Consider the following 72089-nt stretch of genomic DNA (forward strand, 5'->3'; position numbering starts at 1 on the left):
TTGAATTTTTATAAAGTGGAGATTAAATATTTGATCTATTGCTGGATAAATCTATACTTTCCAGGCAGAGGTACTTATGTGAAGGCAAGTGATGTGTTCTCACAGAAAGAGGCTTTACACTTTTCAGTCTCTCATCCTCAGAATTAGTGTTTCCCTTCACACCCTGGAGGTGAGAGGCAACAGGAGAGACCAGGTGTCCCTTTGGTAGTATCTGCATTGCTTTCCCCGTATAATTTGGCTTAATGGGTGTGTGCCTTTATCGAAACTTAACACTACTCCTTGTAGATTTATAAGGCATCACAACAGATTTTAGAACAAGAAGATATTTTCCCTAACATTGTTTTATTTTATAGAATTACGGTTTTCCAGAAATATTCTCATAGCCTGTTATTTCTTCTCAATTTTAAAGTGCCAACCCCTTCAGTATGAAAAGTGATATGATTTAGCTGTGTCCCCACCCAAATCTCATCTTGAATGGTAGTTACCATAATCCTCATGTGTTGTGGGAGGGACCTGGTGGGAGGTAATTGAATCATGGAGGCTGTTCCCCCATGCTGTTCTCATGATAGTGAGTGAGTTCTCGTGAGATCTGATTGTTTTATAAGGGGCTTTTCCCCCTTTTGCTCAGCACTTCCTCTTGCTGCCTCCATGTGAAGAAGGACGTGTTTACTTCCCCTTCTGCCGTGATTGTAAGTTTCCTGAGCCTCCCCAGCCATGCTGAACTGTGCGTCAATTAAATCTCTTTCCTTTATAAATTACCCAGTCTAAGGTATGTCTTTATTAGCAGCATGAGAACGAAATAAAACAAAAATAGTCTACCTTAGCAGCAATTATCAATCTCATTAACCTATAGACACATTTTGCCATGGAAACAGAAACGCTGGATTGTACTTACTTGTTTATTGGATAGTTGTTGGCAGAGTTTGCTCAGAATAGAATTCTAAACGGTACAATGAGAGCATTTTATGCATAGACAATTCTTCTACATTCTTCAAATGTGTTCTTTTTAAAAAAAAAAAAGAACTCAACAACTTTCATTTCACTTGACCAGTGTCGCTGGTGTCTAAATCAGTCGAACACAGTGGTGTATAGTTTTAGGGCATTGGGAGCAATGTAGTCAAGAAAGAGGTATGGGAAATAAAGAGTTAGCAGCAGGGCCAGTGACAGTGAGGGGTAAACAACATTTTTACATGAATATCACGTTTCAAAGACTCAGAGTATCCTCTCTCCTTGAAGTCTGCCTTCTTGTTTCCTATTATTCTTTCTTGTCATTATTTCATGTTTGCTTTACAGAGTACAGCAAAGGGAAATTCTTGATATTCAAGGCAGCCAGTATACTTCCAGCACTCCTGCCTGTAAGTTAGAAAAGTGTATTGTTCTCATTGTCTGTGGGTGAGGCTGGAAGAGCAGTAGATGAAGAAAAATGGCCTTTTCACAGTATAAACCCCCACACACTTCCATTTGTTTTTCTGTGTCCTTTGGCAATTTACTGAAGATTTGTAACTTTCTTTTGGTGTTGCCGTTTTGTCTATTAGGAACTTCCAAGTTTTTCTCTGAAATGCCATTTATTTAACCACAAACCAAGTTTACCTGATGGCCCTGGTTTGATTTGATCCATGTGATGATGAACCCGTGATTCTAGTTATCTCTTCCACCCGCTGGGCTTCCCCCTATAACATGAAGTGTATGATTACGTAAAAGTGGGAATTGTCTTTCAACACATACGGATGTGGGCCTTGCTACTGGACCCGTGATTCTAGCAATGCCTCTTTGTCTTTATCTTTCTTTTCCTGCTTTCTTTTCTTTCTCTCTCTCTCTCTCTTTTTTTTAAATGCAGGGTCTCGCTCCTTCACCCAGGCTGGGGTGCAGTGGCGCTATTCAGTGCATTATGTGGGGAACGTAATCTTAGCAGCATCCCTGGCCACTACCCACCAGATGTCAGTAGCACAACCTTCCCAGTAGTGACAACCAAAAATGGACCCAGACATTGCCAAATGTCCTCTGGGGGGTGAAACTGTCCTTGGTTGAGAATCACTGCTCTTTAAGGAAAGGAAGCCTGGGCACAGATCACCTCTTATACATACAGTTTTTTGTAATGAAAGTGTCACCCTTTCAATGTGGATGTTAGTAGCCCTATATCTTCTAGGCCCCTTTTGTCCTCAGCCTGACTATCCTTGCAAAAAGACATTTAAAAATTTTTAAAAATATTTATCACTATTGTGTAATGTAATATATTTTAAATCATTTATTCTTTGAAAAATGGAATTGAGTTCCTCTGTTGAGCAGGCACTGTCCTATGCAATCAGCATTCAAAAACAAATCATATGAGGCAGTACTCACTGAACATTTAAGACCACGAATTGTAGAGTCAGACTGCCTGAGTTCAAAGCCTGGTTCTGGGCCTTCTGGCTGTGTGACCTTCCACAGTGAGTGCCTCAGTTTTAACCTATGTAAATGGTAGTAGTAAAACTACGTGCTTTCACACACTTGTTAGGATTGAACACAATCATAGATATAAAGTACTTAGCCCAGTGCTTGGTGCATAGTAAGTACTCAAAGAATGTTCACTGCGTTATAGTAGATGTCATCATTATCTTTATCAATAGTATTCTCATCAAGGATGTGCTCCTTCAGAAGAGTAGCTACTAATCCTGAATGGAGAGGTGGTAGCAACATCTGGAGACTTACTGGAAAATATAAGCTCTAAGCTGAGCCCTGGATGAGAAGGTCAGCCAAAAGATAGCTAAGTGATGAAGTAGAGCAAGGACATTACATGCAAATGTTGCTTTTTCTTTGTATGTATAATTTGAGATATAGAAACAAGTAAATATTTCTTGGGTTTTTTGAAATATTTTAAAATGCAGTCAATTTTCTTCAACTTGTATTTCTGAAACCACAACTCTATAATTTATAAATGTTTATTTTGTAATTAGAAAAATTTCATGAAGAATTATTTATACTACTTTAATGAAGTATTTTATTTATTTATTTTTTTCGGGTTTGGGAGTACATGTACAGGTTTCTTACATGGGTGAACTGTGTGTCACTAAAGTTTGGTGTAAAAATGACCTCATTACCAAGATAGTGATCATGATAGTACCTGATCTATGGATCAGTGTTTACACTGTCTGTTGTTCCCATCTTTGTGTCTCTGCGTATTCAGCGTTTAGCTCCCACTTTCAAGTGTGAGCATGCAGCATTTGTTTTTCTGTTTCTGTGTTAGTTTGCATAGGAAAATGATCTCCAGCTGCATCATTACTCCTGTAGAGGGCATGATTTCATTCTTTTTATGGTTGCATAGTATCCCATTGTGTATATGCACCACATTCTCCTGATAAAGTCTACCGCTGATGGGCATCTTTATTGATTCCATTATTTGCTATTGTGAATGTTGCTGCGATGAACATATGAATTCATGTGTCTTTTAGTAGAACAATTTCTTTTCCTTTGGGTATATACTAATTGAACCAACTGAGATGTTTATAGTGTGGAATCTTGTTTTTGCTGTTAATTGTCAGTCTTCTTCAATTAGGGCACAGACAAATTTAATTTTTTCTTCTCCAATTGGGATAGTTTCCTCTCTCCGCTGCTGTGGCATTTCATTTCAACATCATCTCTTCCCTTCTTTAAATGAGTTATCCATTTGTACACTAACTTATTTGCAGGGCAGAGGGGAACATTGTCCTCATAAACTTTGTATAAAGCATCAGTGATTTCACTAGTCTTCACCCAAGCTTCACCATAAATTTCATATTAGTTCTTCCATTTTAGCAGAATTCATGTTGGAGTGTTTTTTCTGACTGATGTTTTATCCTTCTTAGTGCCTCAAACTATATCGTATTCAGACATAAGAAGTTAGTATGAGGCTGGGCACTGTGGCTCACTCCTGTAATCCCAGCACTTTGGGAGGCCAAGGTGGGTGGATTACCTGAGGTCAGGAGTTTGAGACTAGACTGGCCAATGTGGTGAAACCCCGTCTCTACTAAAAATACAAAACTTAGCCAGGCATGGTGGCAGGCACCTTTGATGCCAGCTACTCAGGAGGCTGAGGCAGAAGAATCACTTGAATAGGGAGGCAGAGGTTGCAGTGAGCCGAGATCACACCACTGTTCTCTAGCCTGGGCAATAAAAGAAGTTGGTATGGGTATTTTGGTGCAAAAAATTTTAAATCCCTGCATAGTTTTTTCATAATATGCATTTTTCTTGAACTTTTTGAAGACCCTTTGTATATATGATGTGGTACAATCACCAACATATGCATAGGCTTCTGTGACTCACAGAATAACCAATGGGGTAGCGGGGACCAGTTTACAGGTGAGGAAATTGGGCTCAGAAATGCTAAGTTACTTGCCTAAGTTGACTCAGTAAATATCAGAACTGAGCTGGGAGACTACATCTTCCTACCTCCAAAGCCTGCTATTTGTACTACATGCACCTACAAAACCTGCTATTTGTACTACAGACAGACACACAGACACACACACACACGATTATGTATTAAAATATGCTCCATGCAGTTAGTCACCTCCTCTTTAAAAAACCTCTTGCTAACTGTGTAGGTGGAATGATATTCTGCAGAAAATCTCAACATCTTTTCTACATTTCTTTAATATTTTATAACCCTAAGAGACTGCTCATAGACTTGAATTACTGATTATTTTATCTTGTCACTGGTTTCATAATTGTTTGCAGTTCTAAAAGAACATAATAGAATTTGCTATAGCATTTACATGATACTAAATAGTCATTTATCTTTTCTATTCTTGTGAGCGTCCCAAGCACATCTTCTGTGACTTTAATACATTTCACAGTTTTTCTCATTGAGTTTCACATGTATTGGAAACTCTTTGGACAACTGAATATTGTTTTGCTAGGGTATACTGGACGATTCTTAAATTTTGAAATTTTGGTAAATTATTGAAATGTGAATTTTGATATTTTAAAAATTTTGATAACTGTAGTACCCAGTCCCCAGATGTTCCCCAGTGATCCCCACCATCTGGTGTTCATGCTTTTGACATGCCTTCCTAAACGGAGTACAGCTGACTTGTGTAATGAATAGGCAGTTGCCAGAAAGATGGAATGTGACCTCAGGGATAGATTGTAAAACTCATTGAGGCCCCTGTCTTGTTCCTCTGGATCGCTTGTCCTAGGGAGATTCCAGCTGCCATTTATGAGGTGACTTAAACAGTACTATGGAGAGATGCATATGATAAAAAACTGAGACTTCCTTGTATAGAACCACCAGGTTTGTATGCCTACTATGCAGTAACATACCAATACACTGAGACAACAGGGTTTGCAGCAGAGAAGCAGTCTAATGATTTCAAGGCAGCAAGCAAGGAGACAGGAGGGATCCTCAAATCTACCTCCCTGAGAAATTCTGGGCTGGGGCTTTTAAGGGTATCACGGAGAGTGAGGGGCTGGAAATTGGATCTATTGATTGGTTCAGTAAGATGGATGAAAATAACAGATGTGAAACTGCATTCTTTGTTCAGCTCCTAGTGGGTTCCTTCAGACCAGCTGGTGTCAGTGATCTTACCTCAGTAGTTTCACCAGTATGCAAGACCTGAAATAGTATCTCAAATGGAAAACTTAAATTTTACAATTTTCAAGTCATTATCTACAGAGCAGTTAAGGGAAACAATAATCTTGTGACAGTGTCTATGTGATTCTGAGGCAATAGTCAGCAAACAACTATGAGAAAGCAGGCCAGAGAGCAAGCTGACCTAATGATTAATGCTAAATGTGCTAAAAGTTTGGTTTGGTTTTGTCTCTCCTGTTCTTCCCTGATTAATTGTATAGAATTTTTAGAGATGGTTTCACTCCTATCTAGACCAGGTGAGTAAACCATCTAGGCAATGGATTCCCCAGCCCCAGTTGAGTCTTCAGATGACTGTAACCTCAGCTGACATCTCAACTTCAGCCTCATTAGAGATGCTAAGCCAGAATCATTTAGCGAAGCTACTAACAAATTCATAACCCATAGAAACTACAAAATAATAAATGTTTACTACTTTAAGCCATTAAATTTTGGAATAATTAGTTACCCTGAGCAATAGTCAACTATACAATATAATACTTCTTTGGAATGATTTTAAATTTCTAGATAGGCACTACTAAAATACAAGCAAAATATTAATCGCTCTTCATATGTTTTGTCTACTAGAAATGGCTTACATTTGTTGTTCACGGACACTCAATATTGGATTGAACGATAATTATATTAGTTGATACTACTGTTAGTATTTTAAATTTAAAGTAAATGAGATATGTGGAAAGTATCAAATTAAAGTGTTATACAACTAAATACTATCTAATTAAATTTATCTCTAAAATTTTGCAGTGTGTTTAACATGTATATGTATAATTTCTCATAATATCAACAAAATAGCTTGAATAGATTCTACTGTAATAAAAATGGTAGTAATCCTTGACTATTACTTTTATGTCAGTATTTTGTAGAAAATATTCATTGATTTTTGTAATACTCCAGAGAAATAGAGAAAGAAGGAAGAAGATAGGAAGGAAGACAAGGCTGTAAATATTACTAGCACTCACCATCTACAAATCAAGAATTAAAATCACACAAAATCTAAATAGATGGATTGTCAGTATCCTACTTGAGGTTTCTTCTAGTATCCAAGGGGCTTATGTTTCTTTCAGTTTCATTATCAGGATAAGCTTTGTGTTATGCAACCAGAAAATATAGCTTTGAAATCTAAAGGACATAAGAATTGCCTTAGGAGATTTGCTCCCAAAATAAGAATCTTCTTGTTGTAATCTTTGAAAACAACATACATTTGTAACCCGAGTTAGTATTATATCGGACACTTACCATAATATTCTGCCTTCATAAAAGCATTTATTATACTTTGTCATATTTTGAAAAGTGGTTTTTTAGATTGGCATATTATCACTGCCAACCATGATTCTTTGTGCTTCTTCAGAAAATAGAGCTGTCTCATCAACCCCCCCCCTTAGGTTTATTAATGCTGTCAGAAGCCATGAAACTTCCTGAAATATTTCAAAAAGAATTTATGTCCATCAATAGTATTTTTTAGATTCCTTTAGCTTCTGCTGATTAAGGCCATGAATGACGTCAGGCAGATCCAGAAATCAGACTAAATCTTTTCTACTGGCCCTTTGTTCTGACCAGAAAAATTGCATTTCATTTTTCCATTTACTCTGACAATATTCTCTATTGGTAAAGTAAATAAAACATATGTGTTAAAAATCTAGCTGTGACTCTCAGCACACTTCCTTGTCTTTGAGCTTTGATTGCAGGTGTGCTTGGCCTTCTAAGCAGGCATTGCATGGGTGCTGCAGATGGTGTGTCCTGTCAGTCTGATTCACACATGATGTATGGCATTAATTGTTTTTGGACTATTGAAGGGATAAATGCCTTTGCTATCACAGGGGACATGTGGGGAAGAAAAATGAATAAGTAGAGTTGTCATGGTGCGAATTACTTTCTGTAAATCACCATTGATCTTCATGTGTCTCTTTCTCTCCCTTTTTTTTTTTAAGCAACATGAGATATTCCACTCTCAAAATGACTTTGGAGTGAAAGTAATTATTTTAGGGAGAGGGATATTGCACGTTAATGTGACAAAAAGTCTCCGTCTCTCTCACACACACACTCTCTCTCTCTTTGGAAATTTTCAAATGTTTAAATGTTCTATCTTAGTAAAGAAGATATTAAAGGATGTGAAAGGTAGATAATTATGAATTTACTTCTAGTGCCCAAATTGCAAACAAACAGATTTTCTACATTGTAAAATTAAGGAGTCTTTTCATTTGGAGAGGACATTTAGAACAAGTAATAAAAATAAGTATAATTTTTGGAAAGACTACAAATGATGTAGTCATACTTCTGAGATTCAGCTTTCACTCCTCCTGTCCCTAACTTTGCCACTCATTAACTAGCTATGAAACCTTGGGCAACTTGTCTCCTTGAGTCTCGGTTTCCTGATCTTTATAATAGGGTTTTATGAACATTATAAAATGATGAAAACTGCTTATCACATGCTACTTCATATACAGTAGTTGCTCAATAAATGTAATAGTTTTTATTAATCATGATGATGCTGGACAGTGTTTCTGAGGAAAAACTGCAGATATCCCAGTGGAATTCATTCATGTAAAAACTCATTACTTACGCTTGTGTCAAGTCTTCAAATTAACACTTTTCATTTATGATTTGAACATTTTTTTTTTAGACTAAGTCTCACTCTGTTCCCTAGGCTGGAGTGCAGTGGCGCGATCTCGGCTCACTGCAAACTCCACCTCCTTAATCAAGTGATTCTCCTGCCTCAACTTCCTGAGTAGCTGGGATTACAGGAGCATGCCAACATGCCTGGTTAATTTTTGTATTTTTAGTAGAGATGGGGTTTCACCACATTGGCCAGGCTGGTCTTGAACACCTGACCTCAGGCGATCCACCCCGCTTAGCCTCCCAAAGTGCTAGGATTACAGGCATGAGCCATTGTGCCCGGCTATTCTTGAGTTGCTAGGAAAAAGGAACCAAGACAGCTGGCTGCTGAAAGACTACAAAAAGAAAATATTTTGGCATTTATACAAAAATGTTGAATGAGAAGTAGAAAATTTGCTAAGTTACAAAAACCAATAGACATAAAGTATTTGGAATTAATTAAAAGATCTCAGAAACATTGGTGACATAGTGGTAAAACTTTGAAACAATGAGCAGATGTGGTGGCACAAGTGTTAAAGAAGTTGGACAAACTGAGAAGGGGTAAAACTAGTAGCTCGAATGATTAATGCATCAGATAAGATATTCTTGAAGAAGGTTTGAGTTCGTGATTTGTTTGAGTTCATTATGAGACTCAGTATTTCTGTGATATAAATTAATATGATAAACAAACAACTCTGTTTATCTTGTACGGGTTTACCATTTATAAAATTATTTCTCCTATATTTTCTAGATCAAGCACTGTTAAATTCCATGGGACAGTTAACACTAGATGCTCTTCTCTAGCTGCTAAGCCCTATTTTGTTATTGTGGTTACAGACTCTAACATTTGTAGAAGTAATGCCCTCCTACCCATCAAAGTTCTCAACACCCATCAGCTCTGAGAAATGAACCACTGTGACCTCTGAGTAAAATCTGGCACTCACTTTGTTGAACTTCTGAAGAAGAATCAAGAAGCTAATACAATAATAGCCAGTGAACTCTACCACCTCTTTTTTTTCTCTTTTCTTTTTTTTTTTTTTATGAGACAGAGTCTTGCTCTGTTGCCCAGGCTGGAGTGCAGTGGCACCATCTCGGCTTACTGCAATCTCCACCTCCCATGTCAAGCGATTCTCCTGCCTCATCCTCCCAAGTAGCTGGGACAACAGGCACAAGCCACTATGCCCAGCTAATTTTTGTATTTTTATTAGAGACAGGGTTTCACCATGTTGGCCAGAATGGTCTTGCTGTCTTGACCTTGTGATCCACCCGCCTTGGCCTCCCAAAGTGCTGGGATTACAGGTGTGAGCCACCACACTCAGCCGGAACTCTACTCTTAACCACATAGATGGATTACATACCTTCCTTGATCTCAAGAAGTCCCAGCAAAGGAAAATGATACTACAATGACAATCATATAATTAATATTTCACTACCCAATATTTTATCATTTGATATCTTAGAACCAGAGGAATAATAGGTCTCGAGTTAATATAGTATATGGGCATCTATGATGAGGATTGGGGATGATAGAAATATTTAAATTTACGTTTTATGGTTTTCTGAGGAGAAATGTTCTGTCTTTCTTATCTTTCTAGCAAGGTACTTACTCCAGTTATTTGTATTATTTCATCACACTGACGAGGAAACTGAGTAGAAGAGGTAGGAAACTCGTAGCTTCTGATTCCAAGCTGTCTGTTTTTCTTTTTTCTTTCTTTCTTTCTCTTTTCTTTTCTTTTTGTCACTCTGTCTCCCAGGCTGGAGTGCAGTGGCACAATCTCGGCTCACTGCAAGCTCCGCCTCCTGGGTTCACGCCATTCTCTTGCCTTAGCCTCCACGTAGCTGGGACTACAGGCGCCTGCCACCACGCCTGGCTAAGTTTTTGTATTTTTAGTAGAGGCGGGGTTTCACCGTGTTAGCCAGGATGGTCTCGATCTCCTGACCTTGTGATCTGCCTGCCTCAGCCTCCCAAAGTGCTGGGATTACAGGCGTGAGCCACTGCACCCGGCCCCCAAGCTGTCTGTTTTTCTACAATACCACATTGATCAAGGTCCATAGTCCTCTGTAGCTATGTTCCCTGATGAACTATGTTCATCCATATGGATTGTTCTTTTTTTCTTTTTCTTTCCTGGAAGTTGGAGGATAATGATTATGTAATTATCCAGAAGACAGGAGACTTAAGTTAGTTGTACTTGTTCCAAAATATGTAGAAAAGCAATAAAATCCTCATATCTTAATTCCTGGTTTTGCCACATTGTATTAATCACTGTGAACCACTGTGACATCTGAGTAAAATTGTGTTACATTTATTAATTAATTTTGATATAGAGAATTTATGAAACATAAAGCTGGATGACATATATAAATGTATATCTGTAACTTATATAGTTAAAAACTTTCTAGTAAAGACATTATCTGGTGTCTAAAACACTATTGAGATTAGACGCAGAGGTAGCAATTCTGTTGTCATCTAGATAGGTGCATAAAATGCATATTTGTATGTGTTCAGAGAAGGTTGTTTCTACAGTGACTTCCAGTTAGTAATATCTGTAATACAATTTTTTGTTAGACAATGTCACATTAGAAAGTGATGGTTACCAAACCATGTTGACAGAAGTGTGACTTGCTAAACATCGAGTGATGGAAGTGATTCATCAGTGTCTGTTTTGGATGTCTTCGTATAGGATGGACTTTGAGACTTGAACACATTTGTAAGAGCACGAATATGTCCTTTGCAAATTAAAATACAGTACTTTTCTGTAACTGAAAAAAAGAATGATTTTTATATTAAAATTAGATAAGATCAAAATTAAAATAACAAAATTAGTTCAAAAATAAAAAAGGCCTGTGTTTACCCAGTGTTTCTTAAGGCACCAGAGAGCCATGGGAGCATCTTGATTAGAGATTTACCTCTGACTTTGAATTGGTACCTCTGGTTTTGAATTGTTTTTGAACTTGTAGAATACCTCTGGTTTTGAATTGGTAGAAGTCGGGAAAACGAAGCATTCTGCACTGTGACAGATCTCCTGTATGACAGAGAATTTCCTCTCCAAAGTGCCTGCACAGCTCTTGCACAAATTATGTAACAAAGTCAGTAATAGTTTAGATGAATATTATCTAAGAGGCAGCATAATTAGAGATAAAAAAAAATTCATGGAAATCTATTTTACCCCTGCTCACCATTATTTGGGTCTAGCCTGTTCTCTGAGAGAAAGATATCTTTATTCACTTGTTGTCTCGAAGAATACTAATATGCCAGGATTTTCCTTGAGTTTTCTCTTGAAAACAGTCAGGGACATAATCCTTATCAGTGTCATAAAGACAAACATTTCAACCTTCAAATAAAATTGACAGCATTTCCCCAGGGAGAATTATAGATGGAAGTGTCTGTAAAAAACTTCAGAGCATGAATTTAAGAATCAATCTCCTTAAAGAAAATAAGATTACAAGGAACTAGATTCATTTCTTACCACACTAGTAAAATGATTATAGGAAGTAATTCTGTATCTAAACTCATCCATTCTTTCAACAAATGCTTTTTAAGCATCCATTGTGTGTCATTCACTGCTCTAGGAATCAGGCATACAATAATGTCAAGGGAACCTACATAATAAAAGGAAGACAGAAAAAAAAAATGTCAGATAGCTCAGTAAGCACCAGAAAAGCAGGGTAAGTCGGTTGAAAATGACAGAGTATGTTATTTTAGACGGGCTAGCCAGGAAAGGATTGTCTGAAGAGGTGACAATTTGAAAAGTAGAAATGAAACAAAGGGCAGATACAAGCATGTGAATATCTGGGAGCAAATCAGTTCAGTAGAGCAATCACTCAGTGCATAAGCTGTAAGCATAGTCGTTCATGTGAGGAACAGTAGGGGATGAGAGAATTAGAGGAAAGTTGCAAGAAATAAAGGTGGAGAGGTAGCCCAAGTGCCAAACACATGGGAACTCTGTGGTAGCCCATAGAAGCAGCTTTTACTCAGAGTCACCTCAGAAGCCACTGGAAGATCCTAAGTATAAAAAGGATCCAGTCTGACAAATGTTTCAAAAGGAACACTCTGCACTCTATATTAAAAAGCCTGTGGTCTGGGAAGAGTGAAAGCAGGTAGGCTAGTACCATAGTCTATGAATGATGAGGTTGGACTTGGACCAAGTGGTGGACATGCAGAAGGTATGAAGTGGCTGCTGAAGGTGGAATTTATAGCATATGCTGCTGGATGAAATGGAGGCTGAGAGAGAAGAATGACTCCAAGGTATATACATTTTCTTCAATTTATGGGATGTGCATTTGAGAAGGTAACATTTATCCCAAAATTAAAATTGACATTAACCATTAGCTTTAACTTCTTCAAGCCCTTTCAAATACTGTAGTGTAATTCAAGGCAGCCATCCCTAAGTCTTAGTATTTCAGTGGCTTATTTTAGATTGCATATTTTTCCAACCTTTGATTTTGCCTTCCATGGGTTTATAGTAAAAAAGTCAACAGATACAGTGAGGTTTAAAAATATGTATTTAATTAATGGATACTGGGCTTAATACCTGGGTGATAAAATAATCTGTGCAGCAAACAACCATGGCAGACATTTACCTATGTAACAAAGCACACATCATGCACATGTACCCAGAACTTAAAAGTTGGAAAAAAAATTTTTTAAGAAATTTAAAACTTTTAAAATGGTAAAAATATTTGCATTAATATCTTCAATAAAAGTAAGTCCTTACAGTCTTCAACAAAACTAATATATATGTATGTATAAAATAAATGAGGTTCAGTATCTCTTCATATGGTCACTTTTATTTCCTCTTCAGAGAATAACATGTTATATGTTTATTATTCTACTGAGTTTCTAATTATTTTTACTCATTTCTAGGAGTACTTTATGAACCCTGAATATGAACCACATTTATTTAATAACTCATTGTTTTTAGTTTTAAAAATATGTATGAAAATACTTTGTGAAAGAAAGAATTATAGTTGGAAGTATCTGTGAAAAACCTCAGGGTGTGAATTTAAAGCTCAATCTCCTTAAAGAAAATAAGATTATAAAAAACTAGACTTGTTTCTTATTATACTTGTGAAATGATTATAGGAAGAAATTTTGCATCTTAACTCATCCACATCTGGCCCACTGCCATTACCACTAACGCCCAAGGAATGACCCACCTCGTTTGCCAGTACTCGGCAAAGCCTCATCACAGCCTTCACTAACTACTGCAGCTTAAGCTACTGAGAAACAGACACCACTGGTGCTGATTACAGCAGAAGAAATCATATGGAAAATACACTATTGCACCCATCCCTAATCAAAGCCAAAGTATCCTACTCAACTAACACTATAGATAAATCTGTAGGAAAAAGTTTTTCCCTGTGAAATCCAATCCTTAAAATTGAAAAATGCAACTGTTACAGCAAGTGCTTATATATCAACATAAGGACACAAGAAACATGAAAAAGCAATGAAACATGAGACCTCCAAAGGAACACAATTATTTTCCAATAATGGGTAAACACACACACAAAAATCTATAAAATGCCTGAAAAATAATTCAAAATAATGAAAATAAATTAACTCATGAGATACAGGAGAACACAGAAAAATAATGCAAAGAAATCAGAAAACAACTCATGATCTAAGTAAGAAATCAACAAAGAGAAAGATATCATAAAAAGAAGCAAACAGAAATCCTAGAACTGAAGAATTCAATAGTAAAAGTAACAGATACAATTGAGAGCTACAGGAAAGATGAGGTTAAGTAGAAGAGAAAAATTTCTGAACTTGAAGACAGGTGTTTTGAAATAATCAAGTCAGACCAGAAAAAATAAAAGATAAAAGAGTATGAAAAAACAGGACATGATATATGACATATAGGCCTATGGGACACCATAAAGTGACCAATCATATGAATTTTGGGAATTCCAGAGAGAAAAAAGAAGGGTGTAGAAAACCTATTCACAAAATAATAGCTGACAAATCTTTAAGTTTTGCAAGAGTTATAAACATCCAAATACAGGAAGTTCAAAGATTTCCAAATAGTCTCAATCCAAAAAAGTCTTCATAGCAAAATAGAGTCAAACTATCAAAAGTCATAGAGAATTCTAAAAACAACAAGAAAAAAAGCATTCAGTCACATATAAGGGCATCCCCATCAGACCAACAATGGATTTTTCAACAGAAACTATACAAGCCAGGAGTGAATAGTATGATGTATTCAAAGTGCTGCATAAAGAAGAAAAAAACCTGCTAGCCAATAATACTATTCCCAGCAATGCTATCCTTCCAAAATGAAAACTATATAAATAAATAAAGTCTTCCCCAGACAAGCAAAAACAGGGAACTCATCTCCACTAGACCAGTCCTAATATAAATGCTTAAGGGAGTCCTACTTCTGGACATAAAAACATGGTATCTAATGTAATGACAACACACAAAAGTATAAAACTCACTAGTAGAACTGATACACAAATGAAAAAGAGAAGGGAGTTACAAGATATCACTACATCCAAATTGTAAAGCCAAACAATAAAAGAAAAAGGGACAAAGGATATACAAAACAAAACAATTAGCAAAATGACAGAAGTAGTCCTCACCTATCAGTAACATCCTAGAATGTAAATGGTTGAAATTTCTCAACTGAAAGATACGGACTGGCTGAATAGATTTACAAAAACAAGACAAAACAATAAAAACTATATGCTGCCCATAAGAAATACACTTTCCCTGCAAAGATACACATAGACTGAAAGTAAGAAGATGAAATAAAAAGTTTCACACAAATGGAAAACAGAAGTGTGCAGGAACAACTATAGTTACATCAGACAAAATAGACTTTAAGTAAAAAATATATGAACACATATGTTCTACTATATGAAACAGTGACTAAAAATCAATACAATCATTAAACAAAATACTTTTTGTAAAGATGAAGTTGATAAACTACTAACTAGACTAACCATGAAAAAGAAGACTCAAAGTAGAAAATGTAAAAGGACATATTACAACTGATAGTACAGAAATATGAAGATCACTAGAGACTATCACAGGCAACTATACCCTAACAAGTTGGAAAAAGAGCAAATGGATACATTCCTGGACACATATAACCTTCCAAGACTGAACCAGGAAGAAACAGAAAAGTAAACAGACCAACTAAGTAATGAGGATAAGTTAGTAGTAAAAAGACTTCCAAAAAAGAAAAGCTCAGGACTGGATGGTTTTCTATTAAACGTATAAAGAAGAACTAACATCAATTCTTCCCAAAATATTCTTCCATAAGAAGAAGGCAATTCTTCCATAATCCCAGCATTTCCCTATTACCAAAACTAGGCAAATATACAACAACAGAAAAGAAAATTACAGGCCAGTATCACTCATGAGCATAGATGCAAAAATCCTCAACAAAATATCAGTAAATCAAATCCAACAAATCCATCAGAAAGATAACACATGATGATCAGGTGGGATTTATTTGAGGGATACAAGGATGGTTCAACATATGCAAATCAATAAATGTGATATATCACATCAACAAAATAAAAGACAAAAAACTAGATCATCTTCATAGATCCAGAAAAAGCATTTGATAATATTCAACATCTCTTAATGATAAAAACTCTCAACAATTCAGACATCAAAGAAAGATACCTTAACATTGCAAAGGTCATATATGGCAAATCACAGCTAACATGGCACTGAATAGGGAAAAGATGAAAGCCTTTTCTCTAAGAACTGGAACAAGATCAAGATGCCTCATATTACCACTCTTATTAAATATATTCCTGGAAGTCCTAACCAGAGCAATCAGGCAACAGAAAGAAATGAAAGACACCCAAATTAGGATAAAAGAAATAAAATTGTCCCTCATTGCAAACAACAGTTTTTTATACAGGAACAAAAAAACCCTAAAAACTTTACCAAAAAAACCCTCTTAGAACTGATAACCAAATTTATAAAAGTTACAGGATAAAAATCAACATATAAAAATCAGTAGTGTTTCTATAGATTAATAATGAATTAGCAGAAAAATCAAGAAATCAATTCCATTTCTAATAGCTACAAAAATACCTAGGAATAAATTTAAGAAGGTGAAAGACTTCTACAACAAAAATCTATAAAATGTTGATGAAAGAATTGAAAAAAATACAAACAAATGGAAAGACATAACCATTCTCATGGATTGAAATAGTTAATACTGTTAAAATGACCATAGTACCCAGAGAAATCTACAGATTCAATACAATGCCTATCAAAATGCCAATAACATTTTCCACAGAAAAACAAAAACAATTCTAAAATTTTTATGGAAACACAAAAGAGCCTGAATAGCCAAAGCAATTATGAGCACAAGTAACAAAGCTGTAGGCATCACACTGTCTGACTTCAAAATATACTAAAAAGCTATAGTGAACAAATAGCATGGTATTAATATAAAAATAGACACAGAGACGTATAGATCAGAATAGATAACCCAGAAATAAATCCACATATTTAGGGTGAACTGATTTGCAACAAAGGTGCCAAGAACAACCATTGGGGAAAAAATGCCCTCTCAATAAATAGGACTGGTAAAACTGGGTATCTATATTTAGTAGAATGAAACTAGACCACTATATCTCACCATATTAAAAAATCAATTTAAAGTAGATCAAAGACTAAAATGTAAGACCCAAAACGATAACACTACGAGAAGAAAATATCTGGAAAATGCTCAGGACATTGATGTGAGCAAAGATTTTATGTCTCAAACCTCAAAAGCAGAGGTAACAAAAACAAATACATACAAATGGGATTCCATCAAGCTAAAACACGTCTGAGTTTCTGCACAGCAAAGGCAACAGTCAACAGGGTGAAGAGACAACAAAGGAATTCAACAACTTAATAATAGTAGTAATAAAAATCCCATTAAAAAGTGGACAAAGGACATGAACAAACATTTCTCAAAAGAAGACACAAATGGCCAAAAGGTATATGAAAAAATGCACAACATTACTAATCATCAGGGAAATGTGAATCAAAACCATAATGAGGTACTATATCAGCCCAGTTAGAATGACTACGATCACAAAGTAACAATTGCTGGCAAGGATGTGGAGGAAAGCAAACTCTTATAAATTGTTAATGGGAATGTAAATTAGTAAACCTATTATAGAAAATAATGTGAAGGTTTCTCCGAACTCTAAAATCAAAGTAAAATATAATCCAGCAATTCCACTATGGGTATTTATCCAAAGGAAAGGAAATCAGCATATCGAAGAGATACCTGCACCCCCATATCTATTGCAGCACTATTAACAATAGCCAAAATATGGAATCAACTTACATATCCATTAATGGATGAAGGGATAAAGAAAATGTGGTACATGTATACAATGGTAAACTGTTAAGCCATTAAAAGTCCTTTGCAGCAACATGGTTGAAATTGAAGGTTATTAGGTTAAGTGAAATAAGCCAAGAACAGAAACGAAAATATCACATGTTCTTACTCATATGAAGGAGCTTAGGAAGTTGATGTCATGGAGGTAGAAAGTGGAATGATGGCTACCAGAGGCTGGGAAAGGTAGGCGGTGGTGAAGAGTGATTAGTTATTGGGTACAAACAAACAGGAGGAGTAAGTTCTAGTGTTTGATAACACAGTAGGGTGACTATAGTTAATAGTATTTTGTTATATATTTCAAAATAGCTAGAAGACTTACAATGTTCCCAACACAAATAAATGATAAATGTTTGAGGTGATGGATATCTTAAATCCTCCGATGTGATCATTACACATTGTATGCAGGTATTAAAATATCACAAGTACTCCATAAATATGTACAATTATTATGTATCGATAAAAATATTTTAACACCCCAAAATATGAGGAAAGAGATGGTTTCAGAAGCAAGAGGCTTCAATAACCCATGAACTAAAGAAGCCAAAATGAGTAACCGGAAATAAATTATACTTAAAATTAATGATTAAAAAGTTAAAAATAGATTATTCTTGCTTAACATGATTTAGATTTGTAACCTGAGAGAAGAAACACAATTATCAGTCAAATACATGAATTTTTCAATAGTAATTTGTATAATTAAACTATTCATTATGTTATCTATTTTCTTTTTTTTTTTTTTCCTATTTGCAAATTGCTTTTCAAGAATCCAAAATCTGTCCAGGTGTGGTGGTTCATGTCTGTAATCGCAGCACTTTGGGAGGTCAAGGCAGGCGAATTGTTTGAGCCCAGGAGTTGGAGATCAGCCTGGGCAACATGGTGAAACCCTAACTCTACTAAAAAAATACAAAAAATTATCCGGGCATAGTGGAGAATGCTTGTGGTCCCAGCTACTGGGGAGGCTGAGATGGGAGAATCACCTGTGCCCAGGAAGTCAAGGCAGCAGTAAGCCATGATCTCATCACCACTGCAGTCCAGCCTAGGAAATGGGAGTGAGACCTTGTCTCAAAAAAAAAAAAAAAAAAAAAAAAAAATCCAAAATCAAAATGTATCCTCTGCGTTTTACAGAATTACAAATTTCTTCATGCATTCTCAAATCCATTGGAGATACTAAATTTAATGTGCTTAGTAGATAAACCTTAATTGCTCATACAATTAAAATAATTTTATGTTGCAAAATGTTAAGAATGTCTAGAACAGTTTTTCAAATGTTGTCTAATATCTGTAACACTTCAGAACAATTTATCCTGGCATGAAAGCAATAAAGTTGTAAAAAATGAGATTGATTTATTTTTAAGCCCATAAATACTGTCTTTCTTTACAGTGTAGCAACAAGATCCCAACTGACTTGGACATAAGTATTCAATAAATATTTGCAGCATGATTTATCTCTAATTATAAATTTTATGTGCTAAATGAAGTGAAATAGAAATTTTGAGAATGCTGTATTAATTATACAAACAGAGCAGAAAATAATGTGGCTTTTAAAGTGTAATTGTGGTAAGTGGCCTTTCATTTGACATTTTTAAGCTGACCTGGCAACACTGAGATCATCCACAAATATTTATTCAGTGCCCATTATTTAATGTGCACTGTGATTGGAGCTTAAAAATTTCATTTGTAAAGTTTTGGGTAATATAGCTCTTTTCTATCTGGTTCTCTTTATCTCTTGCTTAGACTAGACTATTGTAATACCTTTTCACTCTAATTTTTTCCTAAAATAAAGTCCAAAACAATTAAATGTTCTCTGCAATGTGGCACCAACCTACCTGTCTAAGAATAATGTTTTATATAGTAATATCCTATATTACTCTCATGATGTACTATTTCTTAAATATATGCCATGTAAACTTTTGTACATTAGTTAAAAACTCTCCCCTCTGCTTAAAATGACATTCTATTCGCTGCTTCTGCCTTTTGGATAAGCTCAGCGTGCCTACCAGGTTGAAAATGGGAACAAAGGAGGCTTGGGAGAAGATAGGTCGGACGAATCCATAAAAAGATGAGTCCTTGATAGGCTACTGCAAACAAATATTACTACCAACACCAGCATCTTCAAAATTTCTATTATGGCATAATCAAGGTCTTTTCAAAGGAGTCTGTATCAGGGTCAATGAATGGCAACAATGGTTACAGAAGTAGTTTTTGAAAGCAGTCCCATGGATTTAACTTAAGAGGCTAATGAAAGCAACATGACAGAAAAATGGTCAGGATCTGGACAATGGACTCCAGGAGTCAATTGACTAGGGTTAATGTAAGATAGGGAAGCTAGAGCAAGATTGTCTTCCAGAAATTCTGAGGAGTAGGCGTGTGAACAGCAGGCCACATCATTTTCATATTCCTCTCACTGGTGGTGAGGAACCTCCTAATTCAGCGTCTATACCATCTTGCTGGTTGAGTTCAGGGAGAGATTGCCTCTAGATTAGCAACTTTTTACTGACTATTCCTATAGATGAACAAATTATTACTTCTAACCATTATGAGCACATGTCTGTCTGGAGTTGCACCATCCTTCAAGGATTTCAACTGCAAACTATTTCCTTTAGTTTCCTGGGTTTAATCTGCTTATCTTCTGTACTCTCTGTAGAATGTATTGCTGTAACTCTTTTATGTCACCTGATACGGTTAGCTTTGTAACAGAATAAATGATGTGCCTTCAGACTAGCTTCTCCTCCTCCCCAGTACCTTGCCCTTAGTATGCCATACATGTCTTTTAAGTATAACTGGCTGTGTGAAATATATTAAAGACGTGAAGGAAGAAAAGGGTAGTTTTCTTTTTTTCTTGGCGGTATTTTCCTGTTACCTTAATGGTTTATATTTAAGGCTTCAGGCTCCAGTAAGTCTTCCATCCTTGCTAAGATAGATGGGAGAAAGACAAGTCTTTTATTGGTTTATTTCAATAAAATTTGCAGATTCACACCTGAGGATTTACTCTTCTATTTTTAGGTTTCTTTCACTCTCTGCATGCTGGGTGAACAACTTGCTGCTCATTAAACAGACTGTGCATTAAAAACTATAGAGTACAAAAGCAGAAATATCATACGTTTGGTGATAATTAGTAGTGTTCATTTCCTCACTAAGTACTAGGGCATACCACACTGTTTCCATAGCAACTTCTATTCTGTTCAATTAACTGCCTAATGTGAATATATGAATAAGTTTCTGTGTTTAAGGAGAAACCCCCAAACAACAGGGTGATTTAAGAGTTTGCAGTTACAGATATAAGCATGTTAAGTTTACCTTATTTTCTACTTTACTTTTGGAAATACATTTTTGATGTTTTTAGGTTCTGGACATAACTATTAGTGAAGCTGAATAAATTTTAATGAATTTCTAAATGGCCTACTGAACCAGATTCTCCCAGTCCCTCAGCTACTCCCTGGTTGTAAATTATGCAAATATACAAGCTGCCTTAACTCTTTCAGGACACCAGGGTACCATTTGGCAAGCAGCTACTCCAGGGAACAAATCCATCATGGAAAAAGAAAAAAAGAAAGAAAAGAAACAAAGGCCATTTTATAGCGATTAAATCAGTGTTGCTTTAATTTGTAAAATGTCCCTGGAAAGCAAAATTGGCTTTATGTTAATCTTTTGGAAAAAAAAAAGAAAAAAAGCTTAGGTCTCATTAGCAGAGTCTCAGAAACTGTGGCTGACAACATGCTATAGAGGAGACAGCAATGTCTTTGGAGTCAGAGATCCAAGTTCAAATGGAAACCACTCCACAAAGAAGCTGAGACTGAAAACACCAGTTTCCCCTTCTGTGGGGCCGATAATAATATTGACATTGACATTCTTACTCTGTGCCACCTCTTCACATGGATTATGTCAGAGGCAAAAACCTTGTTTAATTATCAGCATTCAACCATTTTTAACCTTAAAAATACTAATTTCATATAATTCAGCTTCATAGAAGGGAGAGACACTGAGGCACAGAGAGGTCAAGCAAGAGATCTAATGTTACAGGATCCAGCAGTGGTATACCAGGGCCTATTCCATTTTCCTAAACCACCAAAATGTACTGTTTGTCTAAATAACCCATGTTGCCTGGCACATTGCAGGCACCCGGAAATCATTAGTACCTTTTCCTTTTCCAGTCATCGACTGGGTAGTGGTAGAATATACTGGGGAACAGAATTATGGGCAGCTGGCCTGGTATTGCTTTCTCAATTCAGAGCTTCATGGAAGGATTGAGTTAAGGTGGGAAATAAAGAAAATTGTTTTATATCCTACTCATTCCATTGAGAGACATAACCTGGATGCTTAATCATGCTATTCTTCTGCTTACCTAGCTTCAATTAGAATGGTGACATTTGCGTGTTTTTCCCAAGGGGTTGTGAGAAAAAATGGAGTATGCTTTTGATGTTCATTGTAAAAAAGGTTAATATTAATATCTATGTTATATATAATATATAATTATATAATATATACAATTAATATATATAATAATATTAATATATATGTCTATAGTAGTCTGTTTTCACGCTGGTGGTAAACACATACCCAAGACTGGGAAGTAAAAGAGGTTTAATGGACTCACAGTTCCACATGGCTGGGCAGGCCTCACAATCATGGCGGATGCCAAGGAGGAACAAGTGATGTCATACGTGGATGGCGGCAGGCAAAGATACATAGCTTGCGCAGGGGAACTCCCCTTTATAAAACCAGCCTTATCACTATCACAAGAACATCAGGGCAAAGACCCACCCCCATGATTCATTTACCTCCCACTGTGTCCCTCCCACGAAACGTGGGAATTGTGGGAGCTACAATTCAAGATGAGATTTGAGAAGGGACACAGCCAAACCATATCACTGTCAAATGTTTATTATTGCTACTATCTTTACTGGCTAAGTCAAGGAAACAGTTCTGAAATCTGTCTCTTACACTACTGTAATAGTAATGAGCCTTTAAAAAGCAATATACTAATTTTTGTCTTTTTTCTTATTCTATAAATTTATATGTATATTGATTTTTAAATAAGGCAGGTATAGGTGTTTTCTGATAACTAGTGGATTTAGGAAATACAGAGATATCTCATAATTTAAAATCTTTACTAATGTTTAGCCTTGTGCCTGATAGGTACCTAGAAATGTTAACTATTAATACAACTGGTCTTCTCTTTCATATAACACTAATTTGAACAAAATTATTTTTCAAGATATTTTCAATTTTGATTTAGGGGTTCATATTCAGACATAAATGAAAAACTGTTTCTATTAGAATAAACTCAGTTATTAGGTGAATTTTAATGATTTTTAGATAATATGCTAGGAAGCACATTGAATACTTTACAAGTATTATCTAATTGTATTCTCACAATATTCCTAACAGTTGTGTGTTTTATTATCTCATTTAGTAACCTAAGTTAGATTGCAACTATAATACTCCTATAAATCTGTAAATATTTGACTATATTTTTCACTTAAGCAGAATAGAGTTCCAAAGATTAATCATCATTACCATAGTTAGACTCTTAAACACTTAGTGTTTTCATAATACTCATTGTTAAAGCAAATATATACCTAATGTAAAATAACATTATTTTTCTGAAGCTAATCTACAATTGCATATCAAGTGTTATTCTTGATGGAGACATTAAATGAATAACTAAACCGGGCATTTTTCCCTTAAAATGAACATTCCGAGGAGATTCATAAAGTTATTCATCAAAGAACTGTATATTGTATTGACACTTATGCCAGAAGTACAATCTAAAAGATCTCAGGCAGTTTCAAAATATTAAATAGCTCACTTAAAATATTTAAAGAAGAAACAAAACCCATTTAAATCCAAAAACATAATATTTTATGTTAGCATTGAAGTTGGTAACAGTAAATAATTGTTAGCAATGAAGTTATTTTTAAAGTATTAGATAATTCTTCTTGTAAATATGAAGTTCAAACTTGAGACATTTAAACCATACACTATAATATTACTGACCGAGTAGTTTGCGAGATCATTTTTTTATTTACCACTTCTTTTGGAAAGAGTGTTAAAATATACTCACTTTATTTGGAAAATGTATTATTGGAATGCTAATTAAAACTGCATCAAATTCTTGTATTTATTTTGGACAATGTAACGTTTTCATGTTAAATTTTCCCATATTAGAATATAAAATGTGTTTCTAATTGTTCAGATCTTATTTTATATTCTTCAAAAATAGTTTAGTGTTTTATTTCTTGAATCCTACCTTCTCTCGTTAAATTGATTTGTAGATGTCTAATAAATTTATTGCTAACGTAAATGGAATATTTCTATTTCCATTTTTTATATTTTTGTATGTATTTTAATCTTGTTTCCAACCACCTTGGCAAATCTCCCCTTTTTTTTTTTTTTTACCAGAGTTATTTGGGATTTTGAGAACATTAAAATGCAGACACTGTTAAATAGCTTAACTGGTCCCTGACACAAAGCAAGTACTCAGTAAACAGTGGCTCTTTTCATAACTTCTGATTGTACTTTCAAACTGCATTGTCCTTATCTATGGATCATCCTCACCAGCATTCATTGCAGGCTTTACTATTATATGATTTGAGCAGTTCGTCTTAATTTTTCTGCAATTATGTTCGTTGATTTTTACACAGAAGGTAATTTTTGATAATATTTGGAGTAGCCTATGCAATAATTTCTTTGTTTTAAATGGTGTCATATCATAAACATTACTACAAGGGATCAACTGAAGGTTAATCTTGGTTTGGGACTGCAGTCAGTTGTAAGCAAGATGGTTATAAAAAATGTTGAAAAAGAGGCATTCTTCCTTTTGTAGCATCTTGCAAGAACATTTGTATTTTAATATGTAAAACATGAAACTTCATAGTGTAAAATTTTAGAACAGGTGTCACCTATTTCCATTTTGAAATTTCCTTAAAAATATTATCTGTGCATATTAATCATGGAAATTCTATGTTCTAATCTTATGTATTAAAAATTTTAGTGGTAATTTTTTAAATTCTCATTTTTAACAGTAATTTTAAAATATATATTATCTATATGACTGATAAATTATTAAGATGAAAGTCTAAAAGGAAAACAATGAGAAAATGTGTCATTTATATTTAAGGATTTATGAATAGGGAGCTTCACATGGTAACTCTAGCAAGCATTATTTATTTATTTTTTAAGAAATGAGGTCTTGCGGCCAGGCACAGTGTCTCACGTCTGTAATCCTGCACTTTGGGAGGCCGAGGCGGGCAGATCACCTGAGGTCAGGAGTTCGAGACCAGCCTGGCCAACATGGTGATACCCTGTCTCTACTGAGAACACAAAAACTAGCCAGGCAGAGTGGTGTGTGCCTGTAGAACCAGCTCCCTGGAAGGCTGAGGCAGGAGAATCGCTGGAACCTGGGAGGCAGAGGCTACAGTGAGCCAAGATTGTACCATTGCACTCCAACCTGGGTGAGAGAGCAAGATTCTGTCTCAAAAAAAAAAAAAAAAGAAAGAGAAATGGGGTCTTGCTATGTTGCCCAGGCTGGCCTCATACTCCTGAGCTCAAGCAATCTCCCTATCTCAGTCTCTTGAGTAGCTGGGACTACAAACATGTGCCACAGTACCCAGCTTCTAGCAAATACTGTTTTAAGGTCAAATTTGTCTTCTAAAAGAAGGGAATGTTTTATGTAGGATGAGAAGTGTAATTTAAGTTGGGTAAATATATGTAGACAAAATTTTCTCCTGAAATCTTTATGTGTTTTTAAAGGTATATTCCGTTTTGTGTCAATAGCAATATTTGATTAAAATATAAAATACAGTGGATGTTTTCAGATGTCCTAAGTCTTCATAACAATAAGCTTTACTTGGAATTTCCTGATAAATTGGGACTGATTAATTTATCTGGCTTACTGAAAAGGCACCTTAAAAATTAATTAAAGAGCATTTTACTGTAAAAACTAAAAACAGCTAACATTTATCGAGCACTTACTATGGTCTAGACTCTGCTATAAATATTATCCTTAAATTGCTTCATTTATTCTTCTATAAAAAAGCCACTGTGAGGTAGGAACAATTAGAATTTCTATTTTGAAGATGAGAAAATTAAAGCTCTGTAAAACAAAACAAACTTCCCAAAGTAACAGTTAATATAAAGCCAGTACAATACTTGAATCTTAGTTGAATTCCAAAGTCAGCCTCTTACTCTCCATAGTCTAAACAATAGTAACATAATTAATTTTTCTTTAAAAATATTCAACCAGTTTATAAGCATACAGGGATGACTTAATTGCTTTAATATGTGAAATAAATCCAAAAGAAGACATTTATGCAGCCAACAAACATATTAAAAAAAACAACTAATCATCACTGGTCATTAGAGAAATGCAAATCAAAACTGCAATGAGATACCATCTCACGCCAGTTAGAATGGCGTGCATTTACTTCCAGGTTTTCATTTATATGTCTATGTGTACAATTATATTACCTACAACCTAAGATAATATTAGCTCCTTCCTTGAAATTTTTTTGATCTCATCACTTACTCCTCTCCAATTATTAATACTATGTCTAATACACCCAGAATTAAATTAGCATGGTATTTGGCAACTTTTTTACTAATTAGAGTGAAGATGTTTCTACTGTTTTGCCATGAAGCATTATGCTATATTGAGATTGGATTTTATTATATTAATACCAAGTTTTCTTCCTTTTTAAATGTTCTTTAATGCATTTTAAATGGAGAGAATAATAGTATAACTGACCACTTATTATTGTTTAGATGAGAGGGTACACAGCAAACATTTGACAAAGTTCTTTAGAGACAGCACTTAGCAACATATGTAAGAAAATAACATAATCTATTAAGTACCATTATTTGAAATTCAAGTAATGCATTGTCTTAGAAAAAATATGAGTATGTCAATCCTCACATTAATTCTATCTTATGCTGGTTATGACTTAATAATACTTTATTCATTTCTCCTCACCTGTATTTGAGAAATAAATATTTTCTTTCCATGAAAAAAAAAAAAAAAAAAGTGAGGAAACAACAGATACTGAAGAGGATGTGGAGAAATAGGAATGCTTTTATACTGTTGGTGGGAGTGTAAATTAGTTCAACCATTGTGGAAGACAGTGTGGCGATTCCTCAAGTATCTAGAACTAAAATACCATTTGACCCAGTCATCCCTTTACTGGGTATATACCCAAAGGATTATAAACCATTCTACTATAAAGACACATGCACATGTATGTTTATTGCGGCACTATTCACAATAGCAAAGACTTGGAACCAACCCAAATGTCCATCAATGATAGACTGGATAAAGAAAATGTGGCACATATATATACCATGGAATACTATACAGCCATAAAAAAGAATGAGTTAATGTCCTTTGCAGGGACATGGATGAGGCTAAAAACCATCATTCTCAGCAAATTAACACAGGAACAGAAAACCAAACACCACATGTGCTCACTTATAAGTGGGAGTCCAACCATGAGAACATATGGGCACAGGGAGGGGAACATCACACACTGGGGCCTGTTGGGGGATGGGGACTTACGAGAGGGATAGCATTGGGAGAAATACCTCATAGAGATGATGGGTTGATGGTGGCAGCAAACCACCATGGCACATGTATACCTATGTTACAAACCTGTATGTTCTATGCATGTATCCCAGAACTTAAAGTATGAAAAAAAAAAAAAAGGAAAAATAAATAAACAAATTTAATAAATGTTTGACTTTGGGAGATTTTTAATGCTTGTGACAAAAAAAAAAAAAATGACCATAGCAATTTGCTATGGTCCATAGCAAAAAATTAACCATAACATTTCCAAACCATCACTGAGGTGTAAAAATTATTTATGAAACTTTACTTGCAATTTTAAAGATTAAATGTTTATTATAGTATTAGGGGAAAAATATCACCATGATCAGGAAAATTGCAGAAATTTTACACTTTTTTGTCTTCAGGGCCAAGCTGAACATAATTTCTAATATTGAAACAAAATATAAATGTTTCAAAGATACGTATTTTTAAAGTTATTTTTATCATATAGGTGTATAAGCAGCTGCTATGTACAAGTAATTGTCCTAAACACTTTATAAATATTAACTTATTTAATCCTCATATTCAGCCCATGGAGTAGGCATTATTATCCCCATTTTACGGAAGTGGAAATGAGGTATAAAAATAGGCTCCTCTTTAAATAGCTAGCAAGTACAGCTTTTGAATTTACATCTAAGCTAATTCCAGAGTCTATGCTAAATGCTGCCTCTCACAAGTATCTTCTAAATGCCTAATTTAATAGTTCAGTCAGTATTCTTATTTTAAATGTATTACATTATGTTTCACAATGTTATGTGTTCTATTAAGAAACTGATGTATGCTAGCCATAGTTCCAAAGAAGGTAATTACTTTTTAAATGGTACTGTGATACGGCAGTCATACTTTTAAGTAGTGTTTGCTTATTTGACTAGTGTCATAGAAAATTTCTGAATTAATTGACATTTTAATTAACAAGTCAAAGGTTCTCAACAGACAGTATTTGATGCATCATAAAGCAACCTTTGTGGTGTGCTTTGATGGCATTTGCCATCTTATTTGTGCACTAGAGCATAAAACATAATGTTTCTTGTCTATAGGGATTTCTTTAGCAATTGATCATTAATTGAGAAACATAGTGTAGCTAAGTCTTATGAGGAAAATTAATGTCATGCTCTAATTAGATGCATTAATTAAAAACTAGAATCTTTGAATAATTTTTTGAGTTGTCAAACTTCACTTCATAATGCAGTCTCATTCTGGGAATTATGAGGGAATGGTTCCCCCCTGCTTTGTTTGAAAACAAAGGACAAAATATTGGGATTTCTCTTCGTAGATCTTACCACCCTCAAGAAAGATAGGCTTTACTTTACTTTATCATTGTTTTTGTTGAAGACCAGAAATTCATGCAGTGTGCTTATTGTCAGTTTACTACTTTCTCATACCTCTTCTATTCTTTGCATCTCATCTCCTTTACTGCCCCATCCAGCGAAGCAGTGCTGCATCTGATTTCTATGAGAAGTCATAGTCTCATGTATGTAGTAAGTATACAAGTCTTTCAGAAAAACCTACAGATTTACTGCACAAAGTGCAATTCTCTCATCTACTAAGCACCTAATCTGAATATTGGGGTGATTGGAGAATGGAGCAACTTGAGAGGATTCATATACTATTTTTGAATTTGTGACAGTTTATATAATAATAATTATTTTATTATTTTTTGTTTTGTCATTGTACTTGAATAGATTACAATTCTTTAAACAATAAAATCAGTAATATTTATAGTGTCACCATCATAGTGATATTGCATTGTCTGCAATGGCCAGGTCATCGATATCATATGAATTTGTTAATTCTTTACATCAAGTCACTATTAGAGTATAACTATTTGCCTTAAATGTGCTTTCTAATGCACTTAAGAGACAATGTTTAAACATTTTCTAGGAAGAATGCAGTATTTATTTGGAACCATGGTATTTTTTTTTTTTTTTACCTCCACTCTATTCCACAGAGCATGGTCAAGGTTCTATTTAAAGAAATAGGGGTAACAGTATGTATATATGGCCAAAATATTTTACACATTGACAATTAGAGATGGGCACAGAACATACTCATTTTGAACTACAGAGTTAGATGCAGGCAAAATGCCTGTTGAGATTATGTTTGAGGTAGCCGGACTATCTCCATTTGGATTTGGATTCCCAATAAATCTAGAATCTGTAAACAGATTTTTAAAATTTTTGTATCCTCATCTTATATGTTTAAAGGACTACATGAATATCCTTCATTCATTAGCTTAGCCAACAATTTAGTCAGGTGTACTTGTCTGGGTGCTGCTGATTCAGAAATGACCAAAATAGACCCACTCTTTGCTCTTATGTAATTCATAATCTGTGATGGAACAATGAAGCAGAAACTTCATTAATTTATTTAGCACATTTTATTTTTCTCTATAGCACTCATTATGATCTGAGACATTATATATTCACTGGTTTATTTATCAGCCATCTCCTCTAACCAGAATGTAAATTGTATGAGAGCAGAGACTTTTCTACTTTGTTCATTAAAATTGCTGTCACTCACATGTTAGAACAGTGGTTGGCTCATGCTGCAAAGTTGATGTGAAGGAGAATAATTAAGGCACACACATTTATTTGTCTTTTAAGTATGAGGGTGCTCAGTGTTAGCTGTAGAAAGACAAAGGACCCACAGGTAAAAGGGAAGCTGGTATATGAACATACAGTCTACTGAGAGGTGGTTACAAGCAATGGAAGAGACAGACATTAGATACCTGGAGAAGCACAAAGGAAAAATAATAACCTTGTGCTTCAAATGTGAGGAATAAATTTGCTTACACAGAAATGTGTCACATGCACAGTTGCTCTAATGGCACAGAAGAAGCAGAGACTCAAATCTGACTGGAGGCCTAAAAAGATTTTGACAAGGAGAAACATTCAGCCTGAGCTGTCAAAAGAGGAGCACTAGCTTTGGAGAAGAGTTTAGGGCAATCTCCATGGCGTAGGGAATGACTCCAGACAAAGAGACTTGTATGTCTTTCAGATCATCAGGCACATTCTAAGATCCAGATCTTAGAGATTAAGACTTGTTGATGATTCTTACATCAGACATCTCCTCTGTTATACAGATGTAGTTTCTTTGTTCCCTTTAACAAAATTATGGTGTTAAACTTCTAGAAAAGTAGAAGATTGTAATTGCCAAGTGTACTGTAAAAAAGAAATGATGCATTTAGAAGTCTAATCACAGAGACACACAGCAGAGAGAGGGAGAGAGAGTGTGTGTGTCAGTTGTGGTGCAACACACAGGAGGAAGCAATTTCTTGGTAAATTGAGGAAGAGTAATCATTTTGCAGAGAAGAATTGAATAAAGCAAAACTTGATTTAAATATTCATCTAGATAAAATATAAATTGATATCTTTTCACCTACTTCTCTCCATTTCCATGCCTTCCCCACCCCTGGTAACCATCATGCTACTCTCTCTTCCTATTTATTTGACATTTTTAAAGGATTATGCATATAAGTGATATCGTACAGTATTTTTCTCTCTGTGTTTTTGCTTATTTAGCATAATATCTGCCAGTTTAATCCATATTGTCCCAAATGGCAGTTCAATAAAACGAATAAGTCTAGAATCTCAAGTACAGCATGAATACTAAAGTTAATAATATGATATACTGAAAATTTGCTGAGAAAGTAGATTTTATGTGCTGTTATCACACACACAAAATGTAGCTATGAAAGCTGATAGGTATGTTAATTTATTTAAATGCCTCAACCTAAAGGAAGAAGCTGAGACACAAAATATAGTTTAAAAGAGTTTACTGGAGCCGAAATGAGGGCAGTTACTCTTAGGACTCGCACCCAAATAACCTTGGATATGAGCTCCATTCAACTTTTGTTATAAGCGGGTTTTTAAAGGCAAAGAGAAGTATGAGGAGTGGGCTGATACAAAGTTATTTGTCAGAAACTCTCATTGGTTTGCGGAAATGACATCGACTAGTGATTGGCTATATAGGAGTTTACATACCAAGCAGCTTCTAGAGAGGATTACTTATTTCAAGGGGGGAAGTAGGAAGGATGTGATTGCTGTCTCATTCCTATGCCTGTCTAAGCCTGATAACTTAGAGGAAGTTTACATTCCTCAGATCAAAAGTTTTCTTCTTTCTCATTTCCCCTTTTTGATCAAAATCTTTTTTCTCAAAAGCGTTGATGAGCAAAATCTGAATGTCAAGTTGCCTTCATCTCTGGGAAGGCTCATTCTTGGATGGTCTTGTCCTACGTTGGTGGGGAGGAGGAGACATCTCAGTGAGAAATTTTAACAGTGCCCCAAAGCAGAGTTGGGATGACATCACAGAGTGGCAGAAAAGACCTCAGCCAAGACTTTAATTTACAAGGCTGCTGTTACTTGTTGAATCATCTCTAGTCTTCAGAATGCTTTGATTTTAGTTTTCGCAGAAGAAGTAAACAATGAGAGATACACAGTTTTAATAATTGAAATAGTAGAAATAAAATGCATAAAAACTATTTAAAAAAGGAATTTGTATGCCAGAACAAAAAATAACCTATTCCATTAGGGAGCCAACTAAAAACATCATGAAAAAAGTTATATCCCAGTTCTTCTTTAGAGGCTTGTAACAAAGTGGCTTCTCTTCTAATTTTTCCTAGATGAGTTGCTACTTCATGGGAAGTATTTATGTATACGTAACAAGAGGTATTTGCCATTATACATATACCTCCTTCTTCAACTCATGTATAATCTATAGCAATGCAATTGTCTAGTACAACCTTAACCAGGGAATCCATAGCTATTTGTTGAGCTGCAGTTGAGGCAAGCTGTTTCATTAGCAATATATCCTACATTTATAGGAATATTTCCACGTATATGCTCGGGGAAAGCAACACCTCACCAAGGCAAAAGCATTCTCCCAATGAAATGTATGGAGCTATCTTGTTAGGCAGAATTAAGGGCGGGCAGATACTTAGCAGGTTTCCCCCAAATAGAATCTCAGTCTTAAATAGATGGGCAACCAGGCCTCAAGAAAAGTTTGAGGGAAATAGTTTAGTGTTGGACTTCTTCAGAGCTATGTATAAATAGAGGAATGACCAAATATTCTAAGAGATGCTGCCGTTCAGTTTAGTGTCACAAAGATTGGTCAACAGTACCTAATATGGCCCCCTTCCAGTGGGGTTGGAAGGAATCTTTTATTTGATGGTGTTTCCAATAAATAAAATATCCAGGTTGGAGGCCATGATCTTTGAAGTCTTTGTCTCCCAAGAGCTCAGTGTTTTAAAAATCTTTAATTATTATTGTTTTTTTAACAGCTTGATATGGCCTTGGCAATAATGAAGAACATTACCTTTTAGGAGAGTTGGTTTGTAGGCTCCTTCAATCAGCCACATGGGCTTTCCTATTATTATTTTAAAGGGAGAATGTGGATGTTTCCCAAATGGGATAGAAGGTAAATTACACAATTCTAATGGAAGAAACAGCCAGGGAAGGTTACAACTTTCAGTAAGCTTTGTTAATTGATTTTTCATTACACCTTTTGTGTGTTCCCACAATCTGGAAGATTGAGGGTAGTATGCGCAATGGGAATGCTTAAAAATCAGTCATATATTACAAATAGATTGAATTACATGACCTGGAAATGGGTTCCTTGGTTACTGTGCAGCTTAGAAGGAACTCCTCTAGAAGGAATAGCACAAGACATAAAATGGCAATGATGAAAGATGCTGTTGACAAAGAAATTTGATCATTTCCTTTTTCTTTTGTAGTTTACTCAAAAGGTGAAAAAAAGTCTTTGATTATCTCTTATTAATACTTCATCAAAATCTTGCTTCAAAGAGAAAACCAAGTTTTACTCTTATAATAGTGTATTATTAACCTGAAAGCTAATTTTAGTAAAACCTCATAAACATATCCATCTAATCACAATCCACTTTGACCCAACAGGATAAGATTTTCATAAATCTTTTATAACTTCTTGCAATTTTTCCTATTATCTTTCTTTTCCCAACTTTCTATGTCCATTAAGTTTTATGCCACTTTTTTCCCTTTCATTTGTTCTGGACAATCTTCAAATAATCTGTAATCTAGACAAAATCACTCTTTTTTTCAACAAAAACATATTCTCATACTCTATAAACTCCTTGATAAAACATGTCTTAAATTCCTCGTATGTTCTATGTACAGAATTGTTTTACTTCCTATGTCTAGCTTTAGTTTCATATAGTAGTTAGCGTTGTAACTTTTAATGACCTAAATTCATATAGAAAACCTAAGAAGCAAGCAGTTTTTAACTCTTAGTCACATACTTTATGAGTTTATGAATACATATTTTTTAAATTTTAGAAATAAAAGCTTTCTAGTGGAACAGTTTTTCAGTGTGGAGCAGGACATATTTACTAATAGATCTAAATATCTTTTGTTTACCTGAAATAAAAAACTGAAACTATATAAACTTAAACTCATATTTAGTAATTACTGTCTTAGCATCATATCTTATTTGGAAATAATTTAGATGTTCAGTGAATATCATTCATTTAAATTAGTTTAGCAAAATTCTAATGGTATCGTTATCAAAAAGATTTGGGAAACCTTATTTGCCAAAAAAAGATTTGAGAAATCTTTAAAGTAGATGTGTTATAAAATATAATAACTATTAAAAGTTCATTTATAAATTGTTATCCTATTTACATTTACTGAATTTATTCATTCTTAACAATTATATTTGGAAAATTTCATGAGGCATTAGATAAACCTAATCACTGTCTCAAGTTACATTTCCTATTAATCATTTTTATGTTACTGTGTTAGGCAAGTATCATAAAAGCAAGAACCTTAAATACATGTGTATTTTGCTAAAAACTCAGAAACATAGTAGTTTTTTATTAAATCAACAATATTAAACTAGTCTTATTTGCCAAAAGATCTATTCAAGTCACATGAACTTGAAAAATATTTGAGCTTACTTATTACTTTTATGAGCACGAATTTATCTTTAAGTTAATTTGGTACCATGTAGACAATATATAAACACATGTATGGACATATGCACACATACAGAGACAACATATACACATGTACGCATGTATTCATCTAAAAGCTGAAGAGATCATGGGGTTCAATGTAAAAGAAAGTAGAACTTTATACCTGAGAGGCACCTGTCCACCCACAATTCTCGGGGCTCCATGAGGTCAAACAGACGTCCCCCCAAAAAGAGGAAGGTCTGTTCACCTTTTCTGTTGTCTTTAAGAGGTCTCCGGGATGTTAGAAGATTTCTTTAGGTCCCCTCATGTGGTATCGAAGGTGGCAAGAGGAAGGAGGGACAGCTAGAAGGAAATGAAAGAAGTCTTGGAGAAGCCTGTTTGAGATTTTGTCTTCTGAAAAACCAATGAAGTTTTACGTTATTCTTGGCAAAAATCATATCAAGAGGAGAAACAGAAGGAGTGCACAGAATTATCAGTGGCTTAAGAAGAAAGCAATTCAATAGACTGAGAAGCTTCCATAGAACAGAGGCCTCAAAAATGTATGTGTACATATACAGCCTAAATGTCAACTTTTAAGTCGACTTTTGACGATAAAGCTCTTAAAAAATATTTTTATCAGGTTTTAGCTGGGCAAATAACACGCATTACTGTGTCTTGGCTTTTCCTTTCTGAAATTTACACTAAGAAGGAATGTTTGACGTGGAGCATGTTTGTTTATTAGAGGTCTAGGGTAATCATTGTTTAAAGCCATTTGTCTCTAAAATTTTTCTTTAAATAAACTGGGTCCTTTCTTTCTGAGTATACGGATTTATTTAGCTTAGAAGAGTAGGCTAAACAAACAAAGCAACAAAAAAGTTTCTATTACATTCTAAATATAAACCAAAATTTTAAGTCAAACGCATACCTGAATAAATGACTAAAAACCAACACAAATAAGCATATATAATACCAAAACGATTAAGTTTGTTAAGGCTTTACCCAAGGTCTCTAAAAAAGGGGCAAAAATTTGTAGCCCTTCCAAGATCCTGACCCCTCCCAAGAACAGCTTTAAAAAAAGGAAAGTTTTGTTCACTACAAGTTGGGTGAAACCCACATCTGTCACGCCATGTTTTCTAGGATCTCAGCTTCTCAGCTGGCCATCCACCCACAAAGGCCAGATGGGAGATTAAAAGAGACAGTGAAACACAAAAATAAAAGCTGCCGATGGAGGTAGAAAGGAATTACAAAAGGTTGAGAGTCACACAAATAATTCAAAATGAATAATTTAAATCTTATGATTATTTTTCTTCTGAACTAAAGGTGTCCGTTGAGAAACAGAATTTTGTGGTAGGTCCAAAGAACTTTAACTGTTTCAAATTATACCTCAGCTGGAATTCTGCTTACTTAATTCCCTGGATGTTAATACTTCAAAGACAGGGTAAGAGGGTGAGATTTACATCTCTAAGGGACTGAAAAAGACTTGGAGAAGGCTGGAGTGCCTTTCCATCAAGTAGGCAGTTTGAGCATTTAAGGGCTTTCTTGGGGAATTCATGGAGAGCTCTCTCTAAAAATAAAATACTTTCAAATCTCTTATTTTCAGATATTAGCCAGGACAAATAGAAAGTGGTCCTCCCATCCCATTGTGTTCTAAAACCTGCTTTTCCTATTTGTGTGTGCAAATATATTAATTTTGGAATTTCAAAAGACCCTTATTCTTGGATATTGCATTTTGTGGTCATATCAAGTAATGTTTCATTTACCTAGGTTATTTGCAAGGTGGGAGCTACATAGGTGTTACACCTAAAACCAGCTAGTGTTTCCAAGAGGGGGTTGTACCTTAAGGGAAAGATCAGTTTTGAGGAAGAGTTTCTCATAAATTTTAGAATTTCCTTTTCAAAAAGTGACCAAGACCAGAACACTGTATCAGGCAAAGTGATGCTTTTTGGGCATCTTAGAGTAAAATTTTAGGAGTGGAATTGAGGGGTGACCTTAGGATTACTGAATTTGATCAAGCTAATCTCCAAAATGGTTTTGCCCTATATATATTTAAATTTATTTTGTATTTATTTAAGGTATACAACATGATGTTTTGTTATGAGCATCACGGACAAATGTCATGGCATTTCTGGATATTCTCCAGTCACTTAAAACATCTGAATGGGCCAGAGAGAGCAAATGTCTCTCAATTTCAGAACGAGAGAACTCACTTTCATGTATCTTTCTGTTTGACACTAACAAGAATTGGTCACTGATTAAAAGGCAAGTCCAAATTAAAAGCAATAAGAAGCAGCTGCAATTTTTAAAGCACACTATCTAAGTTTAGGTGAAAAGGAGTGAAAACTGCGGCCTTCCTGCTGTGAGACAAAGGCAGAGGAAGCAGACATTTTCTGTTGAGCCCTTTGTGTGACTGTGACCCAAACCTCCTGTCCCGAAGCAGAGGTGAAGAAGGCATTCTTCTCTTTCTTTTTCTTTCCCTTAAACCCAAATCTCCTGCAGATAGAGACAGACACCTCTGTTCTATAAAAGGAGGATTGGAAAGAACTAAGCTTGGGCAAAGTCCAGGCCTCACCAAAAAGTAGAAAGGTCCAAATTCAGGTAGACTTACCCCGTACACTCAACAATACTCTCAGAGGTGGAAGAACACCAAGGGTTTGGTTGTCCAGGTGCGAGTCTGGGAGGAGCGCATATGTTGGGGTTGGGATGTGCAGGGTAGGAGGCTCGCTTTGAAGCCTGCTCAACTGTAGTAATCATTTTACTATGTATGTCAAAAGATCATGCTGTGTACCTTAAATAAGTACAATAAAAAGAAATTTTAAATGTGTGTGTAAATGGCAAAATCATTTTGGAGATTAATTTGGGAAAGTCCAGTAGTCTCGAAGTGGCCCATCAATTCCACTTCTAAGTACTAATTTGAACCATCTGAGCTTGCTGATGCTTGACTTTCACCGTTTTGGTTTTTGACCTATAAAAATGGCAGTTTCATATGTTTTAAAATGTATATACCTGGACATACACACACATATATACATGGTGTATGTGTGAACATATATATGTATACACTCACCCACGCATATATGCCTTAGAGAGATTTGCCCATGTGAACAAATAGTATGGCTGTAGCAGCAAAACTTTGGAAATAATCTAAGTGCCGTTAATAAGAGAATGGAAAAATAAGTTATGACATATGTATGCAATGAAAATAGTTTAAAAACTAAGCATGTAACTTATTTACAGTTAGAAAAAAATAAAGGAGTCACATTTCGTGGTAAAAGGAGAGCAATTCCCTATGTGTTAGAAAGGTTTTAAACGCCTTAGCGGGTACACCAAATTACATTTTATCTTGTTTCTGCATCAGCTAAAATCCCAATCATCTCAAGTAATTCATCTTCTGAAGCAGCTCTGTGCTACAACCAGCTGCAGATTTGTAGCATGCTTCTTTTTGTTTTTGTTTCTTTTCTTTTGCCCAAACAAGATGATTTTTTTTTTAATCTCAGAAATTTGAGATTAGGACTTGAGATATTATGTCTATTTTACCCTCCTTGTATCATTCCTTAAACACTTGAAAAGACCAGCGAACAAAATCAAGTCACTGTTTAGTGCTGTTTTTTTATCATATTCTACTTCATAAAAATAAAGTGATTTATTAACATTTTACAGTTAGTACTATTGTTACGCTATCTCAACCCTCTCTAACGTATGGAATGATGTATTGTAGATGTACCATTTTTTCCCATTGATACTACTCCTGTATTATGTTTTACTGTGTTACCTCAGAAAAATAAAGCCTGCCACTCAGGAAATTACTTGATTTTAAAGCACAGATCTACCATTTCTGTAACATATAAAATAAAAATGTGGTTTTCTGTACTTTAATTTGCAGTGTACATCTCAACTTCTCCTAAAACAGATGGGAAAATGCAATAATATTAAATTTGGGGCCCTTCAGACCAAGGAAGAACCTGGCAACAGTTCAAAAACAATGACACAACAAAGAGAAGAAAACAGGTTCTGGTATTTCCCTGATGTTGAACTCTCTGTCAACGGCTAAACAGATTTTGGTTGATTTGAAAAATCATGCCTATTTGGAAAGTCATGCAAAATAAAATAGAATATTTCAACTTTGTCCAGTAAAAGTAAAGGCCTGGTTTCAAAGAAATTTCTTTACGGGAGTATAAAGGCCAAGAACCTGCTAGAATTTATTATCGAACAGAGTCTGATCCTGAATTATGCTATAGTTCTGCTATAGTTAGAGGCCTCATCTTTATTATCTTTTCAGAAGCACGCATACTCATACACACACACAGAGACACCCCTAATTTTGCTTAACTAATTGGGCTGTTGGTTGGAGACTTTAAGTCATGTATGGTGTTTTACATCAAAAATATCAAAGGTAGTGAACATTGCACACAAGTAGTTTAATAGCAGTATCTCTCAAATTACAGAGTCTTAGAATAAATTACTGACTGGTTATTAAGTGATACTAGTTGAATTAGGGCCAAACTGATTATTCAAGTATATCTGCTTTCTGCTTATGAGCCCAGCATTCAGTGGAAGAGCTATCCTGAACTCCATATTGCTCATTCAGTTATGAAGGAAACTATGAAGATATCTGTAACCAATGGGGCCCCTAATATCTGCCATTGCAAAAAATGTTGGTGACAATTTATTTTATTTGCTTGCAATAACTATCTCACTTTTGCCTCGTGAGAAAGAGTTGACCTGATGAGGCCTTTTAAGATTGTTTTTAACAGTAATTTCTATGATTCCAGCATCCTGAATTTTCTACTTCTGCCACATTTCACTGGTCAGGGTGCCTATTGAGTAAATATAGGATTTCTTCTGGAGCTGATTAGAAATGCTCTGATTGTAACATACATTGTTTCTGGCATAATTCATTCTTCTAGCAAGTCATAGAGTCAGTCACTGGGAAATAGGACAGTATGCGGAACATGGTTCAGATAGAATCAGGCTCAGGGGATCTGCTGTAATCACAGATTATTCCCAGTATCTGGGCTTCTTCAGTGGCCTATTTTCAATTTCCTAAATAAAATGTTATAATATGGTTAGAACATAAACTAAATTCTTGGACTTTGTTTAAGCCAACAGCTTTACAGAGAGACCACTGCTCATAGATGAACCCAGATTAGATATGAAATGTTCATTCACTTGTTCAACCAATGAATATTTCTTGAGTTTCTACTATATGGTAGACATACCACTAAGCATTGAGGATAATATACTGAGTAATACATAGGTGGTCATTTGACCTGTGGCTGTTGACAGTCTTATAGTATTTGTGTATTTCTATTTCTGTATAGATTTTTAGTAAAAAGAAAGATAATTGGTTAAATGTAAACCCAGTATAGTAATACATCACACACTATGTTATTTTTTATTCCATTGGTTCCATTGGTATTTCAAGTCTTAATTTATCTTGTTTAATTAAAAGGCATAAATTAGCACATCATGCTGTTTGCATCTAATTATACAGCTGAGTTCTTGGATTATCTTTGATTCACAAAGTACAACTCAACATGCTAATAAGAAGAGTAAATCTGAAATAGAAAGATAGACTTTGAATTTTAAGATAAAAGAATGAAATTCATGTTTACTGCAACAATATATTATTGTGACCCTCATATTTTAATCTTATTTAAAAATGATTTTGTAATAATAGACTAAATTTGAGCAGTTAATCTTCTGTACTGTGACAAATATAAGATCATTTTGCCTGTATCACTTCCTTTCTGCTATATTTTTCATGACCAAAGATTTTGACATATGCCTTTGAAAGTAAATGATTTAGTATATTTTTTTAAAGTGACAATCTCTACTTTTGTTTAGCCTTTGCAATAGTTTTATTTTCTTTACCGAGAAGACTTGGGTTGCTATTTTATTTTGGTTAGGGTTCCTTCATGAATCATTTAGCCAGAATAAGCTGAAACAGCAATCTTTTTGTTCACATACAGTGAGATACGTTATCTCATTTCAGTAGTGTGGCCCCAGTCTCTTTTCTCCCTGTGTTCTTTTTGTCTTCTAAGTTTGCCTTCTCTAGATTTGACCCGTGTCGTACCTTCTATTGTTCCCTCCTGTTTTAGATTTGTATTTCCTAAGTGCTTCCCAAGTGTCAGGCTTTGTGCTGGCTTCTTCAGATGTAGCCATAAAGCAGTCAATTGGATCCCCATGAAACTTGTAATAAAAATGTTCCTTACGCAAATAATCACACACAGAGTAGTTTAATTTCTTGTTTGAATATCTTTAAAGAAGAAGTATGGGATGTTTTAAGAGGTGCAATAGGGGAAGTTAACCCTCTACTGTGGAGGAGAGGATGGATCAAGAAAGTCTTCTGTGAAGATCAGTATTTAAGCTGAATCTTGATAAATACTTGGAGAGACCAACAAACAACCTGAAAACAATCTCTGATTGCCACTTCTCTGCTGTCATGAGGTAGTTTCATATGATGTTGAGTTTCAAGGAGATACAGTTGGAAGCCTTGATATTAAATATGTTTAATTAACCCAATGCAGAATTTTAAAAGATTTAAATTTAAAAATCTGATGGAGAAAAGAACATTTTACATGTATCTTGAACCATTATACTATTTCTGTATGTGCTTGACTTTAGTTATTTAGTGTGGTTTATTACTTCAATTTAAAAACTATGTATCTTATAATTCACTTTAGTAAATAGATTTTTGTTTCATATTCTTGGAGCCTGATGTCAGTTGTACATAAACATTAGTTAATGACTTAAATTTTCTTTTTATGGTATTGTTTAATAACAGAGTTATGAAGATCATAGAGAAGGTCTTATTAATATCTATTATTAGTTCAGTGACAGACTTAATAAAAATATAGATAAAACTATATAGCACATTGCTGGTGCATCATCATGAAAAATGTCTGAGACTATATGTTCCCTTTGACTCAAGTTAATTATAAAAAAAGATTTGTACTTTTCAGTCTGGCTGGTTGCATAATTACTTTTTTGGCAAACATTACTTTATCAGTTCCTTAGAAAATTTTGGCCTTTAAAACCCAAGAGAACATCCTACCATATTTATACTGACTTTAAAACGATTGAAGTAACATTTCAAATGCTTTTTCTCTGTGAGCCCTTAATCCTTTCAGACTTATTCTGACTGATCTATTCTCGTGTTTTATCCATTTTGTTGGTGATTTAGCTTGTTACTCCCCAAATATTTTCCCATGCCTTTTTTTTCTTCAGCAGCTCTTACTTCTTATATGAATGATGATTGGAATAGATCGTTTAATAGCCACAGGGATTTTGAAATACTTTAAGTCAAAACAAAACAAAACCTCTGAAACCTTGTACGCTATTTGTACAGTGCTTGCCTCTGTGCTTAACTTCCTGAGACCATGTTTGTGAGACTGCTTCATCAGAAAGCCAATGATCTTTCCAGATTTTAAGGTTTCATGGGCTAGAATTGAAATGTTAGCCAAGCTGGTGGTTATTATTTTTTAGTCTATGTCAGTTGTATACAACAGAGTATACAATGTGACCACTCATGGAAAAATTATATCTACTAACTCATGTCATTAAATTGGTAACTCATGTAATAGAAGAACAGCTGAAGATCCAGGCTTTAGAAAAGAAAGAGTCAGAGGTGCTGGGCTGTGTGTAGCAACAACTGGTGTCCTGGGCTTGGGAATCTAATTTCAGAGAAAAGCTGGTCACCTTTTGTGTGGTCAATTCTCCAGCTGTGTACAGGGAAAGGAAGGGTACCAGTGGGAAAAGTGGAGCTTTCAAAGTAGTGGTGGGGGTGTGATGACCACAAAAAAACTAGAAAAACGCAGAGAAGGCAAAAAATAGTAGCTTTCTACTCTGCTTTTTGGGATTTAACATCTCTCTAGTGTCCTTACCTATAAAAGTGTAATACTACTGCTACGTATTTCATAGGTTGCTAACACCAGTGAAACTAGAAGTACTCAGAACAGTATATAACAAATAGCAAATTCCCAATATCATTATTACCTCCATTTTACAGATGAGAAACTGTGGTTCTGAGAGGTTTAAATACCCTGCCCAAAGTCACGCTGATAGGAATTGGTTAAGCTGGCACTCAGACACTCTCATTATAGATTCATTCTAAAACACTGTGCTGTGTTGCTTCAAAAGTCCGTAAAGCCTACTCCCTAAAGTTCACCGTTCTCTTTATTGTACTACTTCTGTCTCCCTAGTACCTAATAGCTGTCCTATTAAAGAAACATTTTAATTCTACTCCTTCACTTTTTACAATCTCGAATATTCTCTCTTTTCAAAGCAATAAAGATATAAACAACTGACAGGAACAATCGAAAGCCAAACTAGAATACTAAAAAGATGTAGGCCTGTAATACCAAGAAAAAAATCATACATTTATCAAAATGTACCCAAATTCATATGTCCAGATGCATTGCCATTAAAGACTTAACTAAATACCTGAGACAAAAGTATCATAATCCTTGATTTTGGAAAAGGACAAAGGATAGACCTAAGGGATAGTAAAAAGTAAATAGACCCATCTTTAATAAAAGAATGAGTTTTAAAATTATAGATTGTTCAAGATAACTCCCATACTTCAGCACTGGCTGGAAAAATAGTAGAGCCCATTGTCAAACAATCAGTGTTTGTCAGTTTACAAATACTGTAATCAGCATGTGTCTGTGAAATGAAAGCAACGCTAGATATGTCTGTTTTTCTTTTATAAAAGAGCTATTGATTTTATACAGGGAATTTACAAAGCTTTTAGCGTTTTTCAAAGTGTGTTCAATGGATGTTAATAGGGTTATGTGGCTGAAAAAAATTACCTAGTCAAATAAATTTAAGAAACTGGAATACAGAAGATAAAACAAATTTAAGAAACTGGAATACAGAAGATAAAACATTTATTTACTATAGAATGGGTCAGAGCCTTTAATATTGCTGATTTTCAAGAAGAGTTATAGAATGCAACATAGCAAAAGCTGATGCTGTGATGAATCTTGAGAATCTTATGTTTTAAACTGGCAAAATATTCAGGTAGACTTACATAAGCACCTGCTTTGGCTGCTCAAGAGCAGAACCTGTCCCTGTTCCCCTTTCTATCACTGGTACCTAGCAGAGTGCCTGATACTGACAGACGCTAATTGAGTATTTGATGACTGACTGAATGAATAAATAAATATTCAGTAGAACCCTAAAGAAAATGATAGACTGATATCTTGATTATATGATCGTACATGTATTTGAAAAGAAGAGGCTGTCTCAAATCTGACTTAAAATAACTTATATATTTTAATTGTTCTTTTTGATTTGAGAAAGGGAAGTTCATGGTTCTAATTGGATTTGAAAATCAAATTTAAATTAACTGAAAATTAATGAATTCCTTGATATTATCATGTGTTGGAAAAATTTTACAGAACACTTTTTTTTTATAGCCATATAACACTACTGATATGTGCAAAACAAAGTATTGGATCATTTTCTTGAGTTTCTTCTTGACATGGGCTGTTGCTGGGAGGAGTTTCCAGAAGGTGCTATATTGTCAATGTGTAGTGCGGTACTTTTGGGTGAATACAAAATAATGCTCTATCTTTATATTTATACATCAATGGAAATATATTCTTATATATAAACACATGTAATATACACAAATGTATTACAGCCCTGTACACATACATACATATTTGTTTTTATGTTTGAACACATACATATGTATATATGTGGGACAAGTAATGAAAAAAATTCTAGTTTTCTTAACCAAGAAAAAGCATGCAGATATCCCCTGAAGTAAAGAATATGAGATAATCATCTTATTTTATGGTAATTACGTATATAAAATTAATGTATCAGAAATTACTTATAGTGGGTGGGGAAAAGTTTAACTGAAGTTCTTTAATTCAGCTACTACTATCAGTTTAAAGATATGCTTTGTTAAATGGAACAGAAACATTTTACTGAGCAGATCTTATTCCCATTTTCCCATTTTGAATCAATTTTGTTTTATCTCAGAATTTAAGTCAAATATTGTAGTATCATAAACTAAATTATTAGAGCTGGGAATTTGCAAAACAAATCACAGAGATTCACTTTTATGAACCAATTTTGTGTCTTCCAATGGATTAGACATACTTCTTCATTTTTATACTCCAAGGGTTTCCACACAAATTATTTAAAGGTCTCCATTTTATTTTAAAGAGTTTTATTAAAGTGTAGTTTATAAACCACAAAATTCACTATTATTAGTTTACAAGTTGATAATTTTGAGGAAACAGATATGATTGTATGCATATATGTGTCTATTATATATGTGCATATATACATACATGTTTATATATAAGTATGTATATATGTATACCATTACTTCAGTCTAATTTTAGAATGTATCCAACTTCACCAAAAGTTTCTCTGTGCCTATTTGAGAGTCACTTATTGATTCCATCCCAACCTACCATGGAACTAGTTTTTGTCTCTATAGTTTTGCCTTTCCTATAAATATTGTAAAATGAAATCATACAATACAGTTTTTTGCATGACTTCTTACACTCAGTGTAATATTATAAAGCCTCATCCATGTTGTTACATGAACCATAGTTCGTTTCTTTTTATTGCCGAATAGTATTCCGTTGTCTGGATATGCCATTTTGTTTATCCATTCACCAGTTGATGGCCATTTGAAGTGTTTCCAGTTTAAAGCTATTATGAATAATGCTGCCATAAATACTCACCTTTAAGTCTTTAAATGTGTCTAAAATATATGTTTTAATTTTTTCTGGAAAGAGATTGTTGACTAGTATGCTAAGTTTATATTTAACTTTTTGAATAACTGGGTAACTGCATTTCAATGTGGACATACCATTTTACATTCCCACAAGCCGTGTCTGAGAGTTCTAATTTTGAACACTCTCGACAACTTCAGTTTGTCAGTCTCTTTATTTTAGTCATTCTAGTGTGAGTAGTGGTATCTTAATTTTTGTTTTAATTTATATTTCATAATGGCTAATAATGTTGAAAATGTTTTTTACACTAATCATTTATATATTGTCTTCAATAAGATACATGCTCAGATATTTTGCCATTTTGAATTGAGTTGAATTATTGATATATTGTAGGCAGAAGTGCTTTATTAGATATATGAGTTGCCAATGTTTTCTCTCATTCTGTGACTTGTCTTTTCACTTTCTTAATGGCATTTTTTGGAAACATAGGTTTATAATTTTGCTGAAGCTCAGTTTAACCATTTGTTTCTTTGATGGATCATGCCTTTTGTATAATATCTAAGAAATCTTTACTTAATATCAGGCCCCCCAAATTTTCTCCTTTTTCTGCTGGATGTTTATAATCAGCTTGTACCTTTAAAAATATAATCCATTTTGAAGTTCTTTTTTGGTACATGGTGTGAGACTACATTCTAAGTGCTTTTTTCATACAGATATCCAATCATCCCAATATTATTTATTGAAAAGACATTCCTTGTTCTCATTGAGTAACCTTTATAAAAAAATTGATATAATGTGAGTATATTTCTAGATTTTGTATTTTGTTGCACACATGCATACATGTGTCTGTCTTTATAAAAATAGCACAGTGTTACTTGATTACTGTAGCTTTATATGAAATTTTAAAATCCTCCACCTTTGACTTTCTTTTTCAAAATTTAACTCTTCCAGATTTTTTTGTCATTCCATATAAAATTTAGAATTAGGTTGTTAATTTTTACAGTAATGTTTGCTGGGATTTTGACAGAGATTCTGTTGAACTTGTAGATCAGCCTGAGGAGAATGACATCTTAATGATATTGAGTCTTGTATCCATTAAAATCCATGAAAATGGCATATCTCACCTTCTTATATAACTTCATATATATATTTTATATATATATATATATCACCTTATTTTAGATCTTTAATTTCTCTCAGCAGTGCTTTATAATTTTCAGTTTATGGGTCTTATACTTCTGTTAAATTGGTTCTGAAATGTTTTATCCTTTTAAATTATAAGTTGTTTCTTAATTACATTTTCAGGTTGTTCAAAGTATACACGAATACAATTGATTTTTTTATATTGATTTTGTAAACTTTCTGTATTTAGTAGTAACTTTTTTGTAAAGCCCTTAGGACTAAAAAAAGGTCTAATTCTGAAATTCTCCCAGAAACAGATTATGCCACTGGGAAACAGATACCTGTGCCTAGTACTTGTTTAATAAATGCTTGTTGGGTGAGAGAATGGATTTTTCCATAAATTTCTCCAGAGTATTATGCTTTTCCTAACTATGATTAATATGTATTTTAACTTTATAAAAATGAAACTTTACACATAGGTTTGATGATTATATATTTACATTTCCTAAGGACTAAAACTGTAAATGTTTCAAGCTTTAAATACCATTCCTAGGCTACTAGACAATGTGCAGAAAAAAAAAAAGAAAACAGAAATTGACAATTAAATATTAATAGTTTTGTTTTATCCAAGAGCATATTGATGATAAAATTCGCCTTTTCTTTTTTTTTCCCCAGAGGATAAGTATTTCAGTGAATATGTGATCAATGCTAAGTGCATTAAGGATGCATTTCTTACTGTCAGGCTTTGATTTCATTAAAGAAAAATGCTTATACCTTATCATGTTTATTGCATAATTTGCAATTTACAACAATAATACATCTATTTAATTTTCACTTAAATGTTGTAAATTACAGTCTTTAAGAATACATTAAGCACAAATCTTTCTTATTAAGTTTTTTGTTAAAACTAACAATCAGTCATTTTAGATATCTCACACTTAACTAGGAGAATATTTTTTCTTAAATAATTTTTGAATAAAGATGTTTAACTATATAAAATACAAACACCTGTTTTCCTTCCAGTCGTAACTGATGTGATGATAACATACATCATATTCTGACTACTATCTGAGGTATATGAAAACATCCCTCACTTTTCAAGTCAAAAACAGGTTTACAGAGTTTTCAGTTTGTCAGTTCTGACACTGAGTGCATCAGTTGGAAACTAAGGGCACAAAGAAAAAAGTATTCACAAAACACACATACAAACAAAAATATGCAACCTGCAAAGCTAACTTTTTCGACTATGAGTGAGGATTATACTACATATAAAGCAGTATTTCTTTCTTTTTTTTTTGGAGACAGAGTTTCACTCTTGTTGCCCAGGCTGGAGTGCAATTGTGCGATCTAGGCTCACTGCAGCTTTGGCCTCTCAAGTTCAAGCGATTCTCCTGCCTCAGCCCCCCGAGTAGCTGGGATTACAGGCATGCACCACCACGCCCAGCTAATTTTGTATTTATAGTAGGGATGAGGTTTCTTCATGTTGGTCAGGCTGGTCTCGAATTCCTGACCTCAGGTAATTCGCCCGCTTTGGCCTTTCAAAGTGCTGGGCAGTCATGAGCCACCACTCCCGGCTAGCAGTATTTCTTTTAAGTGAGCATGAGTAAGCTGATATATGTGTCTATATATCTATGTATATAGGTATATGTAGATATATATGTGTACATGTTGTTTTGAACAATAGTGCGTGGTATATAATAAGCAATCAATATATTTTTGCCATTATTATTAAACTTGATTGAAAAGTCCTGGTGTAGTCTTTGTTACACTGGATGTCATGTAAAACATTTCTACATATTAACCCTTTAGCATGGTATAGTTTGATGACCATGGTAAATGTGACATTAACCAAAATTAAAAATTATGAAATTATTCAGGTTTTGGCATGTGGCAATGGTGAAATACTTACATGAAATAGCTAATAAATATTATTAATATTTAATGGAGATATTTGGATCTAAATTATTTTAGCAATATAATAAGAACTGAAAATGATTCCTTTAAATATCAATGAAAATCATCCTACTTGTATATCAGAACAGTTTGCTAGTCCTGCACCAAATAATTGTGATATTCAATAAGAATGAGGTACTGCTTAATGTATTATTAATTTTATTTCCTGGAAGAGTTGGCTAAATAGTCAATAGATCTGTATCCAGTGCTGCCCCACAATACTTGAGGATATTTAAATACTTTTTCTTTTTGACACTTTTAATGTGCACTTATGATTATGTTAAAGTAGTTGATAATTTGACAGTATCATTAATAATGACAAACATGTTCTAGGGAAAATATATTATTTTAATAGTACTCTGCTAAAGTCACAGATGATAAGGTTTACACTTACAGTTTTATTACAACTCCTAAGTCATGAATTTTGTTGAACTTCAAAAGTTAAGTGCTGAATTAATCAACAAATCTTTGTTCAAACTTGTCAGTTAAGATGTAGTATCTTAACTCCCCTTTGACTTATTTATATTAGTTCAGATTAAAAAATGAAAAAAGCAAGAAAACCTGACTGTCAATTTATTTATATTTGTTCAGATTAAAAAACAAAAAGGAGGAAACACTCTAAAATCTTAATCTGCATATAATAGATTCTTCTGTGAGAACACATTATTTTTGTACAGTAAACACAGATTTTTATTTTACTTATTTGTTTATTTATTTTCTAAGAGACAAGGTCTTGTGATGTTGTCCAGGCTGGAGTTGCAGTGGCTATTCCTGCCTCAGCCTCCCAAGTAGCTGGGACTACAGGTGCACACCACCTGACCTGCCTAAAAATAAATATTGATGAAAGTTATGTAAACAAGTTTGCGCTACTTCATTGTTCTTCACCAAAGAGTTTTAATTTATATCAACACTTTTGGAGTTGGAATACTTGACCTTTTGTAGTTTATAAACCCCTGGAACTTTTCATCTGAAAAAAGCATGTAGGTGCATATGCAAATAAAATTGTGTTTTACAGTTGGACTGAATTACTTGACCCCCTAAACTCAGTCAAAGACATCTATATTATTAAACTCACTTCTTTAGGAAACCCAATTCTAATACTTCCATGTAAACCAAGGAAAATTATCAAAACTCCTTAATTATATTTAGTCAACATCACAGAAATCTTATTTACTTTTCTCTTTCACATGAGGGCCTTATGGTTTTATTTCATATTAATTTTTGTATGAGAATTAATGCTTTTTTAAAAGTTATGCTTTCTGAAAAATATTTTTGTATGAAGATGATAATATTTATTCTTTTTTGTTAGACAGTTGTGAGAAAGTCTCTTTCATCGGTAAAAATTCCCATATCTTGGGAAGATAAAGACTGAAGAGATCTCATAATATCTTCAAAATTTGATGTGCTTTCTTTGAGTTATACATATAAACTATTAAACATGTACTTTATACCAGGCTTAAAGCATCGTTTCATTCATTCTAATAAAAACACTAGAAGTATACATGATTGTTTCTAATTCCTATTTACAGTTGAAGCAACTGAGGCTCAGTCAGTAATTACTCAAAGAGGGCACACTGTGATCCCTGTCAATCTCTCTGGCTTTATACCTCTGATCCTAACCATTCCATTTCAAGTTAATGTAGTTTGCCTGGAATCACAAAAGAAATGTTATTTTGATAATTTTTCAAATTAGGAAAAAGTACACATCATATGACGTCTCAAAATCTTTACACATTTCACTTTAATTCATTAACTCAAAATTATTTATCTAGTGCCTAGGATAAACTCTTTTTATTTGACAGATTGCAAAAATGAGAAACCTGTGTAATTATGACTTTAATTAGTTTATTATCTGTTAATCGTAATTTATATGTAAAATTTCTTCTAATCTCTTCTGTTTTGTAAAATTCCATCTTCCACTCTTTCAGGTATACTCATGTAAACACACCTTAGATGCTTCCAGTAGCAACATGTTTACAGTTTTGTTTTTTTTTTAATCTAGTCAGGGGTCCCTTTACTGAGTCTTTCAAATCACTCATTAGCAATATCTCTTCTAATTATTGACCAAACAGTAGATCTTGGTTTCATTAACTTGTATTTCAGTAACTTCTCATTTTGAAACCAAATGCCTTGTACATAGTAAACATGCAACAAATATTTGTAGAATGAATGAATGAATTTATGATGGCTAGACTACAAACAAAAATCAGATGACTCGAATTATATGAAGAAAGACACTATTTAATCTAATGTCTGTTAAATAAAAAGCCAAATGTTGCAAAGTATCTATTAGAAAAAAGAGAATATTCCACAAGAAAATGGCAGGTTTAATTTAATGCATTCTGAGAATAAATTCAAAGATTGTAAAGCAATTGGCTTGTGCTAAGTAAGTCTGAATATTCTGCTCAAGGTATTAAGTTGAATTAGGATTTAAATCCTCTTATTTAAATGGATGTATTGTGCCTCTATGAGGTTTACGCTATCCAGATTACCATTTTATTTAATACAGCATTTTACTTTGATATTCACATCAGATAGGAGGATAAAATTTGTTTCAAAGATATTCTTGTAAGGTTGATTTGATTAATCATACTTCTATTGAGTATGTTCTATCTGCTGCTTCTGTTGGGTAACAATGGATTTCTTTTGGAAGTAGATTTTATGGATGTTTCATATTTAATTTCATATATAACTCAAAACATGTAATGGCCACCTTAAAATAAGGTTATCTTATAAATGAAACTTTTGTTACAGATTATATGAACTAAAATGGAATGTGTGTATGTGTACACTTTGCTTTAGATTTATCAGTCCCATGCCCAAATCCTAAGAAGACATTTCTAATTGTACATTCCTGATTGTGCAGAATGTAAAGTCTGAATGCAAAAATTTTTGCGGGAGATGGTGTTGTGGAGATTAAGATGGTGAGTAGGAGGCAGGACTAGCTTGCAGCTCCTGCTCAGACAGACAGAGCAGCATGTGAAGACTCACATCATGAACTTTTGCTCCAAGAACGACCACAGGAACATAACAGGAAAGGCAAGAGAATCCACAAACCCTTTGAAGGAACTGAATTGCTGCTGCAGGCTCCCTGATATGCCAAAAAACTGACTCAGCTTGCTTTCACAGGTGGTGGTCTGAGGCAAGTTCTCAGCCCTGGTCACTGGCTGCCTGGAAATAGACTCCGTGCTATTAGTGGGGCTTGGTGGGAGTAAGACCAGCCTTTAGGACTGCTGGCTGTATGGAAGTGGGGTAAGGCCTGTGACTGCTGGCTTTACCCAACTTCCCTGGGGACCTGTATGACTCAGCAGAGGCAGCCATAATACCACTGGGAATGTAAGTCCATTGACTTGAGAACCACAACCCCATCCCCCACAGCAGTCACATAGCAAGCCTCAGCTAGGGACACTCTGAGCTCAGACATACCCAATCCTGCCCCAACCTGATAGTCTTTCTCTACCCACTCTAGTAGCTGAAGACAAAGGACATAATCTCTTGGGAACTCTATGGCCCTGTCCACCACTTGAGAAACCTGAATACTAAACCAGGCATCCCTAAGGCAAGTTTGCATCCTCCCTGTAGGACCACAGCTGATGCACACTTGAAAGCACCACCTTCTGTCTGAAGGCCAACCAACACAAAACTGGTGCACTAAACAAAAATACAACCAAGACTCACAGAATCTTCTTCACTCCCCTGCTACCTCCACCGGAGCAGGTGCTGGTATCCATGGCTGAAAGACCTGAAGACAGATCACATCACAGGGCTCTTTGCAGACACTCCCCAGTACCACCTGGTAGCTCCACTGGGTGGCTAGACCCAGAAGAGCAAAAATAGTCACTGCAGTTTGGCTCTCAGGAAGCTCTATTCCTAGGGGAAAGGGGAGACCACTGAATCAAGGGAGCATCCCATGGGACAAAAGAATCTGAACAGCAGCCCTTGAGTTCTGCATCTGACCTGGTCTACCCAAATGAGAAGGAATCAGAAAAACATTCTAGTAATATGACAAAACAAGGTTCTTGATTACCCCCAAAAGATCATACCAGCTTATCAGCAGTGGATCCAAACCAAGACAAAATCTCTGAATTGCCAGAAAAAGAATTCAGAAGGTCGATTATTAAGCTAATTAAGAAGGCACCAGAGAAACGTGAAGTCCAACGTAAAAAAAATGAAAAACATAATACAGGGTATGAAAGGAAAAAATTTCAGTGAAGTAGTTAGCATAAATAAAAAATTTTCTCAACTTCTAGAAATCAAGGACACACTTAGAGAAACGCAAAATGCACTGAAAAATCTCAGCAATAGAATTGAACAACAAGAAGAAAGAACTTCAGAGCTCAAAGACAAGGCTTTTGAATTAACCCAATCCATAAAAGACAAAGAAAAAAGAATAAAGAATAATAATAAAAAAATGAACAAAGCCTCCAAGAAGTATGGAACTGTGTTAATGCTCAAACCTAAGAATAATTGGTGTTCTTGAAGAAAAAGAGAAATCTAAAAGTTTGGAAAACATATTTTAGAGAACAACGGAGGAAAACTTACCTGGCCTTGCTAGAGATCTAGATGTCCAGTACAAGAAGTTCAAAGAACCATCTGGAAATTAATCACAAAAAGATCATTGCCTAGACACATATTCATCAGTTTATCTAAAGTCAAGATGAAGGAAAGAATCTTAAGAGCTGTGAGGCAAAAGTATCAGGTAACCTATAAAGGAAAACCTATGAGATTAACAGCAGATTTCTCAGCAGAAACCCTACAAGCTAGAAGGGATTGGGGTCCTATTTTTATTTTCCTTAAATAAAACAATTATCAGCTGAGAATTTTGTGTCTAGCAAAACTAAGTTTCATAAATTAAGGAAAGATATGATCTACAGTCTTTTCCAGACAAACAAATGTTGAAAGATTTCGCTACTACCAAGCTAGCACTACAAGAACTGCTCAAAGGAGCTCTAAATCTTGAAACGAATCCTCAAAATACACCAAAATAGGACCTCCTTAAAGCATAAATCTCACAAGGTCTAACTAACAACACAATGAAGAAAAAACCAAGGTATTCAGGCAGCAAATAGCATGATGAATAGAGTAGTACCTCACATCTCAATACTAACATTGAATGTAAGTGGCTTAAATGCTCCATTTAAAAGATACAGAATGACAGAATGGATAAGAATTCACCAACCAAGCTTCTGCCGTCTTCAGGAGACTCACTTGACAGATTAAGACTCACATAAACTTAAGGTAAAGGGGCAGAAAAAGATATTCCATGCAAATGGACACCAAAAGCAAGCAGGAGTAGCTATTCTTACATCAGACAGAACAAACTTTAAAGCAACAGCAGTTAAAAAAGACAAAGAGGGATGTTTTATAATGATAAAAGATGAATACAACAGGAAAATATCACAATCCTAAATATATATGCACCTGACACTGGAGCTCTCAAATTTATAAAACAATTACTACTGGACCTAAGAAATAAGATAAGTGGCAACACAATAATAGTAGGGGATTTAATACTCTATTGACAGCACTACATGGGTCATCCAGACAGAAAGTCTACAAAGAAACAGTAGACTTAAACTAGACCCTACAACAAATGGACTTAACAGATATTTACTGAACATTCTACCCAACAACTGCAGAATATAGATTTTATTCAAGAACAATCCAAACTCAAACCCAGCAGAAGAAAAGAATGAAGATCAGCGCAGAACTAAATGAAATTGAAACAAACAAAATACAAAAGATAAATGAAGCAAAAATCTTGTTCTTCCAAAAGCTAAATAAAATTGATAGACCTTTCTTGACATTAACCAGGAAAAGAAGAAAGAATATCCAAATAAGCTCAATTGGAAACGAAATGGGAGATACTACAATTGATACCACAGAAATACAAAAGATTATTGAAGGCTACTGTGAACACCTTTACACACATAAACTAGAAAACCTAGAGGAGATGAATAAATTCCTGGAAATATACCACCCTCCAAGGTTAAATCAGGGAGATATAGAAACTCTCAACAGACCAATAACAAGCACCAAGATTGAAATGGTAATTAAAAAATTACCAGCCAAAAAAGTCCAGGACCAGATGGATTTACAGCTGAATTCTATCAGACATTCAAGGAAGAACTGGTTCCAATCCTATTGACACTATTCCACAAGATAAAGAGGGAGTCCTCCCTACATCGTTCTATGAAGTCAGTATCACTCTAGTACCAAAACTAGGGAGAGACATAACAAAAAAAGAAAACTACATACCAATATTCCCTATGAACATAGATGCAAAAATCCTCAACAAAATACAAGCAAACCAAATCCAACAGTGTATCAAAAAGATAATCCACCATGATCAACTGGGTTTCATACTAGGGATGCAGGGATGGTTTAACATACGTAAGTCAATAAATGTGATACACCATATAAACAGAATTAAAAACAAAATCACATGATCTTCTCAATAGATGCAGAAAAAGCATTTGACAAAATCCAGCATCCCATTATGATTAAAACCATCAGCAAAATTGGCATAGAAGAGGCAAACCTTAGGGTAATAAATGCCATCTGTGTCAAACTCATAGACAACATTATACTGAATGGGAAAAAGTTGAAAGCATTCTCCCTAAGACGTGGAACAAGACAAGGATGGGTACTTTCACCACTTGTATTCAACACAGTACTGGAAGTCCTAGCCAGAGCAATCAGATACGAGAAAGAAATAAAGAACATCCAGATCAGTAAAGAGGAAGTCAAACTGTTGCCACTTGCTGGTGATATGATTATATACTTAGAAAACTCTAAAGACTCATCCAAAAAGCTCCTTGAACTGGTAAATGAATTCAGCAAAGTTTCAGGATACAAAATTCATGTATACACATCATAGCTCTGCTATACACCAACAGTGACCAAGCTGAGAATCAAATAAAGAACTCAACCCCTTTTACAAGGACTGCAAACAAACAAACAAGAAACAAAACCAAAAACAATACTTAGGACTATACCTAACCAAGGAGGTGAGAGACCTCTACAAGGAAAACTACAAAACCCTGCTGGAAGAAATCATAGATGACACAAACAAAGTGAAAATGGCCACATTGCCAAAAGCAATCTACAAATTCAATGCAATTCCCATCAAAATACCACCATGATTCTTCAAGAGACTAGAAAAAATGATCCTAAAATTCATATGGAACAAAAAAGGAACTTGCATAGCCAAAGCAAGACTAAACACAAATAATAAATCTGGAGGCATCATATTACCTGACTTCAAACAATACTATAAGGCCATGATCACCCAAACAGCATGGTACTGGTATAACAATAGGCATCTAGACTAATGGAACAGAATAGAGATTCCAGAAATAAAACCCAATAGTTACAGTCAACTGATCTTTGGTAAAGCAAACAAAAACACAGAGTGGGGAAAGGACGCCCTATTCAACAAATGATGGTGGGATAATTGGCAAGTCACATGTAGAAGAATGAAACTGGATTTTCATCTCTCAGCTTATACAAAAATTGACTCAAGATGGATCATACTTAAATCTAAGACATGAAATCATAAAAATTCTAGAAGATAACATCAGGAAAACCCTTCTAGATACTGGCTTAGGCAAAGACTTAATGACTGAGAAGCCAACAACAAATGCAACAAAAACAAAGATAAATAGATAGCACTTAATTAAAATAAAAAGCTTCTGCAGAGCAAAATAAATAATCAGTAGAGTTAACAGACAACCCACAGAGTGGGAGAAAATTTTCACAATCTATACATCTGACAAAGGACCAATATCCAGAAGCTATAAAGAACTCAAACAAATCAGCAAGAAACAAACAAGCAGTCCCATGAAAAAATGGGCTAAGGACATGAATAGACAATTCTTAAAAGAAGATATACAAATGGCCAACAAACATGAAAAATGCTCAACATCACTAATGATCAGGGAAATTCAAATCAAAACCACAATGCGGCCTGCAAGAATGGTCATAACCAAAAATAATTTTTAAAAAATAGATGTTTGCATGGATGTGGTGAAAAGAGAACACTTTTACACTCTTGGTGGGAATGTGAACTAGTGAAAGCATTATGGAAAATAGTGTGAAGATTCCTTAAATAACTGAAAGTAGATCTACCATTTGATCCAACAATCCCACTACTAGGTATCTACCCAGAGGAAAATTAGTCACTATATGAAAAGCATACTTGCGCACGCATGCGTACAGCAGCACAACTTGAAATTACAAAAATGTGAAACCAACCCAAATGCCCATTAATCAATGAGTGGATAAAGAAAAGGTGATAAGTGTGTGTGTGTGTGTGTGTGTGTGTGTGTGTGTGTATGACTGAGTAGTCCATGGTGCATACACATATGCATATGTATGTATATGTATAAACTATGAGGACACAAAAGCAAAAGAATGATGCATTGGACTTTGCGGACTCAGGGGAAAGGGTGGGCGTGGGGTCAGGGATAAATCACTACACATTGGGTATAGTGTACACTGCTCAGGTGACATGTGCACCAAAATCCCAGAAATCACAACTAAAGAACCTGCTCCCTGAAAACCTATTGAAATAAAAAATAACTTTTAAAAAAGTAAAAAATTGTGGGAAAGGAGCTACTAGTTTTAGTTAGTGTAAAAATTGATTTTAAAACTGTATGACTATTTTGAAGTATAGTAAGAGATGAGGAAAATAGCAACTAAGGGCTTCCAAAGAAAATGTTTGCCTTTTGTTCTTTTTGTTATTTTTCTCCACTTTTTTCTTGACATGTATTTGTACATTCACAGTTCTTAGTGTTGTAGAAATTGGTAGTTATTACTTGTATGTCTGTTCATATTTAGAAGTAATCAAGTGTATTTTGCTATATACGTTTTTACTTTTTAAAAATGTTCACACATAAACATTACACCAGGGATATAAACTTGTGGAAATATCAGCCTTTCTTGCTCATCTTTTTGTTGAGTATTTCTCTCAAAACTCCATTAGCAATGAATTTGGCTTTACGATTCATACATATATTACATTTAAAATTTCCTCTTTTATGATCAGATTGCATTGCAAGAGACTCATACTCAGGGTCTCGTATGAATGATTCAACAGAGCATAATGAACTTAATAGTAATTTTTTATTATAGTACATATAATAACTTTTTATTATTCACTGAAAGGAGAAATATTAATAAACACTAGTAATAACCATTAAGATTTTCTTTTAATATTATACCTAAGGTATAACTCACATTTTCAACTTCCTACATTTATTTTGAAGCAACAAAACTTACTTGAGCCATTGAAGACATTTATTTTGATAAATATGAAAGATGCAATAATTGTTTGAACACTCATCCAAGTAATCTGATGCACAATGACATCCAGTTCATTTGAAAGCAAACACCTATTCCTGAACTTTTGTATGGTGTTTGATATCCTAGGAATTTTTCCTAGGATATCCCATTTTCCTAGGAATTTACCCATTTAAAAAAGAAATAAGTGAGGAGGAAGTTACATATCCTTCTCTTATGGGAAGAATTTTCTATAGAAAATATTTCATTTTATAAACTGTAAAATACCTATAATAATTATGAGTTCTATTACATGTCTATTTTTCTCTTACTATGTTGTGATTAACACATAATGAACTCTTGCTTTTTAAAGTGGTAATTAATATTTAGATTCAACTTTTGTTTTAAACCAAAAGAACAAGAATTTGGTTAGCCTGCAGTGTCTTAATACATTGCATATGTTTTTGTTAAAAATATTAACTCCCTGAATTCTCATTACCTAATTTTAACTTTCAAATTAATATCCCAGGTCATGAAATGAATCATCATTTCCAAAGGGGTCTTAAAATACTATTAAGAATATTATAAAATACTGTGCCATTTTGCTGTCTTACAGAGCCATAAAATCAATGTTTCTATATAAATGTAAAAATAACAAATTGTTTTATTAGGTTTTCTTCATACAACACTGGCTTTGGCTTTGGGCTATCTTTAGCTCATGTGGTTTGGGTCATCTTAACTAAAAAGAAGTTTGTAACATTCAGTGGGCTGACTACATAGACAAATCTAAATGACATTTGGATTTCTTGCCCCTTAATTACACATTCTGAACTCTACCCATGTGTTCTTTGGAAGATATAGTTCAAGTTCAACTAACACCAAATGGAGATATTTTCAAATTATACTTTTTTTTTTTTTTTTTTTTTTTTGAGATAGGGTCTCACTCTGTTGCCCTTGAAGTACATTGGCATGATCATGGCTCACTGTAGCCTCAACCTCCCAGGCTCAGATGATCCTACCACCTCAGCCTTCCAAGTAGCAAGTAGCTGGCACTACAGGCATGCAGCACCACATGTGGCTAATTTTTATATTTTTTGTAGAGATGGAGTTTCACCATGTTGCCCCAGATGACCTCAAACTCCTGAGCCCATGCAATCCACCCACTTCAGCCTCCCAAAGTGGTGAATTATAGACATTAGCCACCACGCCCAGTCTATACTCCAATTTTAAACTCAGTGGTTGTTATTAAATTGTACATCCATTTATATCCATGCATTCATTCAATTATTATTCATTGAGTACTCACTATATGTTCTAGGCTTGATAATGAAGATATATTGGTGACCAAATCAGACCTGACTTCTGTCTTCATAGAGCTTAAACTCTGGAGGAGAAGAAAGTTGAGTGGCAAACAAATATTCTGTATTTGTATTTGAACTGTATGAGTGCCACAAGAGAGAACAAATGTCGTGTCTCTAACAGCAGGATCTAAATTGACAGATGGGTGGTCAAAGAAGGTATTCTCAAGGAAGTAGATTTTTAGGTGAGAACTGAAAGGATAGAGCATACAGTAAGTGAATTTCAGGCAAAGACAGGGATCATGAATGATGTCCTTGAGGTACACAGGGCTTATTTACACATACTAAATAACTCATGCAACAAATCAGAAGTAAAGAAAAATGTAGCATTTTATATTGTTCATTATTAATTCAGTCTTCTTTGTGGATATTCAGTTGTAGCAGTCAGGTTTCAGCCAGAAAAACAGAACTGGAAGGAGATATATATTAAGAGATTTATTGCAAGGAGTTGGCTTACATGATTGTGGGGACAGGCTAGGCAAGTTGACAGTTCTTGGAGTAGATTTTCAAGGATGGGCTGGAACTCTCCAGCAGGAGCTGAAGGTGCTATTCAAAAGGCAGAATTTCCTTCAGTTTCTGCTTTTAAGACCTTTCAACTAAAAGGCCCACCTGGGATATCAAGGATAGTCTCTCTTACTTAAAGCCTACTGATTATGGATTTTAATCATATTCATAAAATACCTTCACAGCAACACCTAGATTCCCATTTGTTTGAATAACTGGAAACTGTACCTAGAAAGATTGTCATGTAAAATTGACCATTACACCAATGCAATTTAAATTTTTCCAATTTGAACATTCAGGCAATCCTTTTAGGTAAACATCAGCCTCTCATTTACGTAAAAATAGGCTCCTCAGATCACCTTCCTCTCAACCACCTTCCCCTCAACCACCTTCCCCTGCTATGATGGTGTCCAGTTGTCAGTGGGTGAGTGTTCTGGGAAGGTTGTGCCTTGTGAGATCTGAGGTCCTGGGAGGGCCTCAGACTACCTCCTGTGCTGGTCCTTGTGTGTTTGTGCCAGGTTTCTGTCCCTGATCTACCTGCTTGACACATGGCCTTCTGTCCTGGACTTTGATCCTGGCCAGTACTGCCAGTCTCGCCTCAATGGTCAATGACGTTGAGCTCTGGACTTCTGCTCTCTGCTGCGCTTGGCCCTGCCTGGGAATTTCCACAGTTCCTCACCCCCCAGAAGGGCTGTCATCACATCATCTACTTCACATGGGAAGCAAGCAGCTTAGGAGTGCTAGCATTTTGTTTGTTTGTTTGTTTTACTTTAAGTTCTGGGATACATGTGTTGAACATGCAGGTTTGTTACATAGGTATACATGTGCCACAGTGGTTTGCTGCACTTATCAACCCGTCATCTAGGTTTTAAGCTCCGCATGCATTGGGTATTTGTCCTAATGCTCTCCCTTCCCTTGCCCCCCACCCCCGACAGGCCCCAGTGTACTAGCTTTAAAGATACTCTCTCTTCCTGAAAGGAGTGCTCCACCTTGATACTGCTGCTCCCTAGATCCAGAGGGGGCTTGGAAGGTGGCGTCCTCCCATGACCTCTTCCAGGCAGATGATGGGCTGTCCTTAACACCCCTGGCATAGCTGACAAGCACATCTTATATTCGTTTTTCTCTTTAATTTTCCTTCCACCAATCTCCCAGGGTTAGAAAGGAGTGGGCTTTCTTTTCTTTTTGCAGAACTCGTCCTGTGTGGCTGGCAAGACTACCCCTTAAAGTCTTTTTTTTTAACTTAAAAAAATACTTTAGGTTCTGGATACATGTGCAGAACGTGCAGTTTTGTTACATAGGTATACATGTGCCATGGTGGTTTGCTGCACTTATCAACTGTCATCTAGGCAAGGGGCATTAGGAGAAATACCTAACACATGCAGGTCTTAAAATCTTTAAAGTCTTTTGAAAAGCACAGTTTAAGTATCAATCATGTTGTCCTTCACCAGGCATGGATTGAGGAGAAAAGGCCCCCTTCCCTCCAAAAAAGCCCTATTTATGAGGGAAAGTTAAGGACCTAGGGTTAGGGTAAGGGTGAGGTGTATGAGGAGGAAGGGGAAGTGAGCACAGCATCCTTTAAGCTTTGCTTAGATCCCCAGAATTTAAATGTTGACTCTAGATAGACATGATATGGTAATTAGATTTTAAAACGGTTCTCACAGTCATTAAAAACTCCTAAACCAGCACAAAGGAACACGAAGTGTATCTACCAATGGTGGGGATTGATTCCTCATGATCCATTGATCTCTTTTTAACCCATCCCCACATTTAACCAGAGGTATTTTCTTTTTCTTTTTCTTTTTTTTTTTTTGAGACAGAGTCTCGCTCTGTCACCCAGCCTGGAGTGCAGTGGCAGGATCTCGGCTCACTGCAAGCTCCGCCTCCCGGGTTCACGCCATTCTCCTGCCTCAGCCTCCCGAGTAGCTGGGACTACAGGCGCCCGCCACCTCGCCCGGCTAGTTTTTTTGTATTTTTTAGTAGAGACGGGGTTTCCCCGTGTTCGCCAGGATGGTCTCGATCTCCTGAACCAGAGGTATTTTCAACATGAAATATTAGGCCGGGCGCGGTGGCTCAAGCCTGTAATCCCAGCACTTTGGGAGGCCGAGGCGGGTGGATCACGAGGTCAGGAGATCAAGACCATCCTGGCTAACATGGTGAAACCCCGTCTCTAGTAAAAAATACAAAAAATTAGCCGGGCGTGGTGGCAGGCGCCTGTAGTCCCAGCTACTCGGAGGCTGAGGCGGGAGAATGGCATGAACCCGGGAGACGGAGCTTACAGTGAGCCGAGATCGCGCCACTGAACTCCAGCCTGGGCGACACAGCGAGACTCTGTCAAAAAAAAAAAAAAAAAAAACCATGAAATATTAAAGAGATAGTTTCAGTTTGAGGCTAAGAAGTAATTCACTTACTCAACAAATATTTAATCAGTATATCTAGGCACAGCATATAATATGAAATACTGAATGAATGCATGAATAATGTGAAATAGTCTCAGTTTATAATTGACTATTCATCCATTACAAAAACTGATTCTTTTACAAAGATAATTTAGATAGATTAAAAAATGGGATGCCACGCATTCTGTGCTCTGATGGTAGGACTGGCTCCATGGATATGCTTAGAAGGGTCCTGCACTGGTTTAATACCCTGCTGTTGCCAACTTAAAATTCTTAATTTTTAAACAAGGGTCCCCACACATACTCATTCTGTGCTAGCACAGCAAATTATGTATCTTGTCCTCAACAGAATAATTTGACTTCTAATCCTGACTTCACTTACTAGCTCTTAAGCAAGTTACTTAACTACTCTAAATTTCATTGTCTTATCTGTAAAATGGGCATGTACCAGTGCCTGCAAGGGATTGCTGAGAAGATGAAATGAGATGTGTGAATGGAGTAATCAGTGCATTGCTTCACTATTACCAAGCATGCAGTAAATGTTGGCAGCTGCTGCTGCTGTTACTACTAAATAAATATATGTGTTTTGGAACCGAACTATTTTTTAGGTCTAAACAAACTACTAATGTAACAAATGCATTTCACTGTTCAAAAATAAAAACTACGTAAAGTCATTTTTAAAAATTCAAGATATTGCCAAGACAGCCAGCTTTATTTTACTAGTCACTGGTTAGTTTTCTTATAGTAAATAGATTCTTTTTCACAAATTTATTAAATTTGAAATAATTTTTTTTCTTATAACTTTAAGATTCTTAAACGCTTTGATTTTCTAAAGGACAGGTAGCAGACTCTGATGTTATGCCTTGTTAGCACTGATTTGCTGTTAGGAGTTTGACAGTTTAGCTTCTATTTTAAGGCATTAATATTTAATATAAATTTATAAATAAATGAAGTACACACAAATTCCACTAAGTAAAACAAGATGCAGCATATGGACAAATGGAAGTGGTAAATTAGGAGGAAGCAACAGATATAATACAGTAATGTATTATTTAAAAAATGTATAACCAATCTTATTTGAGAAAGGATTGGAGCAGAGTATTTCACTTATTCAGCATCACCAGAGGAATGGATTGACTTTATTTTTTTAATATCTAAAGCTTAAGCACTTAAACTTTTAATGTTTACTAACATATTTTAGTGGAAATTATTGTTTCTATAGAAATCTTAGATATTGCAGGCATCTGATTCCAAAAATAGAATGTATTAAGCATTATTTTTTATTAATGACTCAAGGTCATCATTCTGTCATATTTTTATAGTGCTGTATCTTCGGGGACTTGAAGGATCGTAGGAATTCCCTACTTCTTTTTTTTTTTTTTTTTTTTTTTTTGAGACGGAGTCTCGCTCTGTCACCCAGGCTGGAGTTCAGTGGCCGGATCTCAGCTCACTGCAAGCCCCGCCTCCCGGGTTTGCGCCATTCTCCTGCCTCAGCCTCACGAGTAGCTGGGACTACAGGCGCCCGCCACCTCGCCCGGCTAGTTTTTTGCATTTTTTAGTAGAGACGGGGTTTCACTGTGTTAGCCAGGATGGTCTCGATCTCCTGACCTCGTGATCCGCCCGTCTCGGCCTCCCAAAGTGCTGGGATTACAGGCTTGAGCCACCGCGCCCGGCCGGAATTCCCTACTTCCTTTATAGGAATTTCCTCAACTTTCTGCAGAATGCTAGCTGGTGCTTATTTGTTCCATTTGCTGGTATAGCGTCAAATTTCTAATGACCAGCTCAATTGTAGGTAGCTGTTTCTGCTGTTTACCCCTTTCTCAGGATTTTAAAAATATATTTGGGTCTTGTCAGTCTCTTTATGTGGTTAGAATTAATAGATCTGTAAAAACTCAGGAGCATTATCTCAGCCATCTTATACCATATGGTACCCTAAGAAGCAGAGAAATCTAATCCCAGAGTGATCGGAAGGAGACAGAAGGACAGAGAGGAAAGAGAGGAGAAATTAAGGGAGTGTGCCCAGTTCCTGAAAGCCTTCTGGCTTCTGTTTATCTAGAACCTTTATGATTCTTTAAGTATCTTATTATCCTTTGAGAGTCTTTAAGTCCCATTATCTTTTAAGTAACTCCAAAACTTTCAAAAATGTAGTTTGAATTTGTTATTTTACTTGTGAACAAAAGCATCTTAAGTATGACTATGTCTACTTTAGGCATAGTCTACATTAGTTACTATTCAATGTTAACTCATTTTGAATTTGCAGGTTACTAACTCTGGATTTCTTTTTAACCCCAATTCAGGACTTTATATTAAGCTCTGTTAAGTTGCAATATAACTGGGATAATATAATATACATTTGAATATCATAATAGTCCAAGAGCCACTGAAGGCCTCTATTAGAGCACTACCAGGTTATGGGGTAAACAATACGAAGGATAGGAAGACTTTATGAGAAGGTTTAAAAGGATGTGGTGTTGACTGGATGGAGGGAGATGGATGAGAGATTGAATCCTTAGGATGACTTACAAATGAATGGGTAGAGTTTAATGCCATTCACAGAAATGGAACACATAGAAAGGGATGAAAGAGAAGATGAGTTGTGCCCTTCTCATCATGTTGAGTTTGCTTCACTTGTAGCGGGGGTACATACGTAAGTCTGGATCTCAAAAGAGAGGCCAAGAAGACAGTTAAAAAATCAATTAGTCACTTATTAAGTGATAGTTTACTCCAGGGTGCTAGAAGAACCTACTCAGCAAGGATGCAGAGTATGAAAACGGAAGGCTGGAGATGGGACTGGGGAGCACCAACTAGTGGAAGAAGAGAATGAACTCTGAGAAAATTGAGAAACAGCAGCCTGAGAGGCAAGAAGTAGTGGCAAAAGACGGTGTCAGAAAAGACAAGATGCATTTGAGAAGGAAGAGCAATCAACAGTGTCAACTGACCCAGAAAAATCAAGTTGGATTAGGAGTGCTGTATGCCCAGAATCTTGGATGACTCTGGCAATTTCTGACTTTAGATAGCGTATTGTCGGTGGATCAGTGGGTAGGAAGAAGGCCAGCTTACCATCCAACCAGAAGTAATGGGCATTGTGGAGGTATGAATCATGTCCTTGCCTTTCATAAGCTAAACTGAGTGAGAATGAAAAGAGAAGATTTATAGAAATAAGAGGATGCACAAGTGAAAGGGAAACTTTTGAACAATTGAGATTTTATGGTGTTATACTGAGGGAGGAAGAAAGTTAGAAGGTACAGGGGAAGCGGGTATTGACTAATGGAGGGACAGACAGAAGAATAGGATCCAGAGTTCCAGTGTCTGAATTCGCTTCTGATAAAATTTCAGAATAGATACTTTTATGTCAGTGGGCAGTGATGTGAGCATGGGCATGAGGGTAAGGGACTGGAAATTAAGGTGTACTTTTTTCCCAACCCAATGCTGATTTTTTTCCTTCCTTGAAGAAAGAATATCTATTAGGGTAATGCTATTTGCATCTTTCCACCTCACCCACACTTCCCCTAGGGGAAGAGGGAGGCATTATTTACTTAACTGGATTCATGGCCTACCTTTTCTCTTTCCTTCGTATCAGGAATTCTCTATTTCTCTGTTAGAGTTGTGAATGGGTTAGTAAGACTGTCTAGCTTTTGTTTTCAATATTAGGAGACTTATTCAGCTTTCACACTTAAGCCACAGTCAGCAATGTTAGCATCAACAATAAGAAAGACGGTATTTTGTACTTCATTGCCAAAGTCTTTTATCCTTTTTCTCTGTTGGCCCAGAATTCGAGCAAGGAAGAAGAATGCTATCTTCTTTGTGCCTTTCATTGATTTTCAGGAAACTTTTCTTCCATGGTATGTGCAAAGTAGGTGACAATATAAGAAAAATATCTCTATACACATGAGAATAGAAAGTTAAGAGAGTCTTGGTTTCATATAGGAGACAACAGCCAACGCCAGAAGGAGTCGAAAGTGGAGTAGAAGCTGAAGAAAGAGTCAAATATGGACACCCAGAAAAAGTACTGAATTGCATTTTTTATCCAGTGGAGATGAGAATCTATTAAAATAGTTTTCCCTTTTATTCCTCAATAAGGTTGACTGTGATGATGAGATCTGATTTTGGGGGGAGGGGCGGAAGTCTTATTCTTTGTTAGATTTCTGGCCCTGGCATCTTATCTTTAACTTTTTCTGAAGTCATGGTTACATACTTAAATTTGCCTAGTATTTTTCTTATCTTTATGGTTAGCAGCTCGAAGATAGCTTGATCACTTCTCTGACAAGCTCTTTATCCTATTACAGCTTTTAATTTTGAAAAGATTTCAGTTCAGAATTTCAGTAAGTTCTCTTACTTCATCTCCCTTGTGAGCAAAAAAATTAAAAGTCTTAATAAGACCATTCAATTCAGAAAATATGATCTGGATACCTACTTGATGAAAGGCAAACAAGTAATAGATAATTCTATTGGTGATGTTAAATATGTCAAATCTTTTGTGTATAGTAATTCTCTAATATTCCCAGGAAGTCTTTTTTAATATTCCGTTTGTTTGCTGTGAGTTCATGGTAAAAGAGCATCAAAGCCAAAGGACAGTAGTCACTAGGTATTTTCAGCAAAGTGAAGTTCACTTTATTACAAAAATGGCTATTTTCCGATTTAATTTAAAATAGAATCACACCTACTTGAAACACCTCCATGTCAGCAACACTTGAAGTTTGAGAGAAACAAATCACAAATGGTGTAGTGTTAATAATCAACTTTTTTTTTTTTTTTCAGTAAATTTCTGGCACAAGGTGTTCTGTGATACTGATTTTCCCTCCCTTTTTCTGGTATAATTTCCAAAAGCAAGACTCACAAATCTTAAGTGTATGCTTTGATGAGTTTTTATTAAAGTATAAACTCATGTAACTAATAGCAATCAGCATTTCTCTTTCCAATTTATACTTCTCTCCCCCAGAGGCAGTTACTCCTTTAATTTCTAGCTTTACAGAATGTTATCATTTGTTCGTTTTTTAAAATGACAAGTAAAAATGGTCTACATTTATGGTACACAATGATGTTTTGATATATGTGCATATTGTGGAATGGCATTGTCAAGCTATGTACACATGCATTATCTTGCATATTTTTTTGTGGCGAGAAACATTTTCAACTATGCGATTCATTGTTATTAACTACAGTCACCATGATGTATAATATAATAGATCCCTTGAGTTCATTCCTCCTAACTAAAATTTTATGTCCTTTGACCAACCCTCACCCTTGTCCCCCACCACCCCCTGCCTCGCCCCTGCCCACCACGATCCCCAGCCTCTGATAGTACCATTTTACTCTCTGTTTCTATAAGCTCAACTCTTTTAGATTCTACATATGAATGAGATCATGTGGTATTTATCTTTCTGTTCCTGGCTTATTCCACTTCATATAATATCCTCCAGGTTCACCTCCTCTGTCACAAATGACAGAATTTCCTTCTTTTCAAAGGCTAAATGGTATCCTATTGTGTATAGGTATTCCATTTTCTTTATTTGTTTATATGTTGATGGATACTTAGGTTGATTCCATATCTTGATTTTTAGGAATAATGCTGCAATGGACATGGGATGACAGATATCTCTTCCACATACTGATTTCATTTCCTTTGAGTATATATCCAGTAATAGAAATGCTGGATCCTATAGTAGTTCTATTTTTAATTTTTTGAGGAACCTATATACTGTTTCCATAGAGGCTGTACTAATTTACATTCGTACCAACTGTGTGCAACGGCTCTCTTTTCTCCACATGCTCGCCAACACCTGTTATCATTTGCCTTTTTTGATAATAACCATTCTGATAGTAGTGAGGTGATTCTTCACTGTGGTTTGGATTTGCAATTTCCTAATCATTGGTGATACTGAATATTTTTTCAAATGTCTGTTGGCCATTTGTAGGTCTTATTTGGAAAACTGTCTACTCAGGTCCTTCACACGTTTTTTTAAATTGGATTATTTGTTTTCTTGCTGTTGTGGTGCTTAAGTTGCTATTAATAATATATTTTGGATATTAATCCTTTATCAAATGTATGATCTGCCAATATATTCTTTCGTTCTGTACTTTGTCTCTTTACTTTGCTGATTGTTTCATTTGCTGTACTGAGGCTTTTAGTTTGATGTGATCCCATTTGTGTAATTCTGCTTTCGTTACCTGTGCTTTTGAGGTGATATCCAAAAAAGTATTGTCAAAACCAATGTCATGGAGCTTTTCTCCTATGTTTTCTTCCAATAATTTTATAGTTTCAGGTCTTATATTTGAGTTCTTTAATCCATTTTGAGTTGTTTTTATATGGTATAAGATGAGGGTGTAATTTCATTCTTTTGCATGTGGCTGTCTAGTTTTCCAAGCACCATTTATTAAAGATACTGTCTTTGCTCATTGGGTATTCTTGGCATCTTTGTCAAAAATTAATTGATCATAAATGCTTAGTTTTATCTCTGGATATTGTATTTTTTTCCATTGGTCTTTGTATCTGTTTTTATGCCAGTACCATGCTGTTTTGATTACTTGAACTCTGTAGTAGATTCTGAAAACTGGTAGTCAGGTAGTATGGTGCCTGTAGCTTTGTTCTTTTTGCTCAGGATTGCTTCTGCTATTTGGGATCTTTTGTGATTCCATATGAATTTTAGGATTGGTTTTTATATTTCTGTGAAAAATGTCATTGGAATTTTGATAGAGATTGTACTGAATCTGTAGCTTGCTTTGGGTAATATGGGCATTTTAACGATATTATTTTAAACAATATTTTAAATTATTATTTGTTCTTAAACATTGCAACAATGAGTTAGACAGTCAATGTGTTTTTATGTCTGGCTTTGTCTGCTAAGCATAATGTTTTTGAGATTCCTTTATTTACTGTGCATCAGAAATTCATTTCTTTTTATTTCTTGAATATTGTTCCATTGTATGAATATGTTACAGTTGTATATCCCCCTCCTGCTGATGGACATTTGAGTTTTTTTCAGTTTTAGATTATTATGAATAGGGTTACTCTAAACATTTGTGTATAATATTTTGGGGGACATATGTTTTATGATTTCTTTTCGGTAAATATGTAGGAGTAGAATTGCTGGGTCATAAGGTAAGTATAATTTTAAGAGAAACTGCTTAATGATTTTCTACAGATGTTGAACAATTTTACACTCTCAGCAGCAATATCTGAGTGATCCCAGTGATCTGCATTCAGACCTACATTAGGCATCATCACTGTTTAATTTCAGCTATTCTAATGAGTGTGACGTGATAATCTTGTGGATTTAATTTGCATTTTCCTGATGACTATGTTGAGCATGTTTTTATGTGCTTATTGGCTTTCACATATACTCTTCTGAAGGGTTTTCTCAAGTCTCTTGCCCATTTTTAACTATTATTATTATTTATTGTTGTTATTTAGATAATATGGATACAAGTATGATTTATGTATTATAAATATTTTCTTATTTTGTGGGGCTTGCCTCTTTCTTCATTTCTCTCTCTCTCTTTCTTTTTCTTGTTTTTTGACAGTGTTTTACTCTCTTGTCCAGGCTAGAGTACAGTGGTAAGCAGTGTCCAAATCCTGGGCTCAAGTGAACCTCCTATCTTTTTTTTTTTTTTTTTTTTTTTTTTGTAGAGACAGGGTCTTTCTATATTGCCCAGGCTATTCTTGAACTCCTGGCCTCAAGAAATTCTCATGCCTCAGCCCCCCAAATTATCTAGGATTACAGGCATAAGCCACCATGCCCAGTCGACTTTTAATTTTCTTAATGGTGTGTTTTAATGAGCAGAATTACTACATTTGAAAAAGTCAGATTTATTATAATTTTTTTCTGATGGTTCCTTTTTTTTGTTCTAAAAAAATCTTATATAACTAATTGCCAAGGTACTCTTTTTATGTTTTCTTCACTGAACTTTATATTTTGACCAAGGTCTGTAATCTACTCTCAGTTAAATGTTTGCAAATAGCCTGAGGTATAAATCATGGTTCTGTTTTTTTCTATACAGATAGACATTTAACCCAGCAAAATATTTTGAAAAAAATTCCTTTCACCACTGAATTCCCTGTTGCTGACACCTTTGTCAGAATCATTACAGACTCTGTAACCTGTTCCATTAATCTATTCATGTGTCCTAATACTAACGTCACACTGTCGTGATTATTTGATGTTTATGGGGAATGTCAGATAATATCGCTCCTCTAATTTCGTTCTTCCTTTTTAAGATTCTGAAGCTGAAATTTTTAATGAGTTGCTTTGAGTACTTATATGAAACCTACTATTGTTCCTGTGTTCTCATAGAAAAGTATTTTTATGAATGGGTTATTGAAAAAATCAAACAAATAAATATGCATAAATCTTTTAACCATGCTTCCTATAGGCAATGTGTAACATGCCACGAAATTTGCTAAGCGCCTTAGAGCAATTCTTTTGTGCAGTGAAACAAGTTTCCTGACATGTGCGCCATCTGCCGGTCGACATTTCCAATGGCATCATATCATGCTGAAGAACTCTTAACTTCATTTCTCTCTTTGTTCATTCACTGTCTTCAGCGACAGATTCTCCAGCCCAAATCTTTAAGATACACACACACACACACACACACACACACACACACACACACACACACACACTCTATTGTTTTTATATTCCATTTATATCTTTTTGCTTCCTATCTACTTTTATCCTTCATACCTAATTACCAATTTTCCCATTTTCCCATTTTCAAGAGCTTTTTGAAATGAATAGCCCGGAAGATTCGCATCTCCACCCGGCAAGCCTCAGAGAACTGTAAGAATGGCTGTTTGTCAGGTCATTGCCAACCCATTTCAAACCTCATTAAAAATAATTAGTTTTAGTGTTTATTAAATGACCCTGTGTAGTGTCTAAGCCTAATGGGGTCCATTAACAGCTTTCAAAGTTGTGTTTACATACGATAATTTATAAATAGAAAAATTTAAACACAATGAATACATTTTGCCTCACTATGCTGTTGCCATTTAGAATGTTTAGAAATCTTGACAAAGCATTGAATATGTATGCTGTAGGCGCAGAGCTATTCTTAGCCAGTATAGTAGTATCTCTTTAACATTGTCAACACAAGTGCCTAGTTTTTGAAAGCTGACGTTTTATTGGATTGAAATGGATGAATTGGACTCTCTAGATGTGGAATTCCTCCTCCCCCATCATGCCTGATTTTAACCGTCCTGATATATCCAGAGCCTAGATATAGTGATTATTAAGGGATTTATTTATTTATTTTGCAATCTCAGCTCACTGCAGCAACTGCCTCCTGGGTTTAAGCGATTCTCCTGCCTCAGCCTCTCAAGTAGCTGGGATTACGGGCATGTGCCACCACACCTGGCTAGTTTTCGTATTTTTAGTAGAGACGGGGTTTCACCATGTTGGCCAGGCTGGTCTTGAACTCCTGACCTCAGGTGATCTGCTTGCATCAGCCTCCCAAAGTGCTAGGATTACAGATGTGAGCCACCATGCCCTACTGGATTTTTTTTTTTTTTTTCAATCAGAGGCTTTGTTCTAAAGTTGGTTTTGTAGTTTGGCTCTGTTTATAAAATAGTTTTTTTCTTTTCCTGTATATGTAATATTTGACTTATCAGACTTTGATTTGTCAGGATATCTTTTTTTTTCCTTTTATTTTATTTTATTTTATTTTATTTATTATACTTTAAGTTCTAGGGTACATGTGCATAACGTGCAGGTTTGTTACATATGTATACATGTTCCATGTTGGTGTGCTGCACCCATCAACTCATCAGCACCCATCAATTCATCATTTATATCAGGTATAACTCCCCAATGCAATCCCTCCCCCCTCCCCCCTCCCCATGATAGGCCCCAGTGTGTGATGTTCCCCTTCACGAGTCCAAGTGAGCTCATTGTTCAGTTCCCACCTATGAGTGAGAACATGCGGTGTTTGGTTTTCTCTTCTTGTGATAGTTTGCTAAGAATGATGGTTTCCAGCTGCATCCATGTCTCTACAAAGGACGCAAACTCATCCTTTTTTATGGCTGCATAGTATTCCATGGTGTATATGTGCCACATTTTCTTAATCCAGTCTGTCACTGATGGACATTTGGGTTGATTCCAAGTCTTTGCTATTGTGAATAGTGCCGCAATAAACATACGTGTGCATGTGTCTTTGTAGTAGCATAATTTATAATCCTTTGGGTATATACCCAGTAGTGGGATGGCTGGGTCATATGGTACATCTAGTTCTAGATCCTTGAGGAATCGCCATACTGTTTTCCATAATGGTTGAACTAGTTTACAATCCCACCAACAGTGTAAAAGTGTTCCTATTTCTCCACATCCTCTCCAGCACCTGTTGTTTCCTGATTTTTTAATGATTGCCATTCTAACTGGTGTGAGATGGTATCTCATTGTGGTTTTGATTTGCATTTCTCTGATGGCCAGTGATGATGAGCATTTTTTCATGTGTCTGTTGGCTGTATGAATGTCTTCTTTTGAGAAATGTCTGTTCATATCCTTTCCCCACTTTTTGATGGGGTTGTTTGTTTTTTCCTTGTATATTTGTTTGAGTTCTTTGTAGATTCTGGAAATTAGCCCTTTGTCAGATGAGTAGATTGCAAAAATTTTCTCCCATTCTGTAGGTTGCCTGTTCACTCTGATGGTAGTTTCTTTTGCTGTGCAGAAGCTCTTTAGTTTAATGAGATCCCATTTG

This window comes from Piliocolobus tephrosceles, chromosome 10, assembly GCF_002776525.5.
Source record: "Piliocolobus tephrosceles isolate RC106 chromosome 10, ASM277652v3, whole genome shotgun sequence".
Lineage (NCBI taxonomy): Eukaryota > Metazoa > Chordata > Mammalia > Primates > Cercopithecidae > Piliocolobus > Piliocolobus tephrosceles.